Genomic DNA, 67,020 nt, shown 5'->3' on the forward strand with positions numbered 1-67,020 from the left:
CTACAGGATTATTCTAACTGTCCTACAAGTAACAAAATCGGCACATATGTCCAACATAGAGTGCTTATATATATATATATATATATATATATATATATATATAAAAAATAGCCAAACAAAAATCCAAGATGGCACCATTTCTGGAATAAATTTTCATAGAACATGATAATATGGAGAACATATACTCTGGACATAGTCCTGGTACTCGTCCTCACTACATACCTAACTCTCAACTGTGGGTCCACAAAGTTGTGCACAGCAATGGCCATGCCCGAGATGGCCCAAAGTCATGAATTTAACTTGTGGAATATAAAACTGATTGCCTTTGTGAAAATACAAACAAGTTTACACTCTTTTTACCCCCATGAATACGAGTTTGGCAAGAAAAATCACCTGTGAAGCTTATATTTGTGGGATCCCCAAAAATATTAATGCCAATGTCATAAAACTGGACTATTTACTAAAAATATGGAGTGCAAAGTTAAATATCATGATACAAATGACCACACTTTGAAAAATGGCAGCCACAACTTAAGCTGGGTTTAGGTGTGTATCTGGTGGTTTGCACACGTCTGGCAGGAGCAGCGTTGGGGGTTCTGGATACACTGAAGTATCATCAGGGTCCTGCAGAAAAATGCATCTGTTATCAGTCAATTACACTGAAGTATCATCAGGGTCCTGCAGAAAAATGCATCTGTTATCAGTCAATTAAGGTTCTCGGTCATCCATGTAGGCAGTATCTTCACATTTACAGCAACTGGACTTTACTCCTTTTAAGACTTTAGAAGTCACTCAGATCAGTAAAGAAACATCTTGAAGACCAACAAGACATCCAGTTGCTGAAGTGTCAACCTCCAGAGTTTTGTAACTCCAGTGCACTAGAATCGGGAACTTCATTATGAAGCCATAAACAGCTGAATCAAATCTACACCTGCATCATTACCCATATTACTCTGTAATAATACTTTATTTCACAATTAACCACTCACATTCTGCAGAATAAATCCATCTTTGGAATATTTTACTTACTGATCACTGTCTGTGCAGGTCCAGCGGAATCCTCTAAGCTGTAGGATTTGGATCAAGTCTACAATAGATCCTTGATGGCATGACTCGCTGTGGAAGAGAAAGGAGGGCTTTGATGACCTTCCATTGTATTAAAACTGGAATCCATAAAGAAACATGATATTTTAATGTAAAGATATTGCTGTCCATATCCTTACAGAAAGGGTCCATCCAGATTGAACACCACCTTTATGTTGACATAATCCACGATGTGTGGATTCAGGCTGTCCAGTTCAACACTTCCAAACATGCTGTCAAATGAAAAATATGCTTAATATTAAATCAACCTTTTTTTAGGGCTGGGAAATAAATCAGATTATGATTTCAGTTATAAATTTGCCTTCCCTTAATTATAGTAGAGAAGCTTGAATCTTCGACTGGACTGGGTTGCTTGACTAGGGATCCTGTCCTTAGGGTGAACTAATTTCTGTCTCAAGGTGTTAATAGGTTTAAAGTAAACTGGGATTTTGTGCTGTCTGAAGATCCTCTGTAGTTTTTCCCCTACTCCTGCTAAATAAGGGAGAGACACTCTTCTTCTTGTCTCACCCCAAGCTCGGGTGATCAGGACACTTCAACACAGAGCCCTACAGGTGCCCACAACTACAGAAGGAAGGGCTAAAGAACAACAATTTGTCCAGAAAGCTCTCACAATATGTGGGTATCCACGATGGTCCCTGGATAAAGTGCAGAAGTCACAGAGAACAAAGAGATCAGACAGACAGGAGATAGAGACAAGAAGAAGAGTGTCTCTCCCTTATTTAGCAGGAGTGTTGTGGGCTGGGGTGTTTGGCTGGCTTTGTTTTTGTTTTCTGTTTCTCCTTCCAGGTGGCATGCATTCAGGACTGAGTGGCTGACGTGTGGCGGAGTATTAGGACCTCACCCTGAACACCTGAGGCTTGTTATCACGTGCAGGTCATCAGGACTCACAGCTGTGGTGTATCTGTCTTGATCAGAGCTTGCTGCACTTAAACCTTGAATGCACAGTGTGTGATTGCCAGAGACTCGACCTTGTGAGCAGACGTGTGAGATCGACATCAGGAGAACAATCTCACCATTACGGACGCAGAGACTGCTCCAGGTTTGACGCCACAGTCTGTGAAGGAGGATTGGGTGAGGTCTCACGCTCTTCAGCACACTTCCTGAGGTAATTTGGTTTTGGTGACTTTCATGAAGTAATGACAGTGGATTTGGTATCCCTCACACCTTGTTATATTGAGCTGTTACGCTATGCTAATCTCCTAATCAGCTTCTGCTGCAGTGGAGATTTGAACTGAGTTGTTCTGTGCCTGCAGGGTGAGAAGCTGAGTTATATTAAAGCCAGGAAGTGTTTGCTGATTGTGTGCACCTTTGAGCTGTATCTCTCTGTGTGGAGAGTGTTGGACTCACCTCATGATTTCTTCCTTCACAGACTTGGTTTGTCGCGGCCGCCTGGGGGGTGTCGGCGGGGTCCCTGGGTCCGAACTGCTGTGGCTCCGGACCGTTTGCGCTGCTGAGAGTGCGCCGTGTTTCCACCTCACCAGACCGCAGAGTTTTTGGGTTGTTTATCACTCCACTCACTATTATGTGTATTAAATTCTGTTACCTTTTGAACCGTGCTCTGCTTATTTTATGCTGGGTCCTGTCAAATGCTGGGTCGGTGCTCCGACCGCGTCCGACACATAACAAGGAGTAGGGGAAAAACTACAGAGGATCTTCAGACAGCACAAAATCCCAGTTTACTTTAAACCTGTTAACGCCTTGAGACAGAAATTAGTTCAACCTAAGGACAGGATCCCTAGTTACAAACAGAGCAATGTAGTGTATTCTATCAGATGTCAGGAAAACTGTAACAAACACTACATAGGTGAGACTAAGCAACTGTTGCACAAAAGGCTATACCAGCACCACAGAGAGGGTGCCAGTGGACCTGAGTCCACAGTTCAGCGCCACCTTAAAGACACTAACCACACATTTGAGGACAAGGAAGTTAAAATCTTAGCCAGAGAGAAGAAATGGTTTGAGAGAGGGGTGAAGGAGGCATTGTATGTGAACCAGTTGAAACCCAGCCTTAACCGGGGAGGGGGTCTGAGACACGCTTTGTCTGGGGTACTCAGGTCAAAGCAGTTTCAGTCTTTTGTTCATGGTAATGAGTCATTCACGTCATCAGAAGATCCGTCAGGAGAGGCGTCAGTCCCATCGTTAGGAGGGACAGCTACCCTGTCATTAGGAGGGTGCTAACTAGAGCACAATAGGTGCTAATTAATTAAAGGTGCTAATTGTGTGACAAATCCAAGTGGCAACCTCCAGTGTGTGTGCGTGCCAGGTGTAGATGACCATTGCTAGTGTCCTTGTATGGGTGATGTCACGTACCGTGCATTTTGTTTTTATTTACTGTGCATTTTTGTTCCATACATTTCGCTCTAGAATAGTCCCATTAGCTTTTCATAAAAATATGTCCATAACACATGGAAGCTAAATCCAGTAGCTACAAAGTTGGTGGGGACATGTTTATCGGCCATAGAAGTGCTTATCGTGGTTTTTGACTGGATTAAAGAAAGCAGACTTGGTAAACTCAGCTGTGTGTCAGCGATTTGCCTGCTGGGCGGAGTCAAGTGCTGGGTTGGTGAAGATGACTCTGTGTCCATGTAATTGTCCATTTCTCCCTCTGAGAAAAAAATATTTCTTATTTTAAGTAAAATATCAAATGATGTAAATCTACTTAGGTGTCATATAAAACAAATAATGAATGTTTTCTGTTTGTGCAATGGAAAGAATATTTGCATTCTTTGAAAGCTGGAATGCTCTTTCAACTCATGCAAATATTCCTACTATTACACTCAATCATTCATGACAAGTAGATGCCATAGTAAAGCTCCCCCTCCCTCCTATGCCAAATCATCATGCAGGATCTGGAGAAGATCCGCTGGTGAAATGAAGCAAAATGGGAAAATCCACAAGAAATTCATATGATTTCTTACCTTTTCTTATTAAAGGCACTCTCGATTGAACCATTCAGCAATACGGTGATGTTTCCACATGCCATCTCTGCAAACTAACAAAAAACATGCAGAACATCAAACAAAAGCAGAAACCAAACTGCAGAATTTGTTGCATATAAATGATGCAGAGGTGTGCAGAACGCTCTTTCTGGCAAGAAACTCACATTCTGTGAAGCCTGCCTCCACAAGGAATACACTGGATTATTATTACAAGCTGACCACTGGGGACAAGAGCCGAAATCAAAACCTGTGTGTGAAAGTCACAACCATCTGTTAAAAACAAATAAAATGGATTTTACCCTGAATAAAGTCGAGTTAAACACAAACACTGCATGTTTATGACATGCTTCTGCCTGATAAAATAATAATATGAATAATAATTATAAAGACCAAACAATCTGAGTACAGCTGCATCCATCTGTATTTCATTTATATTTGTTCAAATTTAAGCTCAAGTCTCCCATGTGCCTTCTGAATTTTCACGTCTTCATTCAAATAAAATTCTTCCACCATGAAGCAGTTTAACTGGTGATACAACAGAAAAGTTGTCCAATGCAATTTCTCCAGTCACAGCCACAGAAGCCTGTAACTACATCAGTATGACCACAGTGGCTTCCCTCACTGGTCTCCTTCTTGCATCATCACTCAGTTTTGGAGAGCTGCTTACTCCAGGCATATTCACTATACGATTACAAACTGTTTGAACGTCCTAATCATTGATGCAAATGAATTTCAAGACATATTTGACTTGGAAATGTTCATGTGTTCATCCCCTGACATGACTAAAAAAAACAGCTGTTAAAGTGATGACTATTTTTAATAATGAAAATAGAGGGATTGTGTATAGAAATGACTGTAATTCCTAAATGGTGAATGAAATATTTTTGTTAAACCCTTTGGATTAAAAGGTGAAAGCCTGGACTATAAGCACATCTTGATTGTTTCATTTCAACTCCACTGTAGTGGTGTGCAGAAGCACAACTATAAAAATCTGTGCCACTGTACAAATACTTATGGACTTGACTCCACATCTACCCACGTCCAACAAGTTACTTTAATGTTTGACATTTTCCTTTTAGCTGTCTCTTTGCATTGGAAGGGGGTTATTCCATGATTCTATTTGACATGTTAAGGTGCTGTCTTCGATTGACCTTTGATCCTGATTGTTTACCTTTTATCCTAATTCCTCATTTTTGAGCTTATCTTTGATCTTGTTGATCTCTGTAAGCCTTTTCCATTCATGTCCCAGTTTTGCATCTTATGATTCCTTTGATTGTTTCTTTAACATTTTGATACCTTGATTTCTCTTATTGTTTACCTCCTTTGTTCCCGATTGTTTACCTTTTATCTCAGTCACCCATCTTTGAGCTTATCTGTGATTCTGAAGTTTGATCTTGAGTGCTGACCTTTCATCCTGATGATTCACCTTTGATACTAACTTTTGAACTTTTATCAAGATCTTTTATCCTGATCAGATGTCTCTGATCATGAGCCCAAGAAAATTCACATGAATCAGGATCAAAGAGCAGATTCTGGGCTTTGATCCAGATGGGGGAACTAACAAGCAACCCTGACTGGGGATCAGGTCAAAAGGTCAAAAGGCAGGATTGGGATCTGACAAATCAATATCAAATCTCAAAAAATAAAATCAAAGACCAAAGGTAAGATCCACCCTTTCACACCTACATTTACTCAAGTCTTCCTTCACCCAAAGCCAATCTGTACCAAACATTGAAATTCATTTATACCCCTTTCAGACATATTGCTGACTGACAGAAAAAAATAAAAAAATACCCTCCTTGATGAAGATCGAACATACCTGACTCTTCATCTTGTCCACACCAGATGAGGTCATTGAACATGTAGCCAACCAGCGTGTCCTCCAGGGTCCAGAACTGATGTGAAACAGCTGCATAGCTGTGCATCAGCTTCCTGGTTTTACTCCAGAAAAGGAACTAAATAGAAACATAAATCAGGTTGTCCAGTTTTCAGTGGCATTTACTTCAGGAATATACATTGGGGAATTTTCTTCCCCAACAAGGTATTGATAAAAAAAACAAACATTTATTTTTAGTTTAGAACAGTCTCTTACCCTGTCGCAAGGGCATGATTGGGGTACAGCATCAAACATCTGATGATGATAGTCCACCATCACATTACAAGAAGACTGACGTACAACCGCCTCCTCAAACTGCTGCCAGATCTCCTCACAATCATACCTAAGACACACCAAAGCTCATTTTTAGGTTTCTGACACATGCAAGACAGAAAATGATTAACGTTTGGCAGCAGGAAGTAGATCCATTCTGTTAAAAGTTCTGGGTGGTTCTTGGTCAGGTACATGCAGCCCATGTACATACATACAGGGTTCCATGTGGGCCTGAGCACATTCTTTCCCAATACATACATAAATATAAAACAATTCTAATAACATAAATCTATGACTAAACAATATCCACATATTCTCCCTTACTTAAAAACAACAACAACAACAACAAAAACAAAGTTGATTGTGATACAAGCAAGTCTATCTGATGACTGTGTGGGTAAGGTAAGCAGCCAACTGTATAATTAGTCATAATTTTTTTTTTTACATTTAATGAAGATCATCTCCATGCCATCAGACACGTATGATGTTATACCATGTTCATTGGCGACAAGAAACAGTTTACTGTGTGTTTTTAACTTGCCCTATCCAATAACATTATGTAGTAGTTAGCCTGAAGCGGTGTTTGCGTTCTAACTGAATATTGTACCGAATAATTTTGTTTTTGTCCTGCATAAAGAGATGACCCCCAAAATGCCTAAACGTAGAGAGCCCAGTTTGCGAAATATATGAGTTCCCCTTCAGTCTTCAGGCTCGTGGGCCACTTCTGGCCCTCCGCCTGCCAGTTTGAAACCTCAATCTTAAATTGAAAGCTTGATTTCACTTTTAGATTTGCATGTGAATGGTAGCTTTGATGTGTATTCTATTTCTGTGTGTCGTGTAGTCCTGAGCTGTGCACGTCCTCCAAAAGTAACTCTGGGTTCCTGCATAATGCATTGAAGCATCAAAGAAAAGAGAACCCAGTGATCAAACACTGTTAAAAAAGTCAGCGACCTCCATGAATGTATTTGCTTACAAAGGATATCAGTGCAAGTCTTTGGCTTGAATATCTGCTCCAACATTTCATTTGCAGCCACGATTTTTTTTTCCCTGCTTTGGTCTTCAGAGTCAAGACGTGTTCAGATCGTGTGCCAAAAGCCTGAGCCTGTGACCTTTGTCATGAGAGCATGTGAAGGACTGAGGATGTCACTGCACAGGAGAGAATGCTACCTTAAGTTGGGCTGAACCAGTGTGATGTAACTGTAGCACCTTCCAACCACAATGTGTTTAATGTTGGGTGTTGTTCCAAACTGTGCTTTCAGCAGATTCGGGTAGAGTGTGAGGATGAAAAAAACCTTAGAAAATAGGCACAAAGGTGAAAGAATGAACATATTCTCTCTATTTAGGAGGGGCACTTCAAAATACAGGGAACAAAAAAAGAAATTGGATTTCTTACATACAGTGATGCTGAGCAGTAAAAAGGACACAGATGTTTTCAGGGACGTCATGATGGTGATGATGCAATGCTGGGTTGCCTCTTCATGCTCTGATTCGCCTTACTGTCACTCCTGTCTGTGAAAACATGCAGTGCCACTGTGAGGGAGTGAAGTCAAATCAAAACTCAAAGCTGTTAAATTTAGCTGCTTTACAAATGCTGAAAACTGCTTGAGGATATTTTATGAATGGCACGATAATAGGTAAATGTCACATAAATTTTTTTTTCCCTTCAAAATTCTACTCACAGAACCCCATAATGACAAGATGAAAAAGTTTTTTTTTTTTTGCAAATTTATTAAAAATAAAATCACGCGTACATAGGTATTCACACCCTTTGCTCAATACTTTGTTGCTGCACCTTCGGCAGCAATTACAGCCTCAACTATTCTTGAATGCCACCACCATGCTTGACTGTAGGGATGGTGCTTGGTTTCCTCCAAACATGACATCTGGCATTCACGCCAAAGAGTTCAATGTTTGTCTCTTCAGACCAGAGAATTTTCTTTCTCATTGTCTGAGAGTCCTTCAGGTGCCTTTTAGCAAACTTCAGGCAGGCTGCCATGTGCCTTTTACTAAGGAGTGGATTCCATCTGGCCACTCTATCATACAGGTCTAATTAGTGGATTGGTCAGACTGCACTCAACTGATGGTTGGCTCTCACTGCAGTATTGTATCACTTCCTGTTCCGGAGCACAGCAGTGTTTTGCTGTATCTGTTAGCTGTTTAATCTGCGTAGTTAGATTGATCTAGATAACTAGATAACGATTTATTTCACAGTGTAATCTTCACGTGCCTTAATTAAGCACCCTCTCTGCTGAATCACCTCTAAATTATTTTCACATTGTTCACTTTGTGTGTTCTTAGGTATCCGCTAACTTAGCACAGCTATTAGCTCTTAGCCGGTTTAGCATGGCGGCTTCTCCTGTCTCTCCTGCACTTTTCTGCTCTGGGTGTGAAATGTTTAGTTATTCCTCGGCCTCCTTTAGCAGTAACGGTACTTGTAATAAGTGTAGCTTGTTCGTAGCTTTGGAGGCCAGGCTGGGCGAATTGGAGACTCAGCTCCGCACCTTGGAAAATCCTACAGCGAGCCAGGCCCCTATAGTTGGTGCGGACCAAGGTAGCTTAGCCGCCGTTAGCTGTCCCCCAGCAGATCCCGAGCAGCCGGGAAAGCAGACTGGCTGGGTGACTGTGAGGAAGAAGCATAGTTCTAAACAGAAGCCCCCTGTACACCACCAACCCGTTCACATCTCTAACCATTTTTCCCCACTCGGTGACACACCCGCCGAGGATCAAACTCTGGTTATTGGCGACTTTGTTTTGAGAAAAGTGAAGTTAGCGACACCAGCAACCATAGTCAAATGTCTTCCGGCGGCCAGAGCAGGCGACACTGAAGGAAATTTGAAACTGCTGGCTAAGGCTAAGCGTAAATTTGGTAAAATTGTAATTCACGTCGGCAGTAATGACACCCGGTTACGCCAATCGGAGGTCACTAAAATTAACATTGAATCGGTGTGTAACTTTGCAAAAACAATGTTGGACTCTGTAGTTTTCTCTGGGCCCCTCCCCAATCGGACCGGGAGTGACATGTTTAGCCGCATGTTCTCCTTGAATTGCTGGCTGTCTGAGTGGTGTCCAAAAAATGAGGTGGGCTTCATAGATAATTGGCAAAGCTTCTGGGGAAAACTTGGTCTTGTTAGGAGAGACGGCATCCATCCTACTTTGGATGGAGCAGCTCTCATTTCTAGAAATCTGGCCAATTTTATTAAACCCTCCAAACCGTAACTATCCAGGGTTGGGACCAGGAAGCAGAGTTGTAGTCTTACACACCTCTCTGCAGCTTCTCTCCCCCTGCCATCCCCCCAATACCCCATCCCCGTAGAGACGGTGCCTGCTCCCAGACCACCAATAACCAACAAAAATCTATTTGAGCATAAAAATTCAAAAAGAAAAAAATAATATAGCACCTTCAACTGCACCACAGACTAAAACAGTTAAATGTGGTCTATTAAACATTAGGTCTCTCTCTTCTAAGTCCCTGTTAGTAAATGATATAACATATTGATCAACATATTGATTTATTCTGCCTTACAGAAACCTGGTTACAGCAACACCCCCGAGTCACACTGTCAAAATGCTCGAAGCACGGGTCGAGGAGGAGGAGTAGCTTATTAATTAATCAAAGACCCAGACAAAGCTTTAATTCATTTGAAAGCTTGACTCTTAGTCTTGTCCATCCAAATTGGAAGTCTCAAAAAACAGTTTTATTTGTTATTATCTATCATCCACCTGGTTGTTACTGTGAGTTTCTTTGTGATTTTTCAGACCTTTTGTCTGACTTAGTGCTTAGCTCAGATAATTATAGTGGGTGATTTTAACATCCACATAGATGCTGAGAATGACAGCCTCAACACTGCATTTAATCTATTATTAGACTCAGTTGGCTTCGCTCAAAATGTAAATGAGCCCACCCACCACCTTAGCCACACTTTAGATCTTGTTTTGACTTATGGCATAGAAATTGAAGACTTAACAGTATTCCCTGAAAACCCCTTTTTGTCTGATCATTTCTTAATAACATTTACATTTACTTTAATGGACTACCCAGCAGTGGGAAATAAGTTCCATTACAGTAGAAGTCTTTCTGAAAGCACTGTAACTAGGTTTAAGGATATGATTCCTTCTTTGTTATGTTCTTCAATGCCATATACCAACACAGTGCAGAGTAGCTACCTAAACTCTGTGAGTGAGATAGATGATCTTGTCAATAGCTTTACATCTTCAATGAGCACAACTTTGGATGCTGTAGCTCCTCTGAAAAAGAGAGCATTAAATCAGAAGTGCCTGACTCCATGGTATAACCCACAAACTCGCAGCTTAAAGCAGATAACCCGTAAGCTGGAGAGGAAATGGCATCTCACTAATTTAGAAGAGCTTCATTTAGCCTGGAAAAAGAGTCTGTTGCTCTATAAAAAAGCCCTCCGTAAAGCTAGGACATCTTACTATTCATCACTAATTGAAGAAAATAAGAACAACCCCAGGTTTCTTTTCAGCACTGTAGCCAGGCTGACAAAGAGTCAGAGCTCTATTGAGCCGAGTATTCCTTTAACTTTAACTAGTAATGACTTCATGACTTTCTTTGCAAATAAAATTTTAACTATTAGAGAAAAAATTATTCATAACCATCCCAAAGACATATCTTTATGTTCGACTGCTTTCAGTAATGCTGGTATTTGGTTAGACTCTTTCTCTCCGATTGTTCTGTCTGAGTTACTTTCATTAGTCACTTCCTCCAAACCATCAACATGTTTATTAGACCCCATTCCTACCAGGCTGCTCAAGGAAGCCCTACCATTAATTAATGCTTCGATCTTAAATATAATCAATCTATCTTTATTAGTTGGCTATGTACCACAGGCTTTTAAGGTGGCAGTAATTAAACCATTACTTAAAAAGCCATCACTTGACCCAGCTATCTTAGCTAATTATTGGCCAATCTCCAACCTTCCTTTTCTCTCAAAAATTCTTGAAAGGGTAGTTGTAAAACAGCTAACTGATCATCTGCAGAGGAATGGTCTATTTGAAGCGTTTCAGTCAGGTTTCAGAATTCATCATAGTACAGAAACAGCATTAGTGAAGGTTACAAATGATCTTCTTATGGCCTCAGACAGTGGACTCATCTCTGTGCTCGTCCTGTTAGACCTCAGTGCAGCTTTTGATACTGTTGACCATAAAATTTTATTACAGAAATTAGAGCATGCCATAGGTATTAAAGGCACTACGCTGCAGTGGTTTGAATCATATTTATCTAATAGATTACAATTTGTTCATGTAAATGGGGAGTCTAAGGTTAATTATGGAGTTCCACAAGGTTCTGTGCTAGGATCGATTTTATTCACTTTATACATGCTTCCCTTAGGCAGTGTTATTAGAAAGCATTGCTTAAATTTTCATTGTTACGCAGATGATACCCAGCTTTATCTATCCATGAAGCCAGAGGACACACACCAATTAGTTAAACTGCAGGAATGTCTTACAGACATAAAGACATGGATGACCTCTAATTTCCTGCTTTTAAATTCAGATAAAACTGAAGTTATTGTACTTGGCCCCACAAATCTTAGAAACATGGTGTCTAACCAGATCCTTACTCTGGATGGCATTACCCTGACCTCTAGTAATACTGTGAGAAATCTTGGAGTCATTTTTGATCAGGATATGTCCTTCAATGCTCATATTAAGCAAATATGTAGGACTGCTTTTTTGCATTTGCGCAATATCTCTAAAATTAGAAGGGTCTTGTCTCAGAGTGATGCTGAAAAGGTAATTCATGCATTTATTTCTTCTAGGCTGGACTATTGTAATTCATTATTATCAGGTTGTCATAAAGGTTCCCTGAAAAGCCTTCAGTTAATTCAAAATGCTGCAGCTAGAGTACTGACAGGGACTAGAAGTAGAGAGCATATTTCACCCATATTGGCTTCTCTTCATTGGCTCCCTGTTAATTCCAGAATAGAATTTAAAATTCTTCTTCTTACTTATAAGGTTTTGAATAATCAGGTCCCATCTTATCTTAGGGACCTCATAGTACCATATCACCCCAATTTAGCGCTTTGCTCTCAGACTGCAGGCTTACTTGTAGTTCATAGGGTTTTTAAGAGTAGAATGGGAGGCAGACCCTTCAGCTTTCAGGCTCCTCTCCTGTGGAACCAGCTCCCAATTTGGATTAGGGAGACAGACACCCTCTCTACTTTTAAGATTAAGCTTAAAACTTTCCTTTTTGAAAAAGCTTATAGTCAGGACTGGATCAGGTGACCCTGAACCATCCCTTAGTTATGGTGCTATAGACTTAGACTGCTGGGGGGTTTCCCATGATGCACCAAGTGGACTGACATGAATCATGGCTCCAACACGAGAGATGTCAATTGAAACAAAGGAGAGGATTATCAAACTCTTAAAAGAGGGTAAATCATCATGCAATGTTGCAAAAGATGTTGGTTGTTCACAGTCAGCTGTGTCTAAATTCTGGACCAAATACAAATAACATGGTAAGGTTGTTAAAGGCAAACATACTGGTAGACCAGGCAAGACATCATATCTGCTCTTTTTATTTGGTCGGTCACAAGATGACAGCTGCTTTTTTTAGTTAACATTTACACAAACTCATCTATCCGTCCATCCATCTATCCACTCACTGTATTTTAGATGGTACATGAAGCCTTGGAAAAGCTGATTTTAGCAGCGATAAAGTCAAACAACCATGAATTTATTAAGAACAGTCATATCAGAAGTCATGAATAATTACATCTTCCATAAAGACAGATCCGGGTCCATTTATGCCGGGCAATAAAGAAGAAAATACTCACAGTTTTCCAGACTGAATGTTCAACAGGAAAAGTGACGAGAGTGTGCACAGCATCACACCAACCCAGGACTCCGAAAAGAAAAAAAAAAAAAAAAAAAAACAGACTCTCATGACTCCTATTACAACACGATGAAAACTTCCCAGCACACAATGTGGGTTTTTCTCTGAAAACTGTTGCTACACAGAGGAAGACGATTGTCATTTGTGCAAATGGATACACTGAATTCTGATATAATCTCAGACCACAGTGAACTTTTTCATATAAAAATAATCACAACATTCTAAATGTGTCATTTTGAGATTGTCTGAAATCTTTCACTGGTTACAATGACACCAGTGCAACAAAATTTTGCTTGAGATTTGGTTCAGGAAGTGACTGGATGAAGGTTTTGGAGGGTGTTTGACCCTTCAGGGTGCCACAGAACTGCAGACTCCTGGATGGCAACCATGCAAGCAGACAACCAGTCCATCCACATCTCTCAAAAGTAACCATCTGTGTGCTGCAGCCACGTGCAGTGTGGGTGGCACTTTAGTCTTCTGTAGATGTTGGGTCCTCACCACTGAGGCACTGACATGCTGGATCATGACCAGAGAAACAACATATGTCCAAAAATGTCGTGGCTGATGTTCCCTCACAAAGTGACACTCATCTGATTCTGCCTAAGAAACTGTTCATTTGGCACAAAGTCAGTAAGGATCCTCCAGAGAAACAGAGCACCAAAGATGACCCCAAAGACTTGGACCTTGGTTCTTCAACAATATCAGCATTGCCAATCACCTCAGTGATCTCTTGCCTCCATGAGATCTTCACAACCATCTCTCAATATCTAAGGGCAAGGACCCAGGCACGGGAATGTCACTGCCAAGAAAAATGAAGGTCATTACAAGTTAAACACTTTCATCACATACAGATACGCTTCTGATGGCCAAGGCCAGGAGGTCACTGAAAGGAGGTCACATTTACTGATTTGATCAAACCAACACTAAGCCACTGAAATGCTATGATATAAATTGCTGTATGTGCACTTTTTTTCTTTTCACGAGAATGGTTGAAAAGGGAAAACTTAATGTTTAGCGACAGATTTGTTGTGATAGTTTGGATCTTCACCTTGGTCTGTGTTTGCAGTAGATGTGACATAAAAAATATGTATTCACGTCAGAGAGAAAATGAAACATAGCTCAACAGCACCCCCTGGAGGCTATATGCTCTAAACACAAATATAGCTGACGGCAACGTGTTTTCCGGATGTTTACCATTAAAGATCTAACCAATGTAAAATCAGAGATAACAAAAAGAAAAAAAATTGAAAAAAAAATTGAAAACATTGACTCTTGGACACGCATAACTCAGGACCACATTTTAATGTCAAAAGCAGTAATGACACTATGTACCTGTAAGTGATTGTCAGAACCTCTGAGTACTTACTGTATCAAATATTAAATGTTCACTAAACTACAAGAAAGGGACCGCTTAATATATTTTTCCCCTTTCTTCTTGAAATAGGAGGCAATTGTGTTTGAACCAATTACAGTGGTGATTTAATGTCGCGTGGTGTTGATTGACCAATGAGAAGTGGAGTGGCTCTGGTCCCCGCCCACCTAGAAGAAGTCAGTTTTCGTTGGTGGCGTTTAGACCGGAGCAGCGCGGCGTTTAAATACCCGGAAATAATTTCTATCTATCTATCTATCTATCTATCTAAACCTGGACATGATATGACGTCCAAATGACGTAAGCACGATTACATTTTCCTCTACTTGCACCCTGTGTTTTTTAAGAGCTGACATAACGTGAATTTCTCCTCTGTGAGATCAGTAAAGTTTATCTTATCTTAGTTTTTAAATAGCTGGTTCGCGGCTCGCTTTTTTTTTTTTTTTTTTTTAATAAATCAAAGTATAGTCGGCAGCACAGTGGATTAGTGGTTAGCACTGTTGCCTCACAGCAAGAAGGTCATGGGTTTGATTCCCACCTGTGGCCTTTCTGTTTGCATGTTCTCCCCATGTTTGCATGGGTTCTCTCCATGTTTGCATGGGTTCTCTCTGGGTGCTCTGGCTTCTTCACACACCCAAAGACTTGCAGGTGGATTGGGAACTTTAAATTGTCCGTAGCGTGTGTGCAATTGTGAATGTGTTTGTTTTTCTGTGGCCCTGCGACAGACTGGCGTCCTGTCCAGGAGCCCCCTGCGGCCCTTAATTGGACAAGGCTGTTGAAGATGAGTGAGTGAGTATAGTCTTCCTCCGAGGAGACCACCATGGAAATGAGTTTTTATGTTTTTTGTTGGTTTGCAGCCGGTCTAGTATTTTTATTTTTCTGTCTTTTTTCTCCCTCGTTATTTATTTATTTATTTATTTTTAAGTCTCCATCCCAGAGGACCACAATGGAAATAGGTTTTATGTTTTAACTTAGTTATCTTTTTGTCTCCCCTGCTTGTTACCACGTTTTGTTTTTGTTGTTTTTTTTTCCCCACTTAGAATTATAAAAGAATGCATGTCAGATTGTTGGCTGTTGACTGTGACTGAATGACAACTGACAACATTACTGACGAGGAGGTCATCTGCCAAGGGTGTCGTCCCCTTAAATAATGATCACTGATTGTACAGTCTCAAAAATTACAACAAATAAATACAATTAAAAATAAATAAATAAATCAAATCTGTTACTTAGATCAACCACCTCAACTTATATTTACATTTTTTTTAACTTGAACTGTCAAGGTTACACATTTAAGGACAACATCCTATCACGTGACCACTGTGTCTTCCGGTTTATTCCGGATATTTAAATACCGCGCTGCTCCCATCGAACTACCTTCGTGTTGGTTAGAGGTGGGTAGGATTAGTTTTATTTATTTTTTTGCTCATTTTAATTACGTCTTTTTGCAGTAAATGAAACGCTGTTAATCTGGTTGTTTTCGTAAAAATAATTTCTCGTTTATAATACCGGTTGTCGCGATTGTGTAGCTTTAGAAGCTATTTCGGCTAACAGCCTTCGCTGGTTTTGTTTTTTATGTGTTAATTAACTAACTAACTAACTAACTAACTGTTCTGCAGACTTCTACCGATCTTCACCATGACTGATCCTTGGCAGGAGTGCATGGATTACTGTGTGGAACTCACCAAACAGGCTGGAGAGGTGAGGAAGCACTGTTACAATTTGTTGCTAAATAAATCAAAATTACACAACAATCTGGTATTTGTTTACTTTATCTGGCTGCACAAAATGAGCTCTTTACTCTTTTATTAAATATATCAAATATTTCGTCTCCCAAAATTTAAAGTGTAGCATTTTTTTTTTTTTTTTTTTTTCTTTTTTTTTTTTTTAATTCCCTCCCATCAATTTATTTCCCAAAATGTTATAGGTCAGGGGTGGGCAACTTGTTCCAGAAAGGGCCAAGAAGGTGCAGGTTTTTTTTGCATCCGCTGACTCCACCAGGTGATTTCACTGATTAATATCACTTTGAGCAGATGGAATCAGTTAAGATCAGTTGCAACTCGGCTTCGCCGCAAGGTGAAAAATGGAACATTCCTTCTTTCATCTCGTGAAATAGTCATTCCATTGAAAGAATGAAAAACATACATTATTTGTTTCATTTAACGGCTAACATAGATCCTTGTCATTTGATACTTTATTCATTTATAAACAGTAAAGGGACTTACATTTTGGTGTTTATCATCACTGGTGCTTTGATGTCAACTTGGAAAAACAGGTAGTTCAAAAGTAATTCTGATTATGTAGTCTGTGATGCCGTGCACTGACATCGTGTACTTCCAAAAAAAAAAAAAAAAGACTGTGCACTTCCTCAGTCCAGCAAAAAATCATGTCAGAAATTAGACTAGCTTTTCATCCTAACAGCTCTTCATGCCTCCAGATGGCTTACAGCATATAATTTTTTTGTTGTTGTTGTTGGTTGGTTTTTTTTTTTTTTTTATAGAAGAATTAGCACAGTCATTTAGCTCCTTCAAATCGCCGTCTGTCAGCAAAACAAACCCTGCCATGTTTAGCTAACGCCGCCCCCATTAGTGGACGGTGGTCGCAGCGTGCAATGGTAAAAAAACGTATGGAACCATGCAACGCAACACAAATGGGACAAATAATCCATGTCCTGTGGCGTACAAAGCAACAGTCAAATGACAAGGATCCACTTAGCAGTTATATAATATATATATAATACACACACACGTCAACATAAAGGATCACCGTGTACTATTTACAAGTGCACGTATCAGTCACAAAGTGGTCATAGCAGACTTTGTAGTGACGCTGGTTGGGTCGAGGATCAAAATACTGACTGACTGTTCTGGCTAGCCACAGTCTACTCTCCCTTGGAAAGCAACTCTTCGGTCTGCTTTCCCAGATGAGTGATGACCTTCGGTAGAACATAACACCATCAGCTCATATCACCGACACTTATTTGGTTTCTACAACTCCACACTGCATTAAAGTAGTCCCCAGGAGGTGATGGTCTAGTGGTTCAGCGTTGGGCTTCAGACCAGAGGATCCTCAGTTCAAGACCCAGCCAGACTGGAAAATCACTAAGGGCCCTTGGGCAAGATCCTTAATCCCCAAGTTGCTCCTGGTGTATAGTGAGCGCCTTGCCTGGCAGCACCCTGACATCCATGTGTGAGTGTGTCTGTGTGAAATAATTGTAAAGCGCTTTGAGCATCTGATGCAGATGGAAAAGAGCTATATAAATGCAGTCCATTTACCATTTATCACCATAACTGAGCACATAGATATGAGTGCATCTGCTTATGTGACAGACGTATCTACATTTCGGCTGGGCCGTCAAGATGGCAGACTTTTGCATTGTGGGTAGTGTGTGTTGTCATAGGAGAATGGTCTATAGCTGGGATGTAAGTAAACTTTATTTAAATAGTGCTTTTCACAGACAGGTCACAAAGTGCTTTACAAGATAAAATATCACAATACAAAATTAAAACGTCAGGGTGCCAACTGTTTAAAAGCTTCAGAAAGCCTGTTTAAAAAGAGTCTTGAGTTGCTTTTTGAAAGTCTGTACACAATCCAGAGACCACAAGGACAAAGGCATTTCTTTCCAGAGAGGAGGCACTGTGGCTTTAAAAGATCTGTCACCTCTGGTTTTGAACCAACAGCAGGTTATGTCCTGAAGATCTCAAACTGCGGGCAGAAGTGTATGACTGGATCAGGTCAACAATATATTCAGGAGCCTGTCCATGAAGGGCTCTGAATGTCAAAACTAGTATTTTAAAGTTTATTCGGATGGTGACCGAAAGCCAATGAAGAGACTCAAGAATGGAGTAATGTGGGCTCTCCTATTAGTGTGGATCAGAGGTCTTGCACCAGAATTTTGAACATATTGTAAGCATTTCAGCTCCTCCTTATTGAGGGAGGTGAACAAGCTATTACAGTAGTCCAATCCTGAGGAAATAAACGCATGGATAATTGTCTCCAACTCATGATGAGATAGCATATGCCTCAGCTTGGCAATATTACGAAGTTGGAAAAGAACAGTTTTTAACAAGCCTACTCAAATGTTGTGAGAGAAACATAGCTTCATCAAAGATAACACCAGCTTTATTGGTGACCTTCTGCATGGCCCAAGCAGAGGGTCACCCCTTTGAGTCTTGTCTGATTGAGGTTTCTTCCTCAGAGGGAGTTTTTGCTTTTCATTGCTATGCTGATGACACTCAGTTGTATATGCTGATAGCTGCTGGAAATCCTGTCGACATAAAATCTTTACAGGAGTCTCGCAGCAGTGAGAAGTTGGATGTCTAACAACTTTCTACTTTTGAACTCTGATAAGACTGAAATGATGGTTCTTGGTCCAGCAAGACATCGGCATCAATTTGATCAGCTAGCGCTTAGCCTAGATTCATGTCTTAGACATCATACTGACAAAGTGAGGAACCTTGGGGTAATTTTTGATCCTATGTTGTCCTTTGACCTCCACATTAGGGACATTACAAGGACTGCTTTCTTTCATCTAAGAAATATAGCAAAGATTCATCCCATCCTGTCTATGGCTGATGCTGAGACTCTGATTCATGCTTTTTTTTCTTCTAGATTGGACTATTGTAATGCTTTGTTTTCTGGTTTACCACAGTCCAGCATCAGGGGTCTTCAACTGGTTCAAAATGCTGCTGCCAGATTTCTGACACGAAGCAAAAGGTTTGACCATATTACGCCTGTTCTGGCATCCCTTCCCTGGCTTCCGGTCTCTTTGAGATCGGATTTTAAAGTATTACTATTGGCCTATAAAATTGTTCAAGGACTGGCACACTCCTATTTGGCCAGCCTTGTTGAGTCCTATGTGCCGGCTAGGGCTCTGCGTTCACAGGGTGCAGGACTATTGTGTGTCCCGAGGGTGGAAAAAAAAAGTCAGCGGGTTACAGAGCTTTTTATCACCACGCCCCAGCTCTGTGGAATGATCTGCCTGCGCTGATACGACAGTCGGACTCTGTGGAGACTTTTAAAACTAGGCTGAAGACACATTTGTTCTCGCTGTTTTATCATTAGTATTTTATATGATTGTCTTTTTTTTATTCGTTTATTTTATTTCTTTTACCTTTTTTATGGTTACATTTTTTTTTATTGTTTTAATCTTATTTCATTTTATTCTGCTTTTAAATGTTTGTGAAGCGCCTTGAGGCAATTACTCGTGATTTGGCGCTATATAAATTAATAAATTATTATATTATAAATTATTATATTATTCCTTACCACTGTTGCTCTGGGGGTTGGTAAGGTTAGACCTTACCTGTGTGAAGCGCTTTGAGGCAACTCTGTTGTGATTTGGTGCTATATAAATGAAAATAAATTGAAATTAAATTGAAGATTGCACAGGCTTGCTTTGGCTGAAGGACTCAAGTTGCTCAGGCGCTGCTTAATGTCAGGGATGGCACTACCAGGAGGAATAAGTGTCTTGGTTTTCTCTGAGTTCAGTTGTAGACTGTTGTCATTCAGCCACTTCACCTGTAACAGGCCGTTGAATAAAGAGTTCAGTTTGCCAACCTCTGGAGTCAAACAAACAGTAGAGTATGTCATCAGCGAACATATGATAGGACACATCAATGAATCGCTGAATTATTTGGCCAAGGGGAAGAACATACAAAAGGAACAGGAGTAGCCCTAGCGCTGAGCCTTGTGGAACACCACTCTGTAAATCTGTTGATTCACACATAACATGGTTCACTGACATGCTAAAACTCCTGCCGGTCAAGTAGGAGGTAAACCAGTCCAACACAGGCCCGTCATCCCCACCAAATCTCGCAACCTGTTGACCATGATGGAGTGGTCAACAGTGTCAAAGGCAGAGGACAGGTGTAACAGAACCAACACCGTGCACCTCCCCGAGTCAGTGGACATCATGATGTCGCTGGGCGGTTTCGGTAGAGCGGTGTGATACAGAAAGATCCAGGCCAACAGCAAGAGTTTGTTTTTACTGCCTGTGTGAGTTGGAGATGACAATGTAGGAATAATAATTGTAAAACTTTGTTTAAATATAGCCTGATTTTCATATTTACAAATCATAAATTTTTATCACTTAAGAGAGATGTCTTGTTGCTCTGTGTATGAAGTAAAAGGTGGCCACAGACTTATGAATAATAACTGATTTAGGAGTATTTGCACAGCAGTGTAGTTTACAGCATCCACACAGAGATCCTGATGCAGATCACATTACATTTTTCCTGGTATGTATTTTACATTTTTGTGAGTATTTCAGAAATGACTACATAATCTCATAAAGGTGGATCAAAGATGTGCTAACTCACAATGTTTAAATAAAGTCACGTTTCATATTCAGACCTTTATTTGAAATGGAATAATCTTTATACTCTGGTCATGATTGGGGAAACATTTGAAATCCACCTTTCGCCGCTGTTTACAGTCAGTCATGTTTAATAGACATAAGAAATTTTTGTTTAATTAAAAATCTGAGAGGCAGTCATCCATCCAAAAAGTAAGCCCTGTGTTGGATTTGTCTTTGTGTTTCTCTCAGGTCATCCGTAAGGCGCTGCCGAAGGACAAAACCATGGAGCAGAAGAGTTCACCAGTTGACCTGGTGACAGCAACAGACCGGGAAGTGGAACAGTTCTTTTTTTCCTCCATCAAGGAAAAGTATCCCACACACAGGTACTCTTTTTGATCGCCAAATATGAGCATGACAGTTTACATTAGCAGCACTTCAAAGGCACTGGAAAAATAATTTATCAGATTAGGGCCGCAGAATATTTAGTAAATAAAATAAAAATTACTGAGAAAATACGTGGCTTCTAACCTTTAATGCCCACACAGTTATGAGTACCACTTTGCCACACAGGCCCCAAAAATGATTTAATAAACACCTGAACAGAGGCTAGCCTGTAAGCTTATCTGGTTCAGACTAAGATAGGGGAGTGTTCAGGCTTCTTTTGTCACACACTGAGTAAGCCTTGTTCCACCTCTTCATCCTTTAATGGGTTTGTCATGATCTAGGCAGAGTAAGCGTTGGCAACATGGCAATGCCCAGATACAGGCTTCATAGTGACTCTTCAAGGTACAAAACCTCTGGGTGACCTCATGCAGGGTTTAGCCAGTACACTTGCAGTCTATGGAAACAAATTATTTATAGGAATCCAGGCTCTGATATGCTTTCTGGGTAGCAGGAGTTGGTAAAATCACAAGTCAGAATTTCAATACATCCACTTGGGAAATGATTCACAATATTAATACCAGCATTTTGGCATCAAAATGAATCTTATATCTTGAAAATAACCCCCCACCCCTTGAATGTAACAAAGTATGGTCTATTTTCAATTATCTGGCTATTCCGCTATGTGTAAAGTTTGTCCATGCTCTTCAAAAACTTTAAAAACATAAACCATTGTCAAAGGTTTTATTTCAGTCACACTGTGTGAATAACAGAACTTAGGAGGAGGCCATGCTCTTCAAAAACTTTAAAAACATAAACCATTTTCAAAGGTTTTATCAAATTCTTTAGCCTGAGATCTTGTTTTTGGCTTGGCCATGACACTTGATTTACTACAACTTGCCATGCTGTGACTTGAAATTACATGTGTAATTGCATGATCACTGTAATAATATCAGTACTTATGTAGCTTTTGTGACTTCTCTAAAACAAGTACTACCAAGTCAGGAGCATTAAATATCATAAACTTGAATGTTGTGTTCAATGCAGGGTTCATCAAAACTAATCATGAAGTCAAAACAATTACATTCTAATATTTTGAAAGATTTTAAAATTACAGTATATATTGCAGTTTTCTTTTTTGCATGGGGTGGGTTTTTTTTGTCATGGTAGACACCCACTTCCTATATGAAATATCTCCCAAATTACACAATGCACAATCTCTGAAGTGGATGTAAGCATATTTAAAAAAATATATATATATTTTCTACCATTACCACCTCCTGCTATCTGGGTTTGTTTGGTGTATGCATAGGAACTGTGGGTCAGGTAATTATGCATTGCCTGGGTACTCCCAGGCAATGCATCCCTTAGTTATGCTGCTATAGACTTAGACTGCTGGGGGGTTCCCATAATGCATTGAGTGTTTCTTTCTCTTTTTGCTCTGTATGCACAACTCTGCATTTAATCATTAGTGATTGATCTCTGCTCCCCTCCACAGCATGTCTTTTTCCCGGTTCTCTCCCTCAGCCCCAACTAGTCCCAGCAGAAGACTGCCCCTCCCTGAGCCTGGTTCTGCTGGAGGTTTCTTCCTGTTAAAAGGGAGTTTTTCCTTCCCACTGTTGCCAAGTGCTTGCTCACAGGGGGTCGTTTTGACCGTTGGGGTTTTTCCGTAATTATTGTATGGCTTTGCCTTACAATATAAAGCGCCTTGGGGCAACTGTTTGTTGTGATTTGGCGCTATATAAATAAAATTGATTTGATTTTGATTTACTCCATATTCTGTCTGTTGCGCATCCAGACAACGCCGGCTGGTGTGAACACACTCAAGCCGGGGTAGATTGTTTAAGTAGCACACAGTTTAATTTGATGTGATTTTCTTACATTTCAATTCCACAGCAAATAACACTCGCAAATATACACTGGATCTCTATGATATAACAAGACACCAGCCGTGTTTTCACGCCGGTGAGGCACTTGACGGGGAAGGAAACCAAAAGTAATGTTGCTGCGGTCCATAGAACTAGGAATTCTCTCATACTCTGCTGTACACAGCTCGAACACGCCAGCCTGATCTTTGGGCATCACATCGAGGTGTCTGCTTGCTCAGACAGCACTGGAAAGATGAGTTATTTTCTTTTGTAATTGTCACTGTTCAAGTACAATGAATGTACAAATGTAGTTTATTGCTATTGTGCAGTACTCAGTGTTTTTCCTCCACTATGCCTGTCTGCCTAATGCGTAGCTGCATATTCTCATGCTAGCAACAGTAAGCATTTCCTTTAATGTATTGCAGCAGGTAACAGTATTTACAGAGGAATCCTTCAAATGGTAATAGAAACATCAAATTTGGCACAACTACTCCTTAGACATTAATCTTTTGAATAAACAGACTGGCCACTTGAATTTTCAATAGGGAGCCAGGTAGGGGGTCAATTGAAAATTTTAAAAATGCTTGAATCATATTGAAATCTATACCACATTATTTGAACATAAAGATTCCAAAAAGGTATAGTTTGGACTATCTATGAGTAAATGTTATGGGGTAAAAACAAGAAGAATGGGGACAAAGGTCAGTTTCAGTTTGTACAGGGATCAAAAGTTAAAGTTGCTTCAGTTTTGGTAAAGTGTTGCAAATTATTGTTTGAGTTAATAGAATTTAAAAAGGAGTAGTTTTCACAATGTGTCATGCTTAGTTATCATGTTACAGGGTAATGGACATCTTCAACATTGTTTGACCTTTACTTTGGAAACCAAACATTCAGCAAACTATTCCATTTATTAATCCCATGAGTTCAACCAATTTCCACAACATTTTATCAGAATCAAATTTATTGCCAAGTAAGTTCTCACATACAAGGAATTTGATCTGGTGTCATTGGTTCATAAACAACAATAAAAAGAAAAGGAAAAAAAGAAGTAACAGAGTCAAATAGACAAAAGTATGTTCACTGTCAAATAAATATAACATGGTGGAATGGGGCTGTGAAAATGCATGCAGATGTACAGAAACTTTCAGTGCAGGGATGATCAATCTGTACTATGTGGGAGTGGGTTGGGGGCGGCAGGGTAAATGGGGGGTCTCTGGCATTATTTATAAGTCTAAAATTTGAGCAACTTTAATTTTTGACCCTGTAGAAACTGAGATTGACCTTTGTTACCATTCTTGCTGTTTTTACAACATACTCCCATAACATTCAGTCATAGATAGTCCAAATGATACCTTTTTGGAATCTTTATGATCAGACAAATAACGTAGTATAGTTTTCAATATGATTGTGGCATCTTTAAATTTTGACCCCTGTGTAATTCTTCAGTTGACCCCTACCTGGCTGCCTATTGAAAATTCAAGTGGCCAGTCCATTTATTCAAAAGAGCTCATGTCTCAGGAGTATTTGTGCCGAATTTGGTGCCTCTTGGTAATCAAATGTGCCAGCTCATTGTAATAATGTCCCATATAAATACTAGAATACTGCACATGTGCAAAACATATGTGCACATTGTTAAGACAACTTATTATTATGTCTTTAAATAATTTCTTTTTTTTTCTTGATTTTGAAGCTTCATTGGTGAGGAGTCAGTAGCTGCAGGCGCATCCAGTGTTCTAACAGACAGTCCTACTTGGATCGTTCACCCTGTTGATGGTACTACCAACTTTGTTCACAGGTATGACCTGTACTATGGAACCACTGACAGCACACCATTTGTGTTCTCATTGTAGCTGTTTAACTATTTTTATCTTTTAATTAGGCTGTTTCTGTGTATGTCCTATCAGGGGATAATTAGACAGCCTAGATGGAACTGAACTGATAAGACAAACTGAGTCCTCTGTGCCCAAATCTAAAGGGAGCCCATTAAAAGAATGCTCCATATTGTACGTTCTTTGTGCAGGTTCCCATTTGTGTCTGTGTCGATCGGCTTTACTGTGAATAAAGAGGTAGGAATCGACTTGATACATCATGCTGCATGAGCAAAAGGACAGTGTCACAGTATAATCATAGGAAACATTAACATGTTCATTGGGCCGGCACCACAGTTGGCGGCTGATTTGCCATTTTTACACCTCGTTATGTATGACTTTATTCTAAGCCGCCCTTGCACATTTCATGCATTTCCTTTCTGTGCTACATCTTGGTGTCAGATAGAGTTTGGGATCGTCTACAGCTGCGTGGAGGACAAAATGTACACAGCACGGAAAGGGAAAGGAGCATTCTGCAATGGAGTCCCCATCAAAGTGTCTGGACAAGAAGGTCAGCTGTGCTTATTCTTAATCATCTTGGGATGATTTTTAAGCAAAGCCAGCAGGGGGCAGTATTGGCCATGACATGAGGACTATGGTGTGACATTGTATGATTTTATGATCCTTATTTTTTTATTTATTTTTTTTTTTCCTCTCTTTTAAGATATCACCAAATCTCTGGTACTGACAGCAATGGGTTACAACGCAGATCCTGAGAAATTCAATATCATGTTGGCCAACATAAAGACCATTATCAACATCCCCGTCCACGGGTAAAAATGCACTCAAATGCAAACCAGGTAACAAACTTAAATAATCCAAAAGGCTACTCTGCCATCTGCGTGCAAATCAAATACATGCGTCTCCTCAGGGTCCGGTTTACGGGAAGTGCGGCTGTGAACATGTGTCTGGTTGCGTGTGGATCAGCTGATGCTTATTATCACATGGGCATCCGCTGCTGGGACATGGCAGGTGGGGCAGTAATAGTTAGTGAAGCCGGCGGAGTCATCATGGACATTTCAGGTGAGTGACTGAGGTGTTAAAGTAAAAGAAATAAGATAAAGTGGGTTGAAAATTTCAGGATTACTTTCAGAGACGTATTTGGGGTTATTATTAAATTATCTGCTTTTCTATTTTTTCACTGTAAACAACTAATCAACATTCATTGAACTACTAGATAATGCATAGACATAAAAAAAAATCACAAGTTTCTAAAAAAAAAAAACATTAAATGTCTTGATCACAGAGAAATGTACGGCCTCCATTAAATTTACAGCCCCTGGCAAAAATTATGGAATCACCGGCCTCAGAGGATGTTCATTCAGTTGTTTAATTTTATAGAAAAAAAGCAGATCACATACATGACACAAAACTAAAGTCATTTCAAATGGCAACTTTCTGGCTTTAAGAAACACTATAAGAAATCAGGAAAAATAATTGTGGCAGTCAGTAACAGTTACTTTTTTAGACCAAGCAGAGGGAAAAAAATTCTGAGGAAAAAATTATGGAATCATGAAAAACAAAAGAACGCTCCAACACATCACTAGTATTTTGTTGCACCACCTCTGGCTTTTATAACAGCTTGCAGTCTCTGAGGCATGGACTTAATGAGTGACAAACAGTACTCTTCATCAATCTGGCTCCAAGTTTCTCTGATTGCTGTTGCCAGATCAGATTTGCAGGTTGGAGCCTTGTCATGGACCATTTTCTTCAACTTCCACCAAAGATTTTCAATTGGACTAAGATCCGGACTGTTTGCAGGCCATGACATTGACCCTATGAGTCTTTTTGCAAGGAATGTTTTCACAGTTTTTGCTCTATGGCAAGATGCATTATCATCTTGAAAAATGATTTCATCATCCCCAACATCCTTTCAATTGATGGGATAAGAAAAGTGTCCAAAATATCAACATAAACTTGTGCATTTATTGATGATGTAATAACAGCCATCTCCCCAGTGCCTTTACCTGACATGCAGCCCCATATCATCAATGACTGTGGAAATTTACATGTTCTCTTCAGGCAGTCATCTTTAGAAATCTCATTGGAACGGCACCAAACAAAAGTTCCAGCATCATCACCTTGCCCAATGCAGATTCGAGATTCATCACTGAATATGACTTTCATCCAGTCCACAGTCCACAATTGCTTTTCCTTAGCCCATTGTAACCTTGTTTTTTTTTTCTGTTTAGGTGTTAATGATGGCTTTCGTTTAGCTTTTCTGTATGTAAATCCCATTTCCTTTAGGCGGTTGAATGAAAATGAATGAATGAATGAAAACTGTTTATTTCGAACATTTGATACAACAACAATTACAAGATAGATCAGTAAAGACAAAACAAAAAAGTTCCTACTGTGTACCCAACATGTCCGAAAAGGGGTAGGGTGAAGCATCAGCCTATTTATCCCTACCCCTTCTTCCCCACAACCAGTAATACCCTTTGCCACATATACACATAGATTCCTACACACCTAAACCGATATCAATATATATATATACATACATATATACATATATACATACACACATCAACATACATACACATATACACACATATACATACACAAACATAAATATACACCTACACATACCTACTTACATACAAAATACTATATATTTACAAGCCGAAGCAAAAAAACAAAAACACCCTAACCCTCATTACTCTTCCTCCTCCCTATACCTAAAAAAAACCATATTTTTGTACCGCTGTTTGAACTGGTTCATGCTTGGACATTGCTTGAGCCCCACTCCCAATCTGTTCCACATCCTCACCCCACAGACAGAAATACAGAAACCTTTTAATGTTGTTCGTGCCCACTGATGCTTTAAATTAAATTTCCCCCTCAGACTGTAATCCCCTGATCTGTTAAAAAACATATTTTTAATATTTGCTGGAAGTAAATTGTTTATTGCTTTATACACAATTTGTACTGTTTGAAAATGAACCAAGTCTGTGAATTTTAAGAATTTGTATTGTAAAAATAGTGGATTTGTATGATCTCTATAGCCAGTATTATGAATAATTCTTATAGCTCTTTTCTGCATTACTGATAGTGATTGTGTTGTACCTTTATAAGTATTACCCCATACCTCTGCACAGTACTGTAAATATGGTAAAACCAGTGAGCAGTAAAGAATGCGGAGTGAGTTGTGGTCCAGAATATGTTTCGCTTTGTTTAGAACTGAAATGCTTCTTGACAGTTTACTTTGTATATGTTTTATATGAGTCTTCCAGTTTATCTTATCATCTGTTATCACCCCCAGAAACTTATTTTCATGTACCCTTTCAATATCTACCCCCTCGACTTGTAACTGAACCTGTATGTCTGTATTACAATAGCCAAATAACATGTATTTTGTTTTACTTAAGTTTAATGATAATTTGTTTCTGTCAAACCATATTTTCAATTTTCCAATTTCTATATTGATTCTCCTCAGTAACTCCTGCAAATCCCCTCCTGAACAAAAAATGCTTGTGTCATCTGCAAATAATACTAATTTTAATATTTTGGAAACATTGACAATATCATTTATATAAATTAGAAACAGTTTTGGACCCAATACTGACCCTTGTGGGACGCCACAAGCATTGTCCAAGCATGATGATGTATATTCCCCCAACTTCACAAACTGTTTTCTGTTACTTAAGTAGCTTCTCACCCAGTGCAACACCAACCCCCTAATCCCATACTGTTCAAGTTTATTGATTAATATGTCATGATTAATTGTATCAAAAGCCTTTTTAAGGTCTATAAATATTCCAACTGAATGTAATTTGTGGTCTGTGGCGTTTGTAATCTCCTCAACTGATTCTATTAATGCAAGTGATGTTGAACTATGTGCTCTGAATCCATATTGACTATCAGTAAGTAATTTATGTTTATTTATGAATTTGTCTAATCTATTATTGAATAACTTTTCTGATAATTTGGAAAATTGTGGAAGCAAAGAAACAGGTCTATAATTTGTGAAGTGGTGTCTATCCCCAGTCTTATACAGCGGCACAACCTTAGCTATTTTCATTTGATTGGGAAATTTACCGGTTTGAAATGATAAGTTACAGATGTATGTTAATGGTTCTACAATCCATTCAATGACCTGTTTTACCACCACCATATCAATTTCATTTAAATCGGTAGATGTTTTATATTTACAATTATTCACAATGTCTATAATTTCTTTTCCATCCACTGCTGTGAGGAACATTGAACAGGGATTTCTTTCTATGAGATTATTATCCCAATCCTCAGGTTGGGAATCGGGAATTTTTTCTGCCAAGCTTGGTCCAATATTTACAAAACAATTATTAAAACCGTTGACTACCTCATCCTTATTTTCCTTCTTGACATTATTATCAATGAAATACTGAGGGTAACTCTGTTTTTTATTACCATTTTTGATAATGCTATTTAATATATCCCATATTCCTTTAATATTGTTTTTGTTATTATATAATATGTTACTATAATATTCCTTCCTACATACCCGTATAATATTAGTTAATCTATTTTGTATTTCTTATATCTATTTTCTGCCTCTTTAGTTTTATGAATTCTCTATACAGTGTATTTTTCTTATTACATGCATTTCGTAACCCTTTCGTCATCCATGGTCGAGCTTGGATTTTTTGTTTTCTGTAGTCTTGTTTAATTGGACAATTTTTATCATATAATGATGTAAATATTTGTAAAAAAGTTTCATATGCACTATCAACATCACTTTCACTGTATACCTTTTCCCAGTTTTGCTCCTGTAAATCCTTCTTTAGTGTGTTCATGTTTTCCTCTGTCCGCACTCGCCTGTATTTTATTTTCTCCTCTGGCTGATTCCGCCGATGGTTTCTATTATAAACGATGAAAACTGGTAGATGATCACTAATGTCATTGATTAATAATCCACTCAGTGTTATTCTCAATATCATTGCTGAATATATTATCAATTAAGGTAGCACTATGGGATGTAATTCTGCTTGGCCTGGTGATTTTTGGATATACACTCATACTGTACATTATACTGATAAATTAATCTGTTATTTTATGCTTATTTGGATTGAGCAGATCAATATTTAAGTCACCACAAATGAACACAGTTTTTTGATAAGTTTTTGAGAACATTTTTCACATACAGTCAGTGAATGTTTCAGTACAAGATCCTGGTGCTCTATATATACAGCTGACTAATACATTTTTGCTTTTTTCTTCACATATTTCAATAGTTACACATTCTAATAAGTTATCAATCACAGTTGTCATATTGTCTACTATTTTATAATCCATGTTCTTATCCACATACACAGCCACTCCTCCTCCACTCTTATTCTTTCTGTTTACACAATTAAATTCATATCCATCCAGTTCAAAATCCATTCCTTTATCTTCATTGATCCATGTTTCTGATATAGCAATTATGTTAAATATTTTTTTAAACTGACTTAAATATTCTTTAATGTTGTTAAAGTTTGCATATAGACTTCTGCTGTTGAAATGGATTATTGATAATTTGTTATCCGTTCTAATGATCCGATTAAACTGTTCATCTGTATAATAGCAACAACTGTCATTGATATTTGAGAAGAAATTATTGTCCGGGTCTATATCATGCTCCAAGTCCAGTACATTGTGGTCTGTGTATTTAAATGTTCTCAGTTCTACTTTTCCATGATCAGCAATCCTTTGAGTTATATCCTTCTTGTCTCCAGATGTAGATGAATAGGTAGTAGATGAATAGGTTCCTCTGGTCTGTGTCATGGTGTTGTAATGTGTTTGTGTCCTCATACCTTATTGGTCATATTTGTCCAGATCCTCGATGTTCCTGATTACCATAACCTTCGCTTGTTCTGGTGTTCCATTCAATTTGATAAATGTTTTGCAGTTGGATGTCCATGTCTGTTGAATTTTTCCCTGCTTTTTTAAGAAACAAGCTTTCCTGGCGATGTCTGCGTTTCTTTTGGTCAGATGTTCATTGATGAATACGTTTGTTCCTTTGAGTTTCCGTTCTTGTTTTAACAATGCCATTTTATGTTTTCTGTTGACAAACCTCATTATAACTGCTCGCTTGTCTCCATCCTCTCTCCTGGGCAGGGGGTGGCACACTTCAATGTTATTACAGTCCATTTGAATACCTTTAGATTGCAGGAAGTCAGCCACCTGTTGTTCCACTGAACTGGCCTCCTGCTCGTTGGCCTCCCCTCCGCTGTCTTCTGACACCGCCCGTGCGTAGGATCGAGGTTTAATATGAATTCCTGTAATAATAACGTTGTTCATCCTTGTGTACTGTTCCAACTCCGCAACACGGTTCTCCAGGTACACCAGACGCCGGTCTTTCTCGGCATTCTGGATCCGGAGAGCCTTCACTTCTTCCACCAGCTCCATAATGGATTTCTGCTGCATTTTAACCACAGAGATTTCCTCAGACAAAAAGTCCAGGGACTTCTTGATATCGTCTCCCTCCTCCACCGTCAGTGCCTTCTTCGGACCCATGGTCAGATAACTCCGCGCTGGCGCCTCGGGCCTCGGTAAAGCCGCGCCGGTGGATGTGCGCTGACGCCTCGGGCCTCGGTAAAGCCGCGCCGGTGGATGTGCGCTGACGCCTCGGGCCTCGGTAAAGCCACGCCGGTGGAACTGCGCTGACGCCTCGGGCTTCAGGTGGAGCAGCGCCGGTGGATGTGCGCTGGCGCCTCGGGCTTCAGGTGGAGCCGCGCCGGTGGATGTGCGCTGACGCCTCAGGCCTCGGTAAAGCCGCGCCGGTGGAACTGCGCTGACGCCTCGGGCTTCAGGTGGAGCCGCGCCGGTGGATGTGCGCTGACACCTCGGGAGACAGTCCAGGGTCCGGTACACAGAAAGGCAGGCCGCGTAGTAAAGGTACAGATGAGGGCAAGGCAAAATACGTGGTCAGGAACAGGCTTTATCCTTTTAAGAATCACACCTTTAGAGAAAGTTCAGAGAGAAGTAAAAGCTTCCTGCTTTTCCCTGCTCAGAGTGCCGACGATACAGTTCGGTCACAGATGTTGACTCCAGTTTCCTCCCATTTGTTCCTCATTTGTTTTGTTGTGCATTTTCGATTTTTGAGACATATTACTTTAAGTTTTCTGTCTTGACGCTTTGATGTCTTCCTTGGTCTACTAGTATGTTTGCCTTTAACAATCCAGAGTTTAGACACAGCTGACTGTGAACAACCAACATCTTTTGCAACATTGGGTGATGATTTACCCTCTTTTAAGAGTTTGATAATCCTCTCCTTTGTTTCAATTGACATCTCTCGTGTTGGAGCCATGATTCATGTCAGTTCACTTGGTGCAACAGCTCTCCAAGGTGTGATCACTCCTTTTTAGATGCAGACTAACAAGCAGATCTGATTTGATGCAGGTGTTAGTTTTGGGGATGAAAATTTACAGGGCGTTTCCATAATTTATTCCTCAGAATTGAGTGAGTCCATATTTTTTTTTCCCTCTGCTTGGTCTAAAAAAGTAACTGTTACTGACTGCCACAATTATTTTTCCTGATTTCTTATAGTGTTTGTTAAAGCCAGAAAGTTGCCATTTGAAATGACTTTAGTTTTGTGTCATGTCTGTGATCTGCTTTTTTTCTACAAAATTAAACAACTGAATGAACATCCTCCGAGGCCGGTGATTCCATAATTATTGCCAGGGGTTGTATTATAAAGTAAGGACCAAACATTAAAATGTCATTAAAAGCCGAAAATAACAGCATTTTTTCTTTTTCCACAAAATGACATAACTAGTAATCTATTTGTCATTTGACAAATATTACATTATGTTTGGGCAAAAGTGCCAGAGAAAATAGAGCTGACAGTAATTCATTTAGGCTTCTGTTTTGATCCAGGTCACAACAGTGGATCTGCATTATGATTGGGCATAATTCTTGTAACTGTATCTTTCCTGGTCCCACTCCAGTTGAACAGTGAGAATGGGGCATGGATGGCCTTGAACCGGAGACCTTTAATGACTTGACGTGCTATGAATGCCGGGGTGGAAGCTGTACAGCTAAATTATCATCTTTCATCTGCTTTGAGGTCCATCCACCTCAGTCTCCCTCTTTTTCTATCACAAAGACCACATCCATAAACATCCTCTTTGGCTTCCTTCTTCTCTCCATGCTTCCTTCTTCTCTCCATGCCTTGTATTTCCATCCTCAACATCCTTCTCTTGATATAGCCTGCATCCCTCCTCTGCGCATGCCCAGACCATCTCATTGATGCTTTTATGATTTTGTCTGCAAACATTCCTCTGATATGCTCATTCCTAATCCTGGCCACCCTCATTACTCCAAAGGAAAATTGCAGCGTATTCAGCTTTGCCACCTTCTGTCTAAGCCATAGGACAGACAGTGTAGTACGTGGTTTAAGAGGGATCCACATGCATCCCACCATGATTACACCTTTTTGGAATGTTCATGTTCCTCAGGGCCTACCCTTTTGGAACAGGCATGTTAACTAAAAATTTGGGATCTTATGTTACCATAGCAACTTTTCTTTTTGGGAGGGCACAGGGAACCACACCCACTTTGCCACTCAAACCATGAGCGGTAAGGAAAACTATTTTTATTAGTTTGCTGTAAATGAGCCGTATTCAGTAAGTTTGATATCAGTTGAAATAGTCTGTCATTTAAGGTGTGGAATATGTATTGTATTGGTTTCATAATTCCTGACCTGGTGAGGGGTCAAAAGATCGATTTTCTGTGAGATGATCAAAATTTTACTTTTGTCATAAACCAGGAAAAAAAACTGAGAGTAAATGGATTATACATTCCTTTATTTCTTGGCATTTCTTTCCAAGGGACCATTACAATGTGGCTGTTTGGGCCTAAATGGTTTCTTACAGTGCTGCCATCTTTGTTTACACATCACATTTATTATTCATTCCTTGTTTTAATGCACAACCATCACTTTTTATGATTTCAGAAGAATTCAAACCACAGTGTCAGACTGAATTATTATTATTTTTCTTATTTGAATAAATTGAACAAAATAACAGGCACCCAAGGTCAGGTGAATACAATGACATGTATGACAAAAAAGTACACCTTGTAAAATGACTTTAAACCAATGATGAACCATATGGTCTGAAGTCAGATGCTGTATGAATCAACCCTGTTGGTTAAGTTAAAATGAGATGACTCAAGTGAAACATCCCTCTGTTTGATACAAAAGGAAACAGATTTCTGGGCTGCCTGTATGCACAAGATAATTGGTACAAGTTTGTTCGTGCTATAAGCCCTGACAGAATCCTATTCATTCTACTACATTACTCATCCCAACTCGAGGGAATAAACATCCTTTGAGAGAGGCAAGGGGAGAAAGTGCTGCATTGATGTCACAGGGTTGGCAAAATGAGACGAAAGCTGTCTTCTAGCCTTCGCTTACCTGCGTATGTGGGGTGTGATAGCACAAGAGCCATCAAATCTGAGGGTAAAGTGGGGGTGGAGGAGCAGTCGGTCATACCAGAAATCATTTGATAAGCTGGGAGACTCCTGGGAAGTTGATGATTTCCTATTTGGTGTGTTTAAACAAAATTCACCTGTGCCCTCTTTGGTAATCCAAGGGTTACCAGTGTAAACCAGCTGAGGTATAGTAACTTCCAAGCAAAAATGTGGTGAAAAATATCCATCACTTGACAAATCTAGCAGTACTGACTTTGATCCCTGCCACCCACTCGTATTAGTCTGATGCAACATGTAAAAATGAGAGAAATTGCAGTTTGGAATATGGAAACAGACGCACGTTGCCAAACCTATTGCTGATGCTTACGATGGACATGGCTGGACAACTGATAAAAGGTGTAATGGAGCTACAGTGGATGGACAATAATGATGGCGATGATGACTAATCTACGGGTTACACCCACTACACTACCTTGGCATGTGCAGCTGGCAAGGTTGACATGTAGTGCAGCAGATAACAGAATATTTGCAGAGGAATTGTTCAAATCTGGTTACAAGCACCAAAATTTGACTGTGTATACCTTTTGGTATATATTTTAGACAAATAATGTTAGCCATTTGAATTTTCAATCAGGGGCCAAATAGGGGTCAGTGAAGTATTGCACAGGGGTCAAAATTTAAAAATGTTCCAATCATATTGAAAGCTATACCACATTATGTGTCTGATCATAACTATTCCAAAAAGGTATAGTTTGGACTATCTGACTGAATGTTACGGGGTAAAAACAGCAAGAATGGTGATAAAGGTCAGTTTCAGTTTGTACAGGAGTCAGAAGTTAAAGTTGCTCCAATTATTGTAAAACATGATGCAAATTATTGGTTGAGTTAATAGGGCTTTACAAAGGAATAGTTTACACCATGTGTCATGCTTAGTTGTCACGTTACAGGGTAACATATGTCACATGCCATAGAATCCAATGGACGTTGACATTGTTTGACCTTTTACCTTACAGACCAAGCATTCAACACAGTCAAAACTATTCAATTTCTTAATCCTATCAACGTAACCAATAATTTGCACCACTTTTTACCAAAATTGGAGCAACTTTAACTTTTGACCCCTGTACAAACTGAAATTGACCTTTGTCACCATTCTTGCTGTTTTTACCCCATAACTCCATAATATTCAGTCATAGATAGTCCAAACTATACCCTTTTGGAATCTTCATGATCAGTCAAATAATGTGGTATAGTTTTCAACATGATTAGAGCATTTTTAAATTTTGACCCCTGTGCAATTCTTCAATTGACCCCTACCTGGCTGCCTATGGAAAATATAGGTGGCTAATGTGCTTTTACAAAAGAGTAATGTGTAAGGTGTATGTGTGCCAATTTTGGTGCTTGTGTCCAGAAATGAACAGTTGTTACTAGGGATGGGTATCGAGAACCGGTTCCTTTCAGGTATCGTTAAGAAATGATTCGATCCACCGACATCAATAAGCTTTTTGCTTAATGAGTCTGTTATCGGTCCTTAAGAGTGGCCGTTGTTTTGGGGGGTGTTTATCAGGAAAATGATAATTTCTCTACATTGATTACAGACCCTGCAGCGGGTCTGTAATCAACTTTTCTGCAGCGCGGCTTTGCTTTGAACCTTTAACAAATCGAAGCAGTGGGTCGCAGATTGAAGCAGTGCTTCGATCTATTGCTTCGTTTATTCTTTCTTTCTTTCGCTTAATTTCTCCCGCTAAAACCCTAAATGTGTATGATGCCATAGACATGCTAACGCGTTAGCATGTCTATGGCATCATACACATGTTAAAAGTTAGCATTAAGCAGTTGCAGCTGTCATCACGTTCGGGTGCATTTGTTTTAAAATTATAATTTTAACATTTATTTTTGTTTATATATTAATAATCTAATGATTATTATATACTTATATACAATTTTAGAGAGAGACAAAAATAACCTGAATAGAAACAGCAGAAAATATAAAACCAACAATGAACATACATAAATAAATACATACATACAGAAATAAATGTTTCCTGTGAACACCTAGTGACTCTCTCCACTTCATCCCTGTCTTATTTAAGTTTAATGACAGTTAGTTTGTTTCAGTCAAACCATATTTTCAATGTGTTAATTTCTTCATTGATTTCCTCCAGAACTATCTGCCAAACTAGAAAACTGCTGCATCCTAGTAATTGCAGAATACTACTGGAATGAATGTGAATAAGGAAATTTGGGGTTTTTTTTCTCACTAAATGGATGCTGCACTCATTGCAGTTTATTGTCTGGAATAGTCCCAGATTACATTTCAGAGCTTCTAGAATTCAAACATTTTCGTGGACGTGGTGTTGGGGGTAATTTTGGGTTTCAGCTTTTTTTGTTTTTCAGCACTTTCATCCTTGAATGTGTCAATCATGAGTCACTTTTGTGCTGATTAAAGTCACTAACTGGGACTCCTGTCTTGTTGCGAGAAAGAAACGAGAATCGTCCTCCGTTCTGTTCACACAGCTCCAAACGCTGCATCGCTCTCTGCCGAGTCAAATTAGAACGATAGAATCCAGTCTGAATTAATAACTTCAAAGAGAAACACCGTTTTGTGTAGTTTTATTTATGTCCAGAGATCAAGGATACAGTGACCAGTTTCATATTTATTTACTTTAAGACTCAATGAAATACATAGAAAACCTGTAAAGCCTACTTTTAGTACAAAACTCACAAGAGGTATCGATAAGGGAATCGATAAGGAATCGGATCGATAAGCAGAATTGATAATGGAATCTATCGATAAAATCTTATCAATACCCATCCCTAGTTGTTCCAGTTATCCGCTCCACTAATGGGACAAGGGGTAGGGATGGGGAGAGTGAATGACACAATCACAAAATGCTCCCTGAAGGGCTGAAGCATTTAGTGGCTTCTAGGATGCCACTGTTAGATAATGCAGCCGAAGTGAGACTTTTTAAACATTGTTATAGTATCAGATATTGAAACTTTTTTACACTGCCAGGTGTGAGGTAGCAGTCGTCCATCATGAGAATGGTTATGTAGCTTTATGAGAAAAGAAACTATAGTTAAAGGCCAAGTTGCATTTGGAAATTAAGCTGTGTTATACATGGTGTGCAGGTGACATCACTGCACACCATCTATATCTGAGCATGCTACAGAAGTGTGTTTAATACAGCGACACCAAACCGGACTGACATTCAGTTCACACAGTCACAGTTTATAAGTCAGAATTGTGTAATTGTGGCCATTTGCTTCAAATTGTTTAGCCTTCGCACACAGTTCTCCATAGCAAGAATGCTAATTCTACAGTGATGCAACATTAGCAGATGTAGTGTGTATGGGGGGGAAGTAATGTTCAGCTATGCTAGTGTTACTTTTTATTTTCTCTTTGATCCAGGTCGACCGTTTGATCTGATGTCTCTGAGGCTGATTGTCGCCAGCAGCAGAGCAATAGCGGAACGCATTGTCAAGGAGATAAAACAGTTTCCTTGCTGCAGAGATGACACTGATGACTAGCGTACCTCCCCGCCATCCTCAGTGACTGTAACCACTCGCACCCAACTGTTTTCTACGCTATGGGTCAGGAGTTTCTCTTTGCCTTAACCACAGTTATGACCATCCTCTGAAGAGCTGCTAAGTAGGTTTGTTAAAGTTCAGCACGGCTTTCCTTTGTTTATTTTCTTCACATGCTTTTGCATTTAGGCATGTGTAGTTTCGATTTCCAATTTTGTTTTTCAAATTAGCTGGAAAGTATGGGCAGCGTCAAGCCACTTTTCCAGCAACTAATCAGAGGTCTGGACTGCACACTCCAACATATGGATTTACCCTTCCTCATTAGTGCAAAGCTGCATTACTTGTTTTCGAAAAACTAAACTGTGGATTGAAGTCTTTAGAAAGGCCACTATTATGCATGTGTCTGGTTAGTTTAATTAGTACAAGCGATTGTGCAGTTTGAAATCATTTAGCCTTATAATTATGCCCCAGTATTTCTTTTAGCCTTGGAAAGTTCCCAGCATGTACTCAGAACTAAAAGTATCCCAAAGGCTACAGTTCCACATAGCGCTACATTAGTAATTGAGTTCAAAACTTATAATAAATTATCTTTTACGACAGACACCGTGGAGGTAACATTACCCTTATATGGTACATCAGCTCCCCAAAGTTAGGTTAATAATGAAATTTTTCATTAACCTACTGGAAAAAAAAATTGTATGTGAAATTGAAGCACTAGCAGCATAAAGAGTATTAGGCTAAACAGCGCGGCTAGATACAGTGTATCCAGAAACTATTCACAGCGCTGCACTTTTTCCACTTTGTGTTGCAGCCTTATTCCAAAATGGATGGAATTAAAAAAAAAAAATTCCTGAAAATGCTGTACACAGTACCTCATAATGACAATGTGAAAAGTTTGAGTTTTTTTTGCAAATTTATATATAAAAAAATTAAGAAATCACATGGATGTAAGTATTCACAGCCTTTGCCATTATGCTCAAAATTGAGCTCAGATGCATCCTGTTTTCACTGATCATCCTTTAGACATTTCTACAGCTTAATTTGCATCCACCTGGGGCAAATTCAGTTGAGTGGACATGATTTGGAAAGGCACACACACCTGTCTACATACAGTGGGGAAAATAAGTAAGTACCAGGAAATATGTCAGGTTTGACCTCACCTAGACATACAAGAAATAACTCAGAGTTGAGATGTCTTTAGTGAGCTTTGCAAAGGAGAGAAACAGCAGAGGCTGGCAGCTTTGTGCAGTTTCTCTAACTGTGACCTCCTCGCGGGGCCCTTTTATTGTGTAAAGAAAACAAAAGATAAGTGTGGCTACATGAGTCCATGGTTGCAACATGTGCTATTAGTCATGTGCAGATGCGTTTGCAAACAACTGAATCATTCCAATCTTGTACAGAGTGACAACTGAATCATTCTAATCTTAGGTACAGAGTGACAACTGAATCGTTCCAATCTTAGGTACAGAGTGAGCAAAGCTTGCTAAATGTCAAACTGTAAACAGGCTGCAGCTGTGAATATCTGAGAGAAACAGTTTGCAGATTTTAAGATACAGAAAGAACAATTTGAAATGAGCAGATGTAATAGATGATAATAAATGATAAACATGTTTTTACAGTATAATTTATCTAACAGACCCCCTGTCAGTTTTGCAGGTTTTCCCACCAACAAAGAATGGAGAGGTCTGTAATTTTTATTGTAGGTACACTTCAACTGTGAGAGACAGAATCTAAAAAAAAAAAAAAAATCCAGAAAATCACATTGTATGATTTTTAAATAATTGCATTTTATTGCATAAAATAAGTATTTGACCCCCTACCAACCAGCAAGAATTCTGGCTCATACAGACCTGTTAATTTTTCTTTAAGAAGCCCTCTTATTCTGCACTCTTTACCTGTATTAATTGCACCTGTTTGAACTTGTTACCTGTATAAAAGACACCTGTTCACACAATCAATCACACTCCAACCTGTCCACCATAGCCAAGACCAAAGAGCTGTCTAAGGACACTAGGGACAAAACTGTAGACCTGCACAAGGCTGGGATGGACTACAGGACAACAGGCAAGCAGCTTGGTAGAAGACAACAACTGTTATGATTATTTATTAGAAAGTGGAAGAAACACAAGATGACTGTCAATCTCCCTCGGTCTGGGATTCCATGCAAGATCTCCCTTTGTGGGGTAAGGCCGATTCTGAGAAAGCTCAGACCTACACAGGAGGACCTGGTCAATGACCTGAAGAGAGCTGGGACCACAGTCAAAGATTACATTAGTAACACACAATGCTGTCATGGTTTAAAATCCTGCAGGGTAGCAAGGTCCCCCTGCTCAAGCCACCACATGTCCAGGCCTGTTTGAAGTTCACCAGTGACCATCTGGATGATCCGGAGGAGGCATGAGAGCAGGTCATGTGGTCAGATGAGACCAGAATAGAGCTTTTTGGAATCAACTCCACTTACCATGTTTAGAGGATGAGAACAACCCCAAGAAAACCATCCCAACCATGAAGCATGGGGGTGGAAACATCATACTCTGGGGGTGCTCTTCTGCAAAGGGGACAGGACGACTGCACTGTATTGAAGGGAGGATGAATGGGGTCATGTATTGTGAGATTTTGGCAAACAACCTCCTTCCCTCAGTAAGAGCTTTGAAGATGGGTCATGGCTGGGTCTTCCAGCATGACAATGACCCCAAACGCACAGCCAGGGCAACTAAGAGGGGGTCAGTAAGAAGCATTTCAAGGTCCTGGAGTGGCCTGGCCAGTCTCCTGAACTGAACTCAATAGAAAATCTTTGGAGGGAGCTGAAACTCCAAATCTCAAAGATCTGGAGAAGATCTGTATGGAGGAGTGGACCAAAATCCCTGCTGCAGTATGTGAAAACTTGGTCAAGAACTACAGGAAACGTCTGACCTCTGTAATGGCAGACAAATGTTTCTATACCAATTGCTATGGTCTGTTTTTCTAGGGGGTCAAATACTTATTTCATGCAATAAAATGCAAATTAATTATTTAAAAATCATAGTGTGATTTTCTAGATTTTTTTGATTCTGTCTCACAGTTGAAGTGTACCTACGATAAAAATTACAAACCTCTCCATTCTTTGTAGGTGGGAAAACCTGCAAAACTGACAGGGGGTCAAATACTTATTTTCCCCACTGTATAAGGTCCCACAGTTGACAGTAGGGTTGAGACGGATACTTGTTTCAGATGAGTATCCTGTACGGATAAAGAATTTTTGACGAGCACAAGCATGATACGAGTAAAACTAGTCAATATCTGTGCTCATGCTGAAGGAAAATTCTGAATGGGTAACTGTCTTCACGCTCTGTAATTGGCCAGTCACACACAGCGCCTGCCCCTCCCTACACAGACACGTCTCTGCACCCAGACTTCACTCGCACACACGCAGACAGGAACTGATCTCTTTCTCTGTACTAGTCTTGACTCTACCTCACGTTGCTCTCAGTAGTCCGTATGTTTTCTTCAGCTTGCCTCTGTGTATGATATTTAAAGTTACTTGAACTTGTTTTGTAACGTAGGCGGTGCATTTGACAAGACAGAGCTGAAAACTGCTCGTGTCGCATTGATCACTGGCTCCACCCTGGTCCTTTTTTTTTTTTTTTTTTTTTTTTTTGGCTGTTTGTTTACTCTTAGTTTGGCTGGTGATATAAATTCAGTTGGAAGATTTTGTTCGTACTGAACGCGGTGCATTTGAGAAGACTACAGTGAACAAGACGACATTATTTCCCTGTTTGTCATCACTGAATATTTGCATGAATCACCAAGTTCACACAGATCATTAAAAAATAAGCAGTCTTAGAACAACCTCTCTCACTCAGTCTCACACACACACACACACCTTAATCAGCATTGTTTAACTTTGTGCGGGGAAAAAATGCCAAGAACATTAGGTAGTAAAAATAATAGAAAGAAAAAAATCAGTTTGATCATAAAATAAAAAAAAAAAAAATTGTTGAGTATGACAACTCTTGTTCATGCACACTTAATTCATAATTTCCTACTACATTGAATGTCAATTCTGAGGCTGTTATTCATTCATACACTTAAGAATATTCATGTTCTGAATTTATAAAAAAACTTGTTCTGTAAAATAGCTCCTTTGCTATTGTGATCAAAAACATTGAATCTCAATTTGTGAGGCTGCTCTGTAAATATTCATCCATACACTTAAGAATATTCATGTTCTGAGTTCATAATGAACTTGTTCTGTAAATAGTTCCTTTGCTGTTGTGATCAAAAACATTGATTTGAATCTCAATTTTGAGGCTGTAAAATAGTTTTCAAATAACTTCTGATCAATCCATACCAATTTCAGGCTTAAAATAATGTACCAATTTAAGCCCCACCCATTTCCAGTTAAACCACGCCTATGTTCAGTTTAGGCCCTGCCCACTCAAAGTACAGATACAGATAATTTAGATGGTTGAACAGATACAGATAGTGGTGCACTCACTCATTCCTAGTTGACGGTGTATGTCAGAGCACAAACCAAGCATGAAGTCAAAGGAAACGTCTGTAGACCTCCGAGAGAGGACTGTCTCAAGGCACAAATCTGGGGAAGGGTACAGAAACATTTCTGCTGCTTTGAATCAGCACAGTGACCTCCATGGAAGAAGTTTGGATCCACCAGGACTCTTCCTAGAGCTGCCCACACATCTAAACTGAGCTATTGGGGGAGAAGGGCCTTTAGTGAGGGATGTGACCAAGAACCCGATGGTCATGCTGTCAGAGCTCCAGCATTCCTCTCTATAGAGAGAACCTTCCAGAAGGACAACCATCTCTGCAGCAATCCACCAATCAGGCCTTTATGGTAGAGTGGCTAGATGGAAGCCACTCTTTATTAAAAGGCACATGAACACCATGAGGAATAAAAGTTTCTGGTCTGAAGAGACAAAAGGTGAACTCTTTGGCATCAATACCAGGCATCATGTTTAGAGGAAACCAGGCACCATCCGTACAGTGAAGCATGGTGGTGGCAGCGTCATGTTGTTGGGATATTTTTCAGTGGCAGGAACTGGGAGACTAGTCAGGATCGAGGGAAAGATGAATGCAGCAATGTACAGAGACATCCTGGATGAAAGATTGGGGCGGTAGTTCATCTTTCAGCAGGACAATGACCCTAAGCAAACAGCCAAGATATGAAATGAGTGGCTTCAGGACAACTCTGAATGTCCTTCAGTGGCCCATCCAGAGCCCAGGCCTGAATCTGATTGAATTCAGAAATTAGAAAATGGCTGTGCACCGACACTCCCCATACAACCTGATGGAGTTTGAGAGGTGCTGCAAAGAGGGATGGGCAAAACTGCGCAAAGATGGGTGCACCAAGCTTGTGGCATCATATTCAAGAAGACTTGAGGCTGTAGTTGCTGCCAAAAGTCCAGCAACAAAGTGTTTTTTTTTTGTTTTGTTTTTTTAATTTTGAATAAATTTGCCAACATAAAAAAAAAAATCTTATTTCATGTTGTCATTATGGGGTGTTGTGAGTAGAATTGAGGGGAAAAACAAATTTACTCCATTTTGGCATAAGGCTGTAACATAACATGGGGAAAAAGTGAAGCACTGAATACTTTCTCGGTGCACCGTAGAATATTCTGCCCCAGGATTTCTGAAGGCAGCCTGAAATACTTTGGCTGGTTGCTTGAGCAAAATAGTCCAAGATGGTGGAACAAACTTTGAGACTGCTGTATTTCTGTATAAGTCTAATGTTTTGGCTTTTTTCCTGCATTTTGTAAAAGTTAATGAGAAGTAAACACTTCTAAATGTAAAATATGTGCTTATTGTAACCAGATAATACCTCTGAGGGGATTTACAAGACATCTTACAGACATGTTAGCATGCTAACGAATGATTCAGTAACATCACCATGACGAGCTCTACTAAAATCAGTTGAACTTTGGGTCCATCAAGAAGTCAAGCATGGAGGAAATGCTCATAGTGACACTGTCTGGTTTCCCCGTCCTTTGTAATATATTGTTAAACATTGTGCACAGCAGTGGCAACGGACCACGAGCTGGCCACACCCCAGGAAGGACCAAGCATTATGCTTGAGAGCAGAAGATCCTCGGTTCACAGTCCAGCCTGACTGAAAAATCACTAAGGGCCCTTGAGTAACCTCTTTAATCCCCTAGTTGCTCCCAGTGTGTAGTGAGTACCTTGTGTTGCAGCACCTTATACGTCAGGGTGAATGTGAGGCATTATTGTAAAGTGCTTTGAGCGTCTGCTGCAGATGGAAAAGGGCTATATAAATGCAGTCCATTTACCATTTGTATGTGTTTGTGTAGTGTAAGTGATCACAGGATTTTGTTTGGAGCCCTATGGTTTTCTCATCTGTGGTTAGCAGGCTGCAATTTCATGAGCAGCACAAGGCTTAAGTTAAGGTCCTTCCAAAATAATAATATTACTATATCACAAAATAATTGGTTAAATTGATAATGAGCAGATAATTTTTAGGTTTTAGTTCAAATAGTGATTTGCACAGCAAATGCAGTACTTTTTAAATGCTATTATCACATTTTTCTTCCAGATTTGTGTCTGTGTTGTGTCCAATAAAGGATGCAAATATGAAAAACTGATTTCCTACAGCAGACACTGACGTACATAAGATTCATGTACAGTGTTCATTTTGAGGGAGCCCGGGCATCACCCGGGTGTGAGAGCTCACTGACATTTTTGATTAATTTTCTTTTGACGGTACAGTCGTGATACACTCTGAATTCTGAAGTTGTCACCTGGCTTCAGCAGATGGATGGGTACAGACCGGTTGTCAGGACCCAGGACAAATCTGTAGTGTAGTGATTGCAGCAATGTGCAGCAACCACGTGTAGTCCCAGACTTGACCAGATTTTCTGAAATACATGAAGTAAAATTCAGCCCAGTCAAGATGACACCCCAAACAAAAGTCATAAGCACTAATAGCCAAAAAAATAAATAAAAAAAAAGGTCCAGACATCTCCTACAGTAGTGTTCAGAATAATAGTAGTGCTATGTGACTAATAAGATTAATCCAGGTTTTGAGTACATGTCTTATTGTTACATGGGAAACAAGTTACCAGTAGATTCTCACAAATCCAACAAGACCAAGCATTCATGATATGCACACTCTTAAGGCTATGAAATTGGGCTGTTAGTTATAAAAAAAAAAAAAAAGTAGAAAAAGGGGTGTTCACAATAATATTAGTGTGGCATTCAGTCAGTGAGTTCGTCAATTTTGTGGAACAAACAGGTGTGAATCAGGTGTCCCCTATGTAAGGATGAAGTCAGCACCTGTTTAACATGCTTTCTCTTTGAAAGCCTGAGGAAAATGGGACGTTCAAGACATTGTTCAGAAGAACAGCGTAGTTTGATTAAAAAGTTGATTGGAGAGGGGAAAACATACGCAGGTGCAAAAAATTATAGGCTGTTCATCCACAATGATCTCCAATGCTTTAAAATGGACAAAAAAACCAGAGACGTGTGGAAGAAAATGGAAAACCATCAAAATGGATAGAAGAATAACCAGAATGGCAAAGGCTCACCCATTGATCAGCTCCAGGATGATCAAAGACAGTCTGGAGTTACCTGTAAGTGCTGTGACAGAAGACGCCTGTGTGAAGCTAATTTATTTGCAAGAATCCCCCACAAAGTCCCTCTGTTAAATAAAAGACGTGCAGAAGAGGTTACAATTTGCCAAAGAACACATCAGCTGGCCTAAAGAGAAATGGAGGAATATTTTGTGGACTGATGAGAGTAAAATTGTTCTTTTTGGGTCCAAGGGCCGCAGACAGTTTGTGAGACGACCCCCAAACTCTGAATTCAAGCCACAGTTCACAGTGAAGACAGTGAAGCATGGTGGTGCAAGCATCATGATATGGGCATGTTTCTCCTACTATGGTGTTGGGCCTATATATTGCATACCAGGTATCATGGATCAGTTTGGATATGTCAAAATACTTGAGGTCATGTTGCCTTATGCTGAAGAGGACATGCCCTTGAAATGGGTGTTTCAACAAGACAATGACCCCAAGCACACTAGTAAACCAGCAAAATCTTATTTCCAAACCAACAAAATTAATGTTTTGGAGTGGCCTGCCCAATCCCCTGACCTAAATCCAATTGAGAACTTGTGGGTTGACATCAAAAAAGCTGTTTCTGAAGCAAAACCAAGAAATGTGAATGAATTGTGGAATGTTGTTAAAGAATCTTAGAGTGGAATAACAGCTGAAAGGTGCCACAAGTTGGTTGACTCCATGCCTCGCAGATGTGAAGAAATCATGAAAAACTGTGGTTATACAATTAAATACTAGTTTAGTGATTCACAGGATTGCTAAAAAAAGCAGTTTGAACATAATAGTTTTGAGTTTGTAGCATCAACAGCAGATGCTACTATTATTGTGAACACCCCCTTTTCTACTTTTTCTTTCTTTTTTTTACTAATAGCCCAATTTCATAGCCTTAACAGTGTGCATATCATGAATGCTTGGTGATGTTGGATTTGTGAGAATCTACTGGTACTTTGTTTCCCAAGTGACAATGAGAAATATACTCAAAACCTGGATTAATCTTTTTAGTCACATAGCACTACTATTATTCTGAACACTACTGTATTTGGAATCATTTCATTTAACATTTTGTCAGCTGTGTTACCGGAATATGCTCAGTACTAGTATCATGTACAGACCAGTCCATTAGAAAAAAATAAAAGATTTTAAATTGCACTGTCCTGTAGGATTTTATACTTTTTTTCTCTTTTGCTTTATCTGTTTGCACTGAAAAGGAGAAGTGCTCCAATCTTGCTGTACATTTTGTATAATGACAATAAAGGGCATTCTATTCTAGATTTTGGATTGATTTGACAATTTCATATGTTACATCTGATTCTTTTTCACCATTTTGACAAATAACTCAGAAACCAGTTGATTTGTTTAATATTTGGTGATATTTGTGTGTATTGCTGCACTGTCATATGAAGATTTTTTGAAAGCCCTCCCAGTTCTATCTGCAAAACATTAAGTTTTGATGTTGGTCTTTACTGCCTCCTGTTGGTTGTGTGTAGCCTGACATTTAGCAGCCATTACTGGCTGTTTGAGCTGCCCAGTGGGGGACGTGAATCAGATCTGATTCAGCTCATTTCTGACAAATGTGTTCTAGTTCTTGGAGGAAAACCACCCATGTTGCGAAGAAATGAGACTGTTTGGTCACGGAGAAGCAGAAATTATGTAGATGTGTGTGTATATGTATAAAAATGCAGCGCAGCATGACTTGTGTTCTCATTCAAACTCCAGCTTCATGGAGACACCAAACTCCCACTGTGTGTATGTGTGTGTGTGTATATATATATATATATATATATATATATATACGAGCTCTATTAGACAATAAACCGACCCTTTTTTTTTAACTATATGGATTTGAATGCCGTACGATTACACCAATCATGCTTGAACCCCCGTGCACATGCGTGAGTTTTTTCACGCGTCGGTGACATCATTTCCCTGTGGGCAGGCCTTGAGTGAGATGTGGTCCCGCCCTCTCGGCTGAATTCCTTTGTTTCACACGCTGCTCGAGACGGCGCGCGTTGCTTTATCAAAAATTTTTCTGGACCTGTGAGGAATATCCGAGTGGACACTATTCGAGAAATTAAGCTGGTTTTTGGTGAAAAGTTTAACGGCTGATGAGAGATTATGGGGTGTTTCTGTCGGTGTAAGGACTTCCCACGGGACGGGACGTCGCGCAGTGCTTCCAGGCGCCGTCGTCGGCCTGTTTCGATCTGAAAACATCCTAATTTAAGGCTTAATTCACCCAGGACGTCGTGAAGATTCAGAAGAGGCCAGCATGAGGACTTTATGCGGACATGCCACTGTTTAAGGACATTTTTTAATGAAAGACGTGCGCGCAAATTCGCCGAGTCATTTCCGTGACGACTCGGCAAATCTGTGTGCGCCGCGACATGAAAAACACCTCCGTGTTGAAAACCATTTGTAAAATTCAGGCAGCTTTTGATGGCTTTCAACAAGTAACTGAGAAATTGTTTAACAGCTTGGGCATGTTCCAACTTGCCCGTTAAGGTTTCCAACGGATGTGTTTCTCCTGTCGCAACCCCCCGCGGTCGGGTCCGGCCCGACATGCGACTCTGCCCGCACGTTCTTTCGTTACAAAATGTCCGTTAACAATGGAATGTCCGAATAAACTCCCCATGCCGACTTCTTCTGAAAGTTCTCTGTTCTCTGACAACTTCCTGGATCAACAGAGCCTGAAATGTGGAAGTTTTCAACTTGAAACAGCGAGACGCTGCTGCCTCGAAGCGCAGATCGCCGTCAGGCGCCGTGGGCCGTTCTTAAAGCGACACTACCAGACCAAAATCTCTCATCAGCCGTTAAAATTTTTACCGAAAACCAGCTGAATTTATCGAATGGTGTCCACTCAGTTGTGCCTTACAGGTTTGAAAAAATTTATCAAACAAAGCAGCAGTCTCTGAGCCATTCCTAAACAATGAAAAAATCGACGAGAGGGTGGGCGACTCCTCACTCAAAGACTGCCCACAAGCGAATGACGTAACCGACAGGCGTGAAAAAACTCTCGCATGCCCACGAGGGTTCAAGCATGTCTGATGTAATCACGTGATTCAAATCCATATGGTTTTTGAAAAAAATAAGGTCGGATACTTTTCTAATAGACCTCATATAAGATGCTTATAGCCAGCAGCCATCAATCTTTTGTACTATAATCATAAGTGCTCCCGTCTCGTCTGCACCAGTGTTCCATGGATGTTTTGAAGTACAATTTAAAGAAAAAGAAAAACTCTTGCTTACTGAAGTGAAACAAAAAATAAAACTGCTGTGTAACTCCAAGTTTTATACATTTGTTAGTTTGTTTTTGAAAGACTTTCTTCCAGCTACTTTGTCAAACGGGTTGCTCACTCTATCCAAATGCTTTAATGCCTCAGTGACTTGCTAATGTTTGCTCTACTGTGTGTACAAGAAATAAATATGTTCACCTAGAAAGCTGGAAAAACTGATATGTTGGTAAAATAAAAACATGCACAGGAAAATAAATGCCTCCTGCTGCCAACAGAAAGCTAAATAATCAAAACGACCTTAGCCGTGAAACAAATGAAACACGCCGACTGCCTCCACTGCGATTTACTTGACAGATAAAATGATTCGTAACCATTAGAGCATGTAAAATTCTCCTCTGCATTTTCCCCAGTTCTTTCAATCAGTGGTGACGCCTCGTCAGAGATGCGGTGCGTGCCATGTGGTAGACCTGACCCCTGGGTGGTTGTGCTTCAAGAAATAGATGGAACCCCGGGAAACCCTGGGGCTGTTCTTTCTCCCACAGCTCCCAAACATTTATTGATGGTTTTAAAAAGGCATATATGTTGCAGCTCCCACTTAAAAAGTCAATGGGTCTTTCCAATATGCACTGTGGGCTAGAATGAGGGGCTTGGAGTGATTTCTGGAGTTGATGAGATGAAAATCACACAGCAAACGCTAACTTATCCCCCGTCAACTCTGAGTTTATATCACCAGCTACTGCAGAACGAGCTTTAAAAAAAAAAAAAAGAAATTTTCCACATGCAATGCTCTTCATAACATCAAGTGTTTCAGAGAGGTGGGACAGGAAATGGAAAATGGGCAGTAGAGCCAGCAGTGATTGAGAAGTAAAGCACAAACTTCAGAATTTGAGCTCAAGAGACAACTGAAGTGCAGGAGCTCACAGGTCCAAGTCTTCAGGCTCCTGATTTATAAATGATGTCTGCATTCAAACCATGGATCTGTTAAGGTGGCATATGATAATAATTATGAATATTAATGTTAGTGACTGCAGGTTTTTCAGTATACAAGTTCTAGGGCCTCCCAAACAAGTAACAACCAAAAAAAACCCTGACATTCACCGGAAAATACAGTGTACATTACAGTTTGTCAACTGCATTGTAAATAAATGAAGTGTGTACTAAATTGTATCAGTGGCCGTCTGACTTATTATACCGTGCTGGCTGATGGGGCCGGAGCTGGAGATACGTGATCGCACTGTGTCCGTCAGTGTCCAGACACATCTTTTATCATGTTTCCTTTTGACATTGTAATCGTATGTTTGTGAAATTTGCTGCACTTTGTGAAAAGAATGAGAGGACTGTCCCCACTACTGTATGTTTCATCTCAGCACCGCCAGTGGGTTTAATTTGGGCCTGTGCTTTAGATATTCAGGCCTTGCAACGGGGACCAAACAGATGTAACGTTTATTTAATAAAATAAGTTTAGTACTGAATCGGCTCACACGCGGGGAACCAGAGGCATGGAGCAATTTATAGTGAATAAGTAGTTAAACTCCCAAATTGAATTAGATTGGGCTAGGCCCAACCGTAACAGGTCACCAAAATAATTTTAATACTTATTATTTAATCAATAATCCGGGGCACCACTTATTTATAGCATTAGTGCTTTAATTTAAACAATTTTTCAGTCTCAAATGAATTAATCAGTCTCGATTTAGTTTAATCAATCTCTGATCTGAAAGTCATGAATTCTCACGATACGGTTGACCAAGAGTTTCCTTCTGTACACAAAATAAGCCACAACAGAAAATATTTACAATTTATACAAGAAATGAACATTTGACTGGCATTTTATAGACAGTGATGAAAAATACGTTCATTCAGGGAAACAATTTTCTTACTCGCTCATGAGACGTTGGAAGGAACTGAAAGCTTAAACTTTAAGTAACTAAATCTGATTGGAATTTAGTGATGACTTTTGAAGCCAGTTATGAAGAAAAATATTACATGAATGTTTTTAAAGAAAAAGGATGAGCCACCTGTATCCATTGACAACAAACCTCTTTCATGGAGCCTGGACTGGGTCAATTAGCTGCTGTTGAAGAGCTGCTTGGACTGTCGTCCGGTGTCAATATTTCTGCTCTGGGCAGCATGAGCTCACCTTGGTCGGACGGGTTAACCAGAGGTGTCCCCGAGTGATCCCAGGGCTAGTGTCGGCTGGCTTGCAGCTTGCAGGACCCCAGAGGTAGAAGGTGTTTGTTGAAAAATGGCGTCTGGTACCTTCAAAAAGTGTTGTTTTGAACCAGATTAAAAATCTTTGTGAATTTAGAAGAAATATAAACTTTAAGAGCTTTGGAACTTACTCAACAAAAATATAAACGCAACACTTTTGGTTTTGCTCCCATTTTGTATGAGATGAATTCAAAGATCTAAAACTTTTTCCACATACACAATATCACCATTTCCCTCAAATATTGTTCACAAACCAGTCTAAATCTGTGATAGTGAGCACTTCTCCTTTGCTGAGATAATCCATCCCACATCACAGGTGTGCCATATCAAGATGCTGATTAGACACCATGATTAGTGCACAGGTGTGCCTTAGACTGCCCACAATAAAAGGCCACTCTGAAAGGTGTAGTTTTGTTTTATTGGGGGGGGGATACCAGTCAGTATCTGGTGTGACCACCATTTGACTCATGCAGTGCAACACATCTTCACATAGAGTTGATCAGGTTGTCAATTATGGCCTGTGGAATGTTGGTCCACTCCTCTTCAGTGGGCAGTTTAAAGGGGACTGACGTCACCAAACTCCGCCCATTTAGGGTGTGTAACTTTACAGAAACTTCATGTCTTCCAAAAGAGGGCAGACAGAAATGATTCAGCTATTTAAACACATTAATTAATTTGAGATACTATTTGTTCTCAAACACTCAAATGGACACATCATTATTAATAGTCAGTTAAACACATCCTTTGGATAAACAGAGGACTTCAACATCAATAGTTTAGATAATGCAGGAAGATTCACTTACATCAGTTGCAAGGAGCACATGTCAATAAACTGGAATGATTACATGTAAAGCATTTTGTTTGGATAATCAATACAGGCCTCTACTGGTGGTTGGCTCTCACTGCGGTATTGTATCACTTCCTGTTCCGGAGCACAGCGGTGTTTTGCTGCATCTGTTAGCTGTTTAATCTGCGCAGTTAGATTGATCTAGTTAACTAGATAACGATGTGTTTCACAGTGTAATCTTCACGTGCCTTAACTAAAGCACTCCCTCTGCTGAATCAGCTCTGAATTATTTACACATTATTCACTTTGTGTGTGTTTTAGGAATCCACTAGCTTAGCGCAGCTACTAACTCTTAGCCGGTTTAGCATGGCAGCTTCTCCTGTCTCTCCTGCACTTTTCTGCTCTGGGTGTGAAATGTTTAGTTATTCCTCGGCCTCCTTTACCAGTAATGGTACTTGTAATACGTGTAGCTTATTCGTAGCTTTGGAGGCCAGGCTGGGCGAATTGGAGACTCGGCTCCGCACCGTGGAAAATTCTACAGCTGGCCAGGCCCCTGTAGTTGGTGCGGACCAAGGTAGCTTAGCTGCCGTTAGTTTCCCTCTGGCAGATCCCTAGCAGCCGGGAAAGCAGGCCGACTGGGTGACTGTGAGGAGGAAGCGTAGTCCTAAACAGAAGCCCTGTGTACACTGCCAACCCGTTCACATCTCTAACCATTTTTCCCCACTGGACGACACACCCGCTGAGGATCAAACTCTGGTTATTGGTGACTGTTTTGAGAAATGTGAAGTTAGCGACACCAGCAACCATAGTCAGTTGTCTTCCGGGGGCCAGAGCAGGGGACATTGAAGGAAATTTGAAACTGCTGGCTAAGGCTAAGCGTAAATTTGGTAAGATTGTAATTCACGTCGGCAGTAATGACACCCGGTTACGCCAATTGGAGGTCACTAAAATTAACATTGAATCAGTGTGTAACTTTGCAAAAACAATGTCGGACTCTGTACTTTTCTCTGGGCCCCTCCCCAATTGGACCGGGAGTGACATGTTTAGCCACATGTTCTCCTTGAATTGCTGGCTGTCTGAGTGGTGTCCAAAAAATGAGGTGGGCTTCATAGATAATTGGCAAAGCTTCTGGGGAAAACCTGGTCTTGTTAGGAGTGACGGCATCCATCCCACTTTGGATGGAGCAGCTCTCATTTCTAGAAATCTGGCCAATTTTCTTAAATCCTCCAAACTGTGACTATCCAGGGTTGGGACCAGGAAGCAGAGTTGTAGTCTTACACACCTCTCTGCAGCTTCTCTCCCCCTGCCATCCCCTCATTACCCCATCCCCGTAGAGACGGTGCCTGCTCCCAGACCACCAATAACCAGCAAAAATCTATTTAAGCATAAAAATTCAAAAAGAAAAAATAATCTAGCACCTTCAACTGCACCACAGACTAAAACAGTTAAATGTGGTCTATTAAACATTAGGTCTCGCTCTTCTAAGTCCCTGTTAGTAAATGATATAATAATTGATCAACATATTGATTTATTCTGCCTTACAGAAACCTGGTTACAGCAGGATGAATATGTTAGTTTAAATGAGTCAACACCCCCGAGTCACACTACCTGCCAGCATGCTCGTAGCACGGGCCGAGGCGGAGGATTAGCAGCTATCTTCCATTCCAGCTTATTAATTAATCAAAAACCCAGACAGAGCTTTAATTCATTTGAAAGCTTGACTCTTAGTCTTGTCCATCCAAATTGGAAGTCCCAAAAAACAGTTTTATTTGTTATTATCTATCGTCCACCTGGTCGTTACTGTGAGTTACTCTGTGAATTTTCAGACCTTTTGTCTGACTTAGTGCTTAGCTCAGATAAGATAATTATAGTGGGCGATTTTAACATCCACACAGATGCTGAGAATGACAGCCTCAACACTGCATTTAATCTATTATTAGACTCAATTGGCTTTGCTCAAAATGTAAATGAGTCCACCCACCACTTTAATCATATCTTAGATCTTGTTCTGACTTATGGTATGGAAATTGAAGACTTAACAGTATTCCCTGAAAACTCCCTTCTGTCTGATCATTTCTTAATAACATTTACATTTACTCTGATGGACTACCCAGCAGTGGGGAATAAATTTCATTACACTAGAAGTCTTTCAGAAAGTGCTGTAACTAGGTTTAAGGATATGATTCCTTCTTTATGTTCTCTAATGCCATATACCAACACAGTGCAGAGTAGCTACCTAAACTCTGTAAGTGAGATAGAGTATCTCGTCAATAGTTTTACATCCTCATTGAAGACAACTTTGGATGCTGTAGCTCTTCTGAAAAAGAGAGCTTTAAATCAGAAGTGCCTGACTCCGTGGTATAACTCACAAACTCGCAGCTTAAAGCAGATAACCCGTAAGTTGGAGAGGAAATGGTGTCTCACTAATTTAGAAGATCTTCACTTAGCCTGGAAAAAGAGTCTGTTGCTCTATAAAAAAGCCCTCCGTAAAGCTAGGACATCTTACTACTCATCACTAATTGAAGAAAATAAGAACAACCCCAGGTTTCTTTTCAGCACTGTAGCCAGGCTGACAAAGAGTCAGAGCTCTATTGAGCCGAGTATTCCTTTAACTTTAACTAGTAATGACTTCGTGACTTTCTTTGCTAATAAAATTTTAACTATTAAAGAAAAAATTACTCATAACCATCCCAAAGACGTATCGTTATCTTTGGCTGCTTTCAGTGATGCCGGTATTTGGTTTCTCTCCGATTGTTCTGTCTGAGTTATTTTCATTAGTTACTTCATCCAAACCATCAACATGTCTATTAGACCCCATTCCTACCAGGCTGCTCAAGGAAGCCCTACCATTCTTTAATGCTTCAAGCTTAAATATGATCAATCTATCTTTATTAGTTGGCAATGTACCACAGGCTTTTAAGGTGGCAGTAATTAAACCATTACTTAAAAAGCCATCACTTGACCCAGCTATCTTAGCTAATTATAGGCCAATCTCAAACCTTCCTTTTCTCTCAAAAATTCTTGAATGGGTAGTTGTAAAACAGCTAACTGATCATCTGCAGAGGAATGGTCTATTTGAAGAGTTTTAGTCAGGTTTTAGAATTCATCATAGTACAGAAACAGCATTAGTGAAGGTTACAAATGATCTTCTTATGGCCTCAGACAGTGGACTCATCTCTGTGCTTGTTCTGTTAGACCTCAGTGCTGCTTTTGATACTGTTGACCATAAAATTTTATTACAGAGATTAGAGCATGCCATAGGTATTAAAGGCACTGCGCTGTGGTGGTTTGAATCATATTTATCTAATAGATTACAATTTGTTCATGTAAATGGGGAATCTTCTTCACAGACTAAGGTTAATTATGGAGTTCCACAAGGGTCTGTGCTAGGACCAATTTTATTCACTTTATACATGCTTCCCTTAGGTAGTATTATTAGACGGCATTGCTTAAATTTTCATTGTTACGCAGATGATACCCAGCTTTATCTATCCATGAAACCAGAGGACACACACCAATTAGCTAAACTGCAGGATTGTCTTACAGACATAAAGACATGGATGACCTCTAATTTTCTGCTTTTAAACTCAGATAAAACTGAAGTTATTGTACTTGGCCCCACAAATCTTAGAAACATGGTGTCTAACCAGATCCTTACTCTGGATGGCATTACCCTGACCTCTAGTAATACTGTGAGAAATCGGAGTCATTTTTGATCAGGATATGTCATTCAGTGCGCATATTAAACAAATATGTAGGACTGCTTTTTTGCATTTACGCAATATCTTTAAAATTAGAAAGGTCTTGTCTCAGAGTGATGCTGAAAAACTAATTCATGCATTTATTTCCTCTAGGCTGGACTATTGTAATTTGTTATTATCAGGTTGTCCTAAAAGTTCCCTGAAAAGCCTTCAGTTAATTCAAAATGCTGCAGCTAGAGTACTAACGGGGACTAGAAGGAGAGAGCATATCTCACCCATATTGGCCTCTCTTTATTGGCTTCCTGTTAATTCTAGAATAGAATTTAAAATTCGTCTTCTTACTTATAAGGTTTTGAATAATCAGATCCCATCTTATCTTAGGGACCTCATAGTACAATATCACCCCAATAGAGCGCTTCGCTCTCAGACTGCAAGCTTACTTGTAGGTCCTAGGGTTTGTAAGAGTAGAATGGGAGGCAGAGCCTTCAGCTTTCAGGCTCCTCTCCTGTGGAACCAGCTCCCAATTCAGATCAGGGAGACAGACACCCTCTCTACTTTTAAGATTAGGCTTAAAACTTTCCTTTTTGCTAAAGCTTATAGTTAGGGCTGGATCAGGTGACCCTGAACCATCCCTTAGTTATGCTGCTATAGACTTAGACTGCTGGGGGGTTCCCATGATGCACTGAGTGTTTCTTTCTCTTTTTGCTCTGTATGCACCACTTTGCATTTAATCATTAGTGATTGATCTCTGCTCCCCTCCACAGCATGTCTTTTTCCTGGTTCTCTCCCTCAGCCCCAACCAGTCCCAGCAGAAGACTGCCCTTCCCTGAGCCTGGTTCTGCTGGAGGTTTCTTCCTGTTAAAAGGGAGTTTTTCCTTCCCACTGTCGCCAAGTGCTTGCTCATAGGGGGTCGTTTTGACCGTTGGGGTTTTTACGTAATTATTGTATGGCCTTGCCTTACAATATAAAGTGCCTTGGGGCAACTGTTTGTTGTGATTTGGCGCTATATAAATAAAATTGATTGATTGATTGATTGATTGAACATTATAAGTCTTTAGATATCAATGAAAGACATACTAATGTTAAATTTTATTTCAAACCAAAGGTCTTTGCTTAAACTCAAGATAAAAGTTAGTCATGGAGACTCAAATATTTATGGCCCCATCTGGTTTTGTGGGGGGGGGGGGGGGGTGAGTTTTGCAGTCTTGAGAGGTTCCTGCCTTAGTTTGATCATAAACTTTAGGTTTTCCGGGCCTGGAGAAGCTCAGATTCTGACGTGAAGCAATTATAATGTCATGTAATTCATAATGACCGAAACTTCACTGATTAAAACGAGGGCTTTCCTTTGAAGAACTCTGAATTATAACCTTGTTTTTTTCTCTGTGAAGCAGTGTTGGACCATCGGGGGACGTCTCCAAAACTTATCTGAAGATCTCCAGATGACTTAGGAATTTCTCAACTGGGGTGGAAACGCAGTCTCTGTCTCTAGTGGGTTTTCGTGGTTGAGACAGGATTAATATATTTTATTTAATCAAGTCTAATCGAGGCCATGGCGCTACACTATAAAGACATTTATTCCAAAATCAAACCTCCCTCAAAGAACTAACGTGTTTCACACATCACACGTTTCTTACATGGAAGCTGGTCAAATCATATGTTTTTTGAATATTGGTGGGTTATAGAGTTGGCCAGCGGTACAAATCCTTGTGGGTGGTTCTCAAAAACAGGAGTAGGCACAGCCACAAGTTGCCTTGTTTTTATTTATTTGCAGGGTTTTCCAATTTCTTGTAAAACCTGGAAATGTGGCGAGTTGTCTCGTCACGGAAGCAACCGAGGAATTGATTAAATTGACCAGATATCTTGGAAATTTAAATTGCAATTTGGCCCCTCACATTGCAGGAAACTTTTTTTTTCTCCCCTCTGGAAAGACCATGTCTGTACTCTGGATGGCATTTCCCTGATCTCTAGTAATACTGTGAGAAATCTTGGAGTCATTTTTGATCAGGATATGTCATTCAAAGCGCATATTAAACAAATATGTAGGATTGCCTTTTTGCATTTATGCAATATCTCTAAAATCAGAAAGGTCTTGTCTCAGAGTGATGCTGAAAAACTAATTCATGCATTTATTTCCTCTAGGCTGGACTATTGTAATTCATTATTATCAGGTTGTCCTAAAAGTTCCCTAAAAAGCCTTCAGTTGGTTCAGAATGCTGCAGCTAGAGTACTGATGGGGACTAGCAGGAGAGAGCATATCTCACCCGTGTTGGCCTCTCTTCATTGGCTTCCTGTTAATTCTAGAATAGAATTTTAAATTCTTCTTCTTACTTATAAGGTTTTGAATAATCAGGTCCCATCTTATCTTAGGGACCTCGTAGTACCATATTACCCCATTAGAGCGCTTCGCTCTCAGACTGCGGGCTTACTTGTAGTTCCTAGGGTTTGTAAGAGTAGAATGGGAGGCAGAGCCTTCAGCTTTCAGGCTCCTCTCCTGTGGAACCAGCTCCCAATTCAGATCAGGGAGACAGATACTCTCTCTACTTTTAAGATTAGGCTTAAAACTTTCCTTTTCGCTAAGGCTTATAGTTAGGGCTGGATCGGGTGACCCTGGACCATCCCTTGGTTATGCTGCTTTAGACGTAGATTGTAGGGGGGTTCCCATGATGCACTGCTTCTTTCTCTTTTTGCTCCGTATACATCACTCTGCATTTAGTGATCGATCTCTGCCCCCCTTCACGGCATGTCTTTTTCCTGGTTTTTTCCCTCAGCCCCAACCAGTCTCAGCAGAAGACTGCCCCTCCCTGAGGCTGGTTCTGCTGGAGGTTTCTTCCTGTTAAAAGGGAGTTTTTCCTTCCCACTGTGGCCAAGTGCTTGCTCATAGGGGGTCGTTTTGACCGTTGGGGTTTTTCATAATTATTGTATGGCCTTGCCTTACAATATGGAGCGCCTTGGGGCAACTGTTTGTTGTGATTTGGCGCTATATAAGAAAAAAAGTTGATTGATTGAGTTGATTCACAACAATAGATTGGAGTGTATGGAAAAGATGAGTCTACATTTATCTGCTTCACAGCCACAAATCAACCTCATTTTTCAAGTGCTGTTTTTGACCATCGTGATGATAAAGTCAAATTAGTAGTAGTCTTTTGGAAGGAGGGTGTTCAGTCCCTCAAGACGTGTGGAATCATAGCAGTGGAACACTGCGACACTGGCACTGAAATATGTGCCAGTTTCTACTTCTGCACGTTTGGCTCAAGTTTGTATTTTTAAAATGGGGCTTGACGGCAAGATTGTAAAATGACCATGAGGCCAAAGCTGCTGCAAGCCTTTCACGCTGCACCTCTGCCGTTCAGCAGGCCTCAGTTACAGCTTGGAACAAAACAGCCGTCATCCTGGATGTTTAACTCACAACACCAGAGCAACTATTGAGCACAGCTGTCAGTGGGCCTGCAGGACTGATCTGTTTGTTTTGTCTGTCAGCCTGTCTTCAACATTTTGGAGAGCATCTTATATATAGAGATCACAGCAGGAGCTACATGGTGACAAGTGCTCTCCTGCTGTGGCTGGTAAAAATTTCTGCAAATCAGACCTCCACGCTGAGCTGCAAGAGTCAGGAAAGGCACCAGAGTTTTGTGTGTGTATATTTTAGGAGCACAGATTTCTGGTTTGTTATTCGTGGAAAGGCAAAGCTGTCTGTAGCTTTAATGGACAACTAATGTAACAAGGACCAATAGTTGGTCAATAGTTGGATGCTTCAATGCAGTTTATCACTGATCATGTAATTTTACTAGGGCAGTTGCAAAAAAACAAACAAAAAAGCAGCCCTTAGTTTTACCAAGTAGAGTTGTATATATTCTACTGGTCCAGTGGCAGATTTTTCTTCTTAAAAGCACGTTTTCACGTAAAAAAAAAAAAAAAAAAGACCCTCCAAATCTACATATTGTTTCCACTGGTAGCTATTATTTACTTTTTAAAAGTTTAAAGACAGCTTGTTTTTATGTTTAAAAAAAATAGGGAAAAATCTTGCAAAGTACTTATGTAGTACATTGCGTCTGGAAAGTTTTCACATCGCTTCACTTAAGAAAAAATTCCATTTTGGAATAAGGCTGTAACAGAGTGAAAAAAAGTGAAGCTCTGTGAATACTTTCCGGATGCACCGAATATATTGTTCCACTGGCAGATTTTTTTTTTTTTTTTTTTTTTTTTTTAAGTTAAAAGCACCTTGTTTTCACAAAAAAAAAAAAAAAAAAAAAAAAAAAACTGCCAGTGGAACAAGTGAAAGTTCTCTGAATATTTCTTAAAAACCAGTGAATTAGCTGAGAAAACTCTCTAATTTACAAATATTAGGAAGTGTTACTCATTTTACAAACTCCGTCATGTTCCTGTGGGCATGACCCTCCACCCAAATCATCGACCGCTGGCTGATCGTGCCAGGACAATTCTGGAATATGCCCAAGTGTACCACATTTGGTCCAAATCATGTGGAGTGAGTCAAATTGTTTGACTTTTGTCCAAATAATTTTTTTAGGGCAATTTCTGGGTCAACCTTCATTGATAAGTTTGGTAGAAATCAGCATAAGAATGTGGGAGGAGCAGGCCAACAAACAGACAGACAGACATGAGCACGACCTCAGTGACCTTTGGTAAATTTGACCACATCAGGGCAATAACAGAACCCACCTACGTGTGTGTGTGTGTGTGTGTGTGTGTGTGTGTGTGTGTGTGTGTGTGTGTGTGTGTGTGTGTGTGTGTGTGTGTGTGTGTGTGTGTGTGTGTCAAGTTTGGTGTACAGCAGAATGAGTAAAATAAATGACCTTTGATAAAACAAACCCATTTAGGCCTGTTTCAGGTTCAGAGTTCATCCACATACCAAGTTTGGTGAAATTTGGACTGATCACCTGGGAGGAGAAGGGAACAACATAAAAATTCCTCAAATGTGATGCCAACAGCAGCTTAAAGGATGTTTTCAGGAGTCTCGTGCAACAAGATATTTAAGATGCACAATCTAGAAACAAGTTCTTACGATGAAATGGTATTTACTAGGTCATTTGTGTGACTGCATATTTTGACTACAAATTAGGGAATTGGTGAGACTGAGGAGTTTGGGTTTTTTCTTTTGTTTGTTTTGCAACAAACCGCTTGTACTTATTTCAGCTTAGAGTTGAGTTATGCAAGGTACGTAGATGAAGATCGTGTCCAAACAAGCCCCGACAGGCTGTTCCTGCTTTCTCACGAACACACAGGTTATAGTCTCCCACAGGCAAATGTGTCTGCTGAAATAAAATTTACTGGTGCAGTTATTAATTTATTTGTTTGTCTTTATTGGAATACAGTAGAAAGACAATGAGCACACAGACAGAATCATGCAACAAATTGTTCTGGGCCTGATATCAATCAAACCGGAGGTGGTGGTTGCGGACTGTGGTATGTGGGTGGTGCCCGACCCACCTGGCAACCTCTCATTGCTGTCGTTATAGAAACTTTCTCTCTTTGTTTCATGGGCTGAAATGTGACTCATTTTTTTTAGTACTTGCAGCAGTACTGCAATAATTGAACAATCGGTCACACTGCGTGAAAAAGAACTCTGGATCCACATGGAGTATGCAGCCAGGACACCCTGAATTCTGGTCCCAAGCCTGGATAAATGAGGAGCTGAGAAGGAGGCAAGGTGTTCACCGGAAATTTAGTGAAATCTCAGCCACATGGGGGTGGACAGCCAATACATTCTGAGAGCATTTTCAAGCCCAGATGAAGGGAAGAGCATCTGGGGTACATCTTGCCAAATGAAACATGCACATCACATATCAAATTTCCATGCCAGATCAACAACAATCGCCACCTGTGCTGTTGTCCAAGAGGGTGTTGGCAAGGTGGAGAACTTATCTGAAGAAAGCCGGCAAGGAGGAGAGTAATTGGTCTTAGTGATGTTCGATACCACCGATTTCCTTTCCGATCCTGAGTAAAATTCAGGCTGGTATCGGCGATACGATCCAGTACCGATACTTTGTGCAAATACAGCTAATATCTTAAAGTAGGGTATTTCAAATCGTAGCTTCATAAAGAATTACTTTGTCTTTGCATTCATCAAACATCTTTACAAGGTGAGTGTCAGGTTTTTTTCTTCCTGGGAGTTTATATTTTGGGTCAAGAGCTCTCACAAATCCTTGGAATCTTTGGTCTTCCACTATGGGCAGAGACCGGAGATCCTTCACAATCATCTCTCCCAAGCATCTTATGAGCGTTGCTGATGTTAGGGAATCATGTTCAAACGATATAAGATCACAGGGTTAAACAAATGATGGGGCTACTCTGCACTGAGTGCTTATTTGCATTCAGCTATGTATGTAATCTCTCCAAATAGCCTACAATAAGGGAATATAAACACTTGCTGTTTTACAATACTGGGTGACGCAAATTGAAATTGCCAATAAATAAATAAATGCCACAATAACTGACACCAGCCGTGTGTCATTTAAAAAAAAAACTCTCAAAAGTTTAGTTACTTTCCATTATGTTCCTGTTAATGATATACATTACCTCAAATGCATGAAGTATCGATATTTTGATTTGACAATCGATTTTACAGCATAAAGATCTGGTATCGGAGGTATCGATATTTCAGTATCGATCAGCACGTCACTAATTGGTGTTTTATTGAGTTGAGACTTTAAATGTTGGCAGTATGACTGGCAAAGGGAGAGAATTGGCTGATATGATGGAAGGGGGAAAGGACATACTGTGGGTTCAAGAGTTCTAGTGGAAGGGAAGTAAGGCTGGGAACATTAGTGTTGAGGCCATTCGGAAGGAAGAGTGTATATATATATATATATATATATATACACACACACACACAATATGCTAATTACAGCTAAAAGTGCTTCACATCAAGATAGTTTGTTAAACATGACAGCAAGTAGTAAAATCATAAAAACGTACTGAGATGTCATGGAGGGGAAAAAATAATTCTTTGGGAAATTGAAATGCATTTGCAATATCTACATGGCATGCATGGTATTTCCAGGACTCCACCTTTAGGAAACGACCCATACCTAACTTGGACTTCTCCAGCTGTGAACTGGCTTGAATTTAGACTCCCCAAATGCAAATCTCAAATCTAGGCCTGTTGTGTGTTTGTGTCACGGTGCTGTAATGACACAGCAAACAGAGTGCAGACAGAGTTTTACAAACAATTTTAAAATTTTCTTTTCTTTCAAAGTCTGCACTGAGTGTCTCTGCGAGTGTCCTCGCTGTGGTTAAACTAAAAATAGAGTTAGCCCCACGACATGACATTAACAACAAACACGAACGCTCCACCCCCTTCTAAAAATACACTTAAAATCCCTCTCTGAGGACGACATGACGTAAAATATGCTCATAAAACCTTATTCTCTCTAATCAGGTTGCACTTTCCACATAAATTCTTGATTGTTTCTGCTCAGAGACTGCAAACCAGGGGCAAATCCAGACAGAAAGAGGGTGTTGTTGAGGGAACGTGCCCTCCACAACAACCCTTTATTAAAGGTCCACTTTTGAAGACATTTACTACTACTATTTAAAATAATAACAGCTAAAATACTTAAATCAGTATTTCTCTGGGCCTAAATTTTACTGTCATTCTGGACTAATTGTAATTGATGAGCCATATAAAAATAAGTTTACGTAATTTAGCTTTTCTGCATAACTAAAGTGGCATGTAATGTAATGTTTAAGCTCTGGTATTACTGAGTCTGTTTGAGGTTCTAGCTTAGGTTAGTCTGGATGAGGGAAGCCAAAAATATAAAAATGATTATGGCGTTTGTGGTTAGTAATCTTAAACATTTGTAATCTATTCTTGATTGTGCCTCGTCGTTATCCGCCGGGCAACCTAGAATACACAGCGTTGATCTATTTAGCGGTGTGAAGGAACAATATTTTACTTGTACGCAGTTCTTTGAAATGTATAGAATATAGTTTGCATCTTTTGACTTTCTTTGGCTGTATGACCTCTATACCCGCTTCATCATTTTAGGGTTGGTTTTGGGGTTTTTTCAGCTTTGGTTGCCTCTTTACTTCCGGTTATCTTCTGAATGGTGAGACTCAAAGCTGTTCCTACTGCTCACCAGTGACCATCTTTTCCAGCTTTGGCAGATGGCAGAAATTTTCTCAGCTTCAATCTTGTTAGGAACTGCGGCATACCCAGTGGCATTCGTTGCTCTTCTGGGGTTTACTGACCAACAAATGGCATTATAAATGCTTTGAAGCAGCTTGTGGTTTTCAAGCAGATCAAACAACATTTCTGGTTGTAAGGGCCATTTCACTCCTTGTCTTTCCGTGGTTTTCCTTCTCATGAGCTTCGTAACAGCAGCCGTCTCCCGTAATCCATGACCCCGAAATGAAGCTGCTGCATATGAGAGGGGGTTGACACACAACGAATGCACAACCACTTTTTTGCCTAACTTATTGAATTCAATATCATCTTCAAATTTCTCTGAGGGTGTTGCTTTTCAAAGTGGAGGTTTTTGACACTGGACATTATTACCAACACTGGCAGACAGCAAAGACATATGATTGACCACTAATTTCTAATCGCTTTGCCACATCATGATGCATGTCGCTTGGGTTTTTGAGGTTTGCATCAAGTGATCGTCTGATTTTTTGGAATGCATTGTCTTCTGTACATCTACCAAGGCCTCGGTCATTATACAGTTTCCCATCATTTGCTGTAACTGTTTCAGACAAAACATTTCCTTTTTCTGAAGCGATCCCCTCTGGAATCGATATGGCTCACTTGTCTGATTAGCATCACTTGCCTCTGGAGCTGCCTTCATAACTTTTTCGAACCCGGCTTCCTTACTTTCCTTGTACGAAAACTAACACCATATCGTTCATGAACAACTCACCAGTTTCTTTTAACTGCCTTGCTGCTGTGCATTTGAATTCACAGCCAGTGATTTGAGTGTTTGTAATCCTCTTGCTGAAGGTTTTACAGCGTCTTTATCATGTTCGATAGCTTCTTTACAAAGACTACATCTGTCAGGCAGTTTTGTGCTCAGAATAGGCGTGGATGCCATCATTCAGGGCTGTGACACACCTGATTCAGTCTCTGGATTCCTTGAATCATTACAAAATTTGAGACAGACAGCAGGGTTAGAAATCCTTCAAGAAGGGCTGATTGCAATGCTGTTGGATTGCTCTGTGTGTTAAAGTCCACCAAACATGATTCAGGCTGTTGGCTATGTCGGCCATCTTGAATGTTCTCCATGACCTAGTCTAATGTGGAAATAAATGGCACACATGAAATCCTTGACCCTGAAAACCTGGGGATAGACACCAATTTTGTTATCATACCCCAAACAGGAGAGGAGTTGCAGTGACTTCTCTGATCCAGGAGCTGTGTGGTGGCCATCTTTGATTTTTAGACCGGTGCATCACAGAGAAAGCTCAGTCTTAATATTATCCTATTTATGCATCCTCACTATCAAATATTACCAAAACGTTTTTGAAATTGTCCAAATCGGACTGCTGCAATAGACATTTTAGTTATTTTGGTGGCCATTTTGGATTTTAGCTGCCATATTGAATTTGAGTGAAAAATCCAGGATGCCCAAGTTTTTATTTCAAAGAGTACAGTCTCACTAGGCAAAATCAGGTGATAAATGACTGGAAAAAAACAGCAGTTTTTTCCTGGCTTGGACCAGACAGAGTGAAATGTAATCTTGTTCAGCAGGAGAACAGCTTACTGTTTTCCTTGCTGTCTCCACCTTGTTTTACCTTAAATACTAAGACACAATCGTAAAAAGGTTTCAATGAAAAGGTAGATGGTGAACCACTGATTTGGCTTTGAAAAACAAATTCAGTCTTGCTTTAATCCCTGCAGTGTAGCTACAAATACATTTGGTGTGTGTGTGCAACTGAATTCTATTCATGTGGATACAGTCAGGGTCTAATCATCCTCTGGGAGACTTTTGAAAATATTTTCCACCGGTACAGTAAAACAAAAGGACATAAATGCTCAGTAGCTGTGAAACAGAGGAAGTGTAAAACAGAAAACAGGAATTTCATCAAGGCATTGCACCAAATCTTGTGTTAACAGAGTTGGTCAAGTTGCTTCAAAATGTGACTGAAGGAGTATATTCATTTTACTTAAGAAGATAACTGGGGAACACGTCATATTAAATGTGGTGTAATAAGCAAGAGTTAATTAGTAATAAGGCCCTTTTAGGTCCTCATACTATGTTCATTAATACTGTATATTAATATGTCATATTATACAAGGGTTAATAGACATAAATCACCTGAAAGTACATAAGAATGTTAAAACTATTATTAGATGGTTACTCATAACCATCCCAAAGACGTATCGTTATCTTTGGCTGCTTTCAGTGATGCCGGTATTTGGTTAGACTCTTTCTCTCCAATTGTTCTGTCTGAGTTATTTTCATTAGTTACTTCATCCAAACCATCAACATGTCTATTAGACCCCATTCCTACCAGGCTGCTCAAGGAAGCCCTACCATTATTTAATGCTTCGATCTTAAATATGATCACTCTATCTTTATTAGTTGACTATGTACCACAGGCTTTTAAGGTGGCAGTAATTAAACCATTACTTAAAAAGCCATCACTTGACCCAGCTATCTTAGCTAATTATAGGCCAATCTCCAACCTTCCTTTTCTCTCAAAAATTCTTGAAAGGGTAGTTGTAAAACAGCTAACTGATCATCTGCAGAGGAATGGTCTATTTGAAGAGTTTTAGTCAGGTTTTAGAATTCATCATAGTACAGAAACAGCATTAGTGAAGGTTACAAATGATCTTCTTATGGCCTCAGACAGTGGACTCATCTCTGTGCTTGTCCTGTTAGACCTCAGTGCTGCTTTTGATACTGTTGACCATAAAAGTTTATTACAGAGATTAGAGCATGCCATAGGTATTAAAGGCACTGCGCTGCGGTGGTTTGAATCATATTTATCTAATAGATTACAATTTGTTCATGTAAATTGGGAATCTTCTTCACAGACTAAGGTTAATTATGGAGTTCCACAAGGTTCTGTGCTAGGACCAATTTTATTCACTTTATACATATTTCCCTTAGGCAGTATTATTAGACGGCATTGCTTAAATTTTCATTGTTACGCAGATGATACCCAGCTTTATCTATCCATGAAGCCAGAGGACACACACCAATTAGCTAAACTGCAGGATTGTCTTACAGACATAAAGACATGGATGACCTCTAATTTCCTGCTTTTAAACTCAGATAAAACTGAAGTTATTGTACTTGGCCCCACAAATCTTAGAAACATGGTGTCTAACCAGATCCTTACTCTGGATGGCATTACCCTGACCTCTAGTAATACTGTGAGAAATCTTGGAGTCATTTTTGATCAGGATATGTCATTCAATGCGCATATTAAACAAATATGTAGGACTGCTTTTTTGCATTTACGCAATATCTCTAAAATCAGAAAGGTCTTGTCTCAGAGTGATGCTGAAAAACTAATTCATGCATTTATTTCCTCTAGGCTGGACTATTGTAATTCATTATTATCAGGTTGTCCTAAAAGTTCCCTGAAAAGCCTTCAGTTAATTCAAAATGCTGCAGCTAGAGTACTAACGGGGACTAGAAGGAGAGAGCATATCTCACCCATATTGGCCTCTTTTCATTGGCTTCCTGTTAATTCTAGAATAGAATTTAAAATTCTTCTTCTTACTTATAAGGTTTTGAATAATCAGGTCCCATCTTATCTTAGGGACCTCATAGTACCATATCACCCCAATAGAGCGCTT

The 67,020-nt window shown here is 39.8% G+C and overlaps 2 protein-coding genes across 4 annotated transcripts; one reads left to right on the forward strand and one right to left on the reverse strand.

The window, feature by feature from the left end:
- Positions 1 to 468: 468 nt before the first annotated feature.
- On the reverse strand, positions 469 to 13,052 carry LOC117507013 (ADP-ribosyl cyclase/cyclic ADP-ribose hydrolase 1-like). 2 transcript variants are annotated; one of them, XM_034166699.1, is made up of 9 exons: positions 12,990 to 13,052; positions 7,360 to 7,701; positions 6,136 to 6,262; positions 5,863 to 5,998; positions 4,208 to 4,290; positions 4,023 to 4,096; positions 1,224 to 1,316; positions 1,030 to 1,116; positions 469 to 624 (listed from the first exon to the last, which is right to left on the reverse strand). In XM_034166699.1, the coding sequence occupies exons 2-9, from the start codon at positions 7,635 to 7,637 to the stop codon at positions 543 to 545; spliced, it is 960 nt and encodes a 319-aa protein (XP_034022590.1). In that variant the 5' UTR covers positions 7,638 to 7,701; positions 12,990 to 13,052; the 3' UTR covers positions 469 to 542. The 2 variants fall into 2 exon arrangements, with proteins under 2 accessions (XP_034022590.1, XP_034022597.1); XM_034166706.1 differs by lacking the exon at positions 12,990 to 13,052 and having other exon boundaries at positions 7,360 to 7,484; positions 7,590 to 7,823.
- Positions 13,053 to 15,728: 2,676 nt separating this feature from the next.
- Positions 15,729 to 38,138, forward strand: LOC117507036 (inositol monophosphatase 1-like). Of its 2 annotated transcripts, none has more exons than XM_034166737.1 (9): positions 15,729 to 15,749; positions 16,037 to 16,118; positions 20,965 to 21,098; positions 24,655 to 24,759; positions 24,985 to 25,030; positions 25,235 to 25,343; positions 25,497 to 25,605; positions 25,704 to 25,855; positions 37,644 to 38,138. In XM_034166737.1, the coding sequence occupies exons 2-9, from the start codon at positions 16,056 to 16,058 to the stop codon at positions 37,760 to 37,762; spliced, it is 837 nt and encodes a 278-aa protein (XP_034022628.1). In that variant the 5' UTR covers positions 15,729 to 15,749; positions 16,037 to 16,055; the 3' UTR covers positions 37,763 to 38,138. The 2 variants fall into 2 exon arrangements, with proteins under 2 accessions (XP_034022628.1, XP_034022619.1); XM_034166728.1 differs by lacking the exon at positions 15,729 to 15,749 and adding an exon at positions 15,793 to 15,811 and having other exon boundaries at positions 37,644 to 37,794.
- The last annotated feature ends 28,882 nt before the right edge of the window (positions 38,139 to 67,020 follow it).

The sequence above is a fragment of the Thalassophryne amazonica genome, chromosome 1, assembly GCF_902500255.1.
Source record: "Thalassophryne amazonica chromosome 1, fThaAma1.1, whole genome shotgun sequence".
Classification (NCBI taxonomy): domain Eukaryota; kingdom Metazoa; phylum Chordata; class Actinopteri; order Batrachoidiformes; family Batrachoididae; genus Thalassophryne; species Thalassophryne amazonica.

Excerpts from the sequence above, each read along its gene's own strand:
- LOC117507036 (XM_034166737.1), top strand. The coding sequence starts at position 16,056 with ATGACTGATCCTTGGCAGGAGTGCATGGATTACTGTGTGGAACTCACC. Across the intron at positions 24,760-24,984 it reads ACTACCAACTTTGTTCACAG|GTTCCCATTTGTGTCTGTGT; the intron begins GTATGACCTGTA and ends TTCTTTGTGCAG. Across the intron at positions 25,031-25,234 it reads GCTTTACTGTGAATAAAGAG|ATAGAGTTTGGGATCGTCTA; the intron begins GTAGGAATCGAC and ends TCTTGGTGTCAG.
- LOC117507013 (XM_034166699.1), bottom strand. The coding sequence starts at position 7,637 with ATGACGTCCCTGAAAACATCTGTGTCCTTTTTACTGCTCAGCATCACT. Across the intron at positions 4,291-5,862 it reads TGGACAAGATGAAGAGTCAG|GTTTTGATTTCGGCTCTTGT; the intron begins GTATGTTCGATC and ends TTTCACACACAG. Across the intron at positions 1,117-1,223 it reads AATCTGGATGGACCCTTTCT|CGAGTCATGCCATCAAGGAT; the intron begins GTAAGGATATGG and ends TCTCTTCCACAG.